The sequence below is a fragment of the Coptis chinensis genome, unplaced genomic scaffold (assembly GCF_015680905.1).
Source record: "Coptis chinensis isolate HL-2020 unplaced genomic scaffold, ASM1568090v1 utg4262_pilon_pilon, whole genome shotgun sequence".
Taxonomy (NCBI): domain Eukaryota; kingdom Viridiplantae; phylum Streptophyta; class Magnoliopsida; order Ranunculales; family Ranunculaceae; genus Coptis; species Coptis chinensis.
In genome coordinates, this window is record NW_028238152.1 from 1 (window position 1) to 53,534 (window position 53,534).

Below are 53,534 nucleotides of genomic sequence, written 5' to 3' on the forward strand. Positions count from 1 at the left end.
TTGCAATATCAAGCCTTAACTTACTTATTTAATCCATAATACTTGAGAATCAAGTCTGGACCTAAGTTACATTGACACGGATCTGAAGTGTCTGACACGACAAAGTATTCAAAACTGAGTTATATCACATACAATGTGTCTGACTTCTGCAGACGGACATGTGGACACATTTCCGACACTGATTATTCCTAAAATATGGTGTGTCCATGTAACATAGATCATAGATCTGGACTAGTAAAAACGGAAAGAAGTTAAGTGATGTCAAGGTGGATAGGGAAAATTGGTTAGTGACTTAGGGTGTGTTTGATTTGTGGAAGGTAATTTTTTTTTTTTATCAAACTCCTGATTTTGTGGGAACTTGAATCTTTTCACAAGTCAATATTTGTAGTAAAGTGGGAAACTCTTTATAAGTTGGGGAGTGGAAGAGTTAGGGTGAAAATAGAGTTCTTGAATGGGAAAAGTTCCACGATGAAAGGTGTGGGAATGTTTCCCACAAATCAAATACACATGTCACCTACAAATCAAATACACCCTTAGTGCAGGAATAGGTACTGAAAAGTGTATATTTGGAACTTTGGATAGAAGAATCTTGTTACTAAGAGAATAAGATTAGGGAGACAGGTATCCTGTCAGATTTAGTGTTATGGACCTTAAATGGTTTTGGCGATGGGTATAGCGTTAATTGCCAAAACAGAAAAACAAATTTTTTAGGAAATATAATGGTAAAACTTGAGGCGTTAAATAATTCTCAGGAAAATGGAACTCCTTTTTTCCAGGAACAAAAATGACTCAAGTGTGACTCTATATTTTTGCTGGGGGTGGGGGTGGGGGTGGTACTGCCATAATGAAGAAACAAAGATTGAATTTTACTAGGATTGGGAACTTGAGAAGAGTAGATTAAAAATATGGAATCTGATAGACTGATAGAAGAATCTTGTTGCCAATATTTACTGTTTTTCCCTTCAGTTGTTGGTCTGCTTTAGAAAGAGTGTAAGCCTATCCTTCTGCACTCCCCTCCCTGCCGATTGACAAGCGTGCTGACTGCATGGAAATAGCTGAAGTTGAAGTTCTTCCGAGTAGTTTTGAGACAACCTACTTTAAAGAGTATAAGACAGCGGTGCCTATGCCATAAAAGAAGAAAATAAAGATTGGATTTTACTAGAATTGAGAGCTTGAGAAGGGCGTAAATTTAAAATTAGAATTGGAATCTGTTAGACTGATAGAAGAATCTTGTTGCCAAGATTTATTGTGGTTTCCCCTCATTGGTTAAGTGTACTGACTGCATGCAAAGAGCTAAAGTTGAAGTGTGTCTTCCCTAGTAGTTTGTAACAACCTACTTTAAAGAGTATAGGATAAGGAAATAAAAAGTGAAGATGATTAGAAGAAAATATGTTTATCCATCAAAAGACATTTTTGGCCCATTCAAAATATAATCTCTATACTAAATACAAAATTTACCATAGCTAACAAGCTGAGCGATCAATGCTATATAGTATGTTATATTAGCCAAACAGGAAATGTTATCGACACAGACTGGAATCCTCCTAAGCAATCTACTTGGTTCAAATGTCATAGCTATTACAGCTTATTCTCAGATTCATATGTACAAATACATTTCTAGATCTGACTGTTACTACACTAATACTGACTCCACTTAATTCGGGAAGTGCTCTTCCAGAAGATGAAATATCTTCCAATGTATTAGGTAAATTGAAGTTAGAGTGCGCTAAGAGTGGGTACAGGTTCTTACGAAACAGGGCTTTATTGCCATCCCTGCTTACATGGGAAGGTTTGAACCGGGAAGAAAGTAAGAACTGACCTTGGAGACAGGGAGTGGGCTTTAACGATCAAGGTCTTCGACTCAGCTTGGACTTGCAGTGCCTCAATGGCTTCTCCGTCCCAAGCAGAAAAGAGAACCAATCTATCGTCAGAGTCCTCAAACTACAGAAAAGTCTAGGGATAAAAAAAGAAGAAACTCTCAATTCTACGAGTCCGGGCAGCATCTTCTCTCTTTTCCTCCTTTCCGGTGGCTGAAATGCTCATGTTTAAGCACGGCTTCCGCGAAAACAGAGAATGAACCTCTACTGTTTTCAAACAGTGTTTTTTCTAATAAAATGCCCTTATAGGATCTAACCCGTTTAGACTCACTATGATTTAAGCGAGCAATCACCTTATATCCCATTCCACCTATTCTCAAAAGAGTTGATAACCGACGGGTAGGATACTAGGCCTCTATCCCCATTAATCCAAATGGAGACATAAACGACATCAAAGTCCGAATAGAAATAGGACTCAAGTCCACACTCCCATTCTTAACAAAGAAGTTCCATGGGATTTGATTGGTGTCCCCTGTCTGATTAAGACAGTTGGTTTTGAGTCAAGTGAGGATATCCTCTGGGGGTTGTTGGGTGAAAGTGAAATGGAGTTGACTCCCTCCATATAGTTTTAGCTTTTGTGCAGTCTCGAAGCACATGGAGACCAGTTTCCATGGGCCATAGAGATAGACCAGCTAAGGGTGTAGTTACATAGGATCCCGCCCTCAGAGGAGAACTTCGGGTTGATAGCTATATAAGATGTAACTTGACTCAAATAGGAATGGTGCTACCCATTTTCCTTTATTTACGCTGGTGGGCGTGGATGAAGTGGATGAAACTCCTTCACCATAGAAAGGGGAAAATCCTAAGCTGTTTTGCTAGTTTCAGACCTGCGTGTAGGGAGACTCCTGAAGGTAGGTCCAGCGTGCTATTCATCTATTAAAGAGGCTGCTCGAGAAGTCTTCTGTTGGCCTAGTATCTCAATCTCGAATTGGATGTGTTAAGCATAACATTGGGTTCACTTGGAAATCTTCCAATCGTGCTTAAAAGACGGCTTTTGACATGCTTTTATCCTCGATTGACAAAAGATGTTTACTTAAGGAATTACTTTTCAAGCAGGTCTTGAAATGACCTCTTCGAATGAGTGATCCAAAATTCTGGAGTTTAGCAACTCCGATAGTGCGTCCGAATTTTTTGATTACACGAGATATTTAAATAGGACCCAAGGACGGGTCCGATCTTTGGTGCGTATGGGAGTGAACCCCTATGAAATGAAGGAATAGTTAAGGAATGCCTGGACCCACGGGATCTAATGCTGGACCAAGGGTCTGAAAGAGAAGCTTAATGAAACGAACAAGGAGAAGTCGGGACCGGATGGAGGCGAATAAGAATCCAATTCCTTCTCCTCGAGTTCTTTCTCTAGTAGGAGAGGCTGCATATGCTAGTTCTTGAGCTTGCCTGGTCTGCTAAGGTAGCTCTTCCAGTTGCTAGTAGTCCTCGTTGGCGCCCTTGGTTCGTACTCTAATTTTTTTTACTTTGGACTACTCACTTGGTAACTTCTACCCACCGACCTACCTATATATTCTATTATCATATGCTGCTCCTTCGCCCTCTCTTCTCTGCCTATTGGTCTAGCATAACGGCTTCCTTCGTTGGCAGAACCCAATTGTATGTCTGCTTATGAACGGAACCTAACGGAATGCGGATGGGCCGAAAAAGAACTAGTGGGCGAGAAGGAACGGAAGTAGGTCGACTGCTAAGGAGAGAACGCGGAGTAGCTTGACCATAAGGGAAAGAGTTATTGCTACCAGAAAGCCAGAAAGAACAAATTATGAGATCACTAAGGACTGTGTTACCCTCTATTCCTTCTATTAGTTAACAGCTCTCTCTTTCAGATAACGGCATTTTTTACTTTTCTCTTTGGCCTGGCATAAATCTATAAACCCTGGCAACCTCCAGGGAACAGCTACGCTCCATCTTAAGAAAGCTAAAGAGGGTAGCGTCTCACTCCGATATCGTTCTATTTTTACCCAGAAGCAAAGAAAGAGTATGCCAGTTTCAAATGGACACGAGCCTGGTGAGATTCAACATACTATTGTAAGTGTAAGCTCCAGCTTGATCCTCCTATCCCTTTCTTTTTGAAAACCATTTAGTGTAGCAACGATGGGACCTGACCGCCCACCTCTCTAAACTACGGTATCGGGTTGACAATCCACTGTGTGACCCCGCTTACTAGGAGCATTGGGACTTTCCTGGGATCAGCCTGACATAGGGTACATCCACACTAGCAAAAGGGATTGAATATGGGCTGGATTGAATCTTTCTTTTGGAGAGCTAATACTTGAAAGGAGAGTTCATTCTATCACTCAAAAGTGAAAGACTGCTTTGAATTCATGCCAGTGGAATTTGAGAAAGGAAGGAAACTTCGTACTTGTGGAGAGAAGGTGGTGGGCATGGCTGCCCTCGTAGTCACACGCAGGTGATTCCGTTTACACACTATATATGATGAGGGGAGTTCAGAAAGGGCTAGAAGGAATCAATCATTACAGGAAGAGGAGGGAGGACTTTTTACTTCTACGTGAGAGCGGGAAAGACAAGCAAATAGATGACTTCCTTCTATAAGGTCACACTGGACTTGCAAATCTCCTAGTATTTAGGCATTGACTCAAATAAAAAAAAATCTTTGCCTGCTCAGCCGCCAACTCCTTCCAGGGTTCCAAACCTTGGTCTATCTTACTGTCTGGCCTGTTAGGCTTTTTCCGTATTTTCATGTCTTGTGATGTTTGTGAGGATATGAAAAGAGAGCTCAGTGGCAGAAAACCAATACTGTTTGGAACTTCTAGAGCTCCATCTCTCCAAAAGCTGGAATAAAAGATTTCGTGAGAGATGATCCTACGCTTTCTTTCTCTGTCTTACAAAGAGTGAGTGAAGGTAGGGAACACGGGAGTGAGTTTGTTCCATTCAATAAGAGGTAACAAGTGTGCTGTGGTATCCCCCGACTGATAGTCGAAGTGGTCTCTCTCCGGGGTCACTCAATATATAAGTAGGAGCATCTTAGTGCACAACTGATAGGAGAGTAGGTTCTTTTCCAGCTAGGTTCAATTAAATCTTTCCGGTTTTATTCTTCTCTTTCGGGCAAGTTGCTTTAAGTTAGACATCCACTTTCCATTACGGGAAGCGGAGATCAATTCCTGTTTTGGTTAGCGGTTAAGGTGCAGTTGACTTCTAGCAGCAGGTGCTGTGTCTTGTGTCTTAGCTCACCGCGAGGTGCTGCAAATAAACTGAGACAGCCACTTTCGTTAGTTCCGTTTACGGTAAGCTAGGCTTAAGGTTTAGTTAGGCGGTTTAGGGATAACCTCTGTCCGTTCTGTCCTTTCGAATAGCTGGCTAAAAGAAAATCTGTCCGTTACAGTCGATGGCACTCTGACTTCTAGTTCAGTTCTGTTCTAGTTCTTGGGCAGTCCAGCTGTAAGTTCATGGAAAGGAACCCAGAGAAAGACAGAGCGGCGTTTCAAGCTTAGAGCGGCTTTGGTAAAATTCCACCAGCTCTCCTATGTCAATCAGTGAAGGAACTTGCCCTTCTTATACAATAACAATTCTCAGTGTCATCCCGAGAAGCGAAAGTGCAAACTCTGAATTAAGGGGCAAAGCCCAGCTTTCTATGACAGATCCTGAAGTTTCCGTCGATACCCCCAAGTTTCAGTTCGTTCCTATGGCCAGATCCTTTATTACTTGGTCTAAAGCCCTTACGCGTGGTCGGAACTTACCCGACAAGGAATTTTCGCTACCTGAGCGAACTTTCATGATTGTCAAATTACCAAACTTAGCTCTGGACTCGGTCAATCTCCCTTGGGAAGGTTGGTCGTAGATCAAGCAAGATTAGAAGGAAAGACAGGAGTAGACTTCGCTAGGCTTGATTTCATCCTTTTCTGCCTTTTAAGCCTTTGAAGGGAGAAACGCGCCAGCTTCCACATCAGCTTCTACTAGTGGAGCTGCATAAGATCTATATGAGAACGATGTTTTAGAATCTGATGTTTTAATCTTTTTTATTGTCTGATTGTCTGCTAATTATCGTCTTGTATTGCTATTCCCTTCCACAATGAATTACCTGATCTTCTTCCAGATTCGCCTTTCTAGCCTCTTTTTCTCTACAGGTTCAGGCAAATCTCTTGGTGAATGCAATCGATTGCACTGGCAAAGAAGAAAAAAAAAAGAAGACAATAAAATCGGCTTACCCAAGCTGTTCGACCATTAATTTCTTGAGAAAAGGGAAGGAAGTCAAGCTCTCTAGAATGTTATATCCCATGATTTTGGCCTGATGCCTTAATTTAGGCTGCTTATCTGAATAGGAAGCATTGATCGCAAACCCGGTTAGAATAAGCCTGTGATATGTTTATATGGCAGATGCGAATAGATGGAGATCGGCAATCCATAATGAGTTAGGCGAGCAGGAAAGGAATAGGAGATGCGACCACCATCTGGTTTAGATCCAACATCTATGCTCTATAAGACACAAAAATAAGGAAAAATCAAAGAAAGGATGAGGCAACGTAGGCAGTTCCATCCACATCTATTCAATTCGTTATTCCATTCTGGCTGCTTTCAGTCTTGGAGAGGAGATATAGAACTATTCGCATGCGCACGGAATGAACCTGTAAGGGTAAGGTTTCTTGGCAGGGAGGGTCCCAAGCCAGTGAACAGTGGAAGCGGATTCGTTTGCGTAGTGAACTACAAGAAGCTATATTCATCTAAGGCCGTAGTTAGCTTGGCTTGTTCCTCCGTTTGATCTGTTGTATAAGATCAAGGAATGTGGTCCGGGAATTGGAAGTGTGTTGGGCCTAGGTTTGCTCATTCCGTTCCGTCTGCTGCCCCTGCCATTGCTTCTCCAAGTCCAGGCTAGGGAGGCCTTCCTTTCTCCAGTTTGCAATTGAATTATCCACTATAAAAATATAAGAGAAAACATAGTAGGGAGGACCGGCGTTAGCTTCTGCTCTCTCTTCGGTAAGGACCCTTATTCCTTTGTTCTGGATTGGTCCGTAGTTGTAAATAAGGGCTGCTTGCTAAAGGGGCGCCCTAAGTCTTTTCTTGTCTTAAGGGAGCGGATAGGCCAATTGGACTTAGACGGCATCTCTTCATGTGGATTCAGGGCAAATCGTAGGGAACCAGATGCTTAAACTGTACCGAATTTACTTATCTTAGCTCAATCTGTCTTTTCGGAAAAGGACAGCGCTGCCACTCCGAGACCTGGACTCGAGGAGGGGTGATCCCAGCTTTGTTGGTATGTTGGTTACCTGCCTATCTTAGTAAAAAACAACATCATTCCCTTGCTTCTTTGGTGAACCAATCCTTCCCTTTATAAGGAATATCCTTATGCTGGTTCTCATCTAAAGAAAAAACGCACTTGATTACTATAAATAGCATTTGAAACTACTATTATAAGTACACTTTCAACAAAGTAGTACTTGAAGCTTTCATTACTGCTAGTCGTTACTATCCTTCGGACCCTTGCCTTTGCCCTTGCTTCTGCTTGTGCTGTTGGCTGCTTCTAAAACCAACCGGCTAACAGAAAGCTGTTAGTAGAAGGAAGACTATAAGTTCAGGAAAGTATAAGCTGGTACCTCAATCCGAATCGGCCACTCGCCTTTGCTAGTATGATTTCGCACTCCCCTTCTTGTTTTGAGATTGAGAAGTCATCGGACACTGAAGCATGAGACGAATGGCCCAGCTTACGATATCCAACTTCCTCCCACAGCTGATAGAGGTCTCCTGTTTTCAAGTAGCCCTCCGTCTTGTCTTAAAAGCGAGCTTCCAGGCCTTATCCTTATACCGATCGCATCTCAAAAAGTGGAATGAATGTTTCACCCATAGGTAGTTCCCTTGATGCTCAAAATGCCCCTTTTTTCGCGAGATAAGAATATGGCTCGAAGTGAGTTCCCTTCCTGCTATTCCTTCCTTTTACCAGTATTATCATATTGTAGTGCAGACTATAATCCGATAAGACAGCGGCTGCAGCTACTAATCCTTGAGTTGAGGTGAAAGGACGAGTTGAGCGAGGTAGTGCCCTATCAAGGAAGATAATCCGATAAGACCATTGCTAGAAAGCTGATGTCTCAGGCGACTTCTCAATAGTTTACTAAGTAAGGTGGTAAGGTCAGCTCCATTACTTCATCATTCATACAGTTGGACAACTTCCTTCTGTAGCAAATGTGACTTGAAGTTCCCACTCACTTTGAGTTCACCTTTCAGTCTCGCCACGGTTAGTTAACCCTTCCCTTTACGGTAGTTGAGTAAGGACTCATTCTAGTTTGTGATAGTTAGTATCACGAATATTTCTTTCCAAGAAAAGAAGGAATCAGGATATTCTGAAACCGAATCAACAAATCCTGTCTCTGATGAGTAAATTGGGCTAGATCAGGTCTCGTTAAGAGCCATTTAGAAGATCAGATCGAAAATGAGCAGGAATTACTGGATCGAGCTCGGCTAAAAGAAAGTATGTCTGTCTCCAGCTCTCAAGGAAAAGGTAAGCTAACCGCCAGCTTATTCTCTTATTAACTAGCTCTGAAGTGGAAGCAAGCAAAGCAATGCCGGCTGCGATCAAAGAGGTGCTTTTTCTCTATCTTATCTCTTGTTTTTTCACTTAATCTTTTCAAATTATGTAAAATAGAAGCATTAAACATAATACCAATGAGGCAAGCAACAAGAGCTAGTGCAATAGCTTTCTTTATTGCCTTATCTCTATCTTGATCAGTGATCTCCAAGTTATGTTACCTCTGATGTGATGACATGACTTGCACCACTTACTTAACACTATTATGCCAGTGAACCCGGGAAACGCAAAGTGATTGTGTCCGCTTGGGAGATCCCCATTAGTGCAGTTACTGGGAGAGCAGTGGTCTTCTGGTGTGTTATGGCCGTCGAGAACTCGATATGCGTTTGACCAGTTCAATAAGTTTTTCATTGGAGTTGATTTAGACTACTTTGAACGCTTTATTGGTCCTCAGTCGTTCTTCATTTTGATCTGATTCGTTTTTTTAGCTTCTGAGAAAAGATGAAGATAGAATGACCCTGTACTGGCACAGACCTACTCTTCTCCACAAGCTCGAGGGAAATTAGGGTGTAGAGTCCACATCTTAAAGAATTTAAAAGGTGAGTTCTTAGGTTTGGAGCAGTCAAATTGTCTTCCTACTAGAGGAGAATGATCTGAGCAAAGCCTACCAAGAACTTTATATGACCAACCTGGAAATTTTCCATGCTATATTCATGAATGCTCTGTCTAGCTTACCCCAAGTTCTGCTGCTTCCCAGTTGCCTATTGCACCATGTGAAATGATACCCTTTGCTGGGGCCTCAAGCATCATATTGTGATTTATAACTTCTCTGAATTCAGTCATTGCTCTGTTAGAGGGGCAGAGGCCACCCTCTTTTCAGTAGGGCTTAAGTAAGTATTGAAATCACCAATCAATAGCCATGGCAAGTTAGACTGATTAATGAGAGTGAGTTCTCTCCATAATTGTCTTCTACCAGTATACAAAGAATAAGCATGAACAATTGTAATCAAACAACCATTGACTTCCACTGTAATTTGCTGAGGAGATTGGACAATGAGGTTAGGTGCAGGTATTTTGCTCTTCCACAAAAACAAAATATTTTGGCAGTGAGATGGATGCTGATTGACATGAAGGCTAGCACTGTATCCCAGATTTGTAAAGAAATGCAAGTGAAACTGATTAGGGTCTACTAAAGGCTCAGCAATCCCTATGAAGTCGGGATCATGATCTTTTATTTGCTTAGACAGCCTATTTATGGTTTTCTCATTTGAAATACCTCTAAGATTCCAATAAAAGCACTTCATTAGAAACTAGAGAGTTTATTGGGTAAATTGAGCAGAGCTCAGTGAGAGATATTTTCCCCACCAGCCTTGGACCTCAAGGGGGGAAAGGTAATTGCTGCTGCCTTGTGAGAAGGTGTTTGTTACCTGTGCTTGCTTCTTGCTGATCACTATCAATCATGTCTGCCCAGCTCAATGCAAAGAATTCACTGACTTTATGAGGATCAGGTGGCTCTGCATCTTGATTTGGCATCCCAGCTTGTAAGCCCATAAAGGTGGAGAATGTGATCTGCTTCTTCATTCACTTTTGCTCTCCGAGCTAGTGCCAGCTCATCAGATTCTGCAGGACCAACTTCTTCTATAACAATCTAGCTGAAATATTTGTTTCAGTGACTCTAGAAAGACAACAATCTGTTCCCTCTCTATCCATTTCACTAGCAACTTGTGGTGTTTCTGTCACACTAGGATCATTATGGTGCAAAGCCACTGAACTGAGATCATCAACCACAGGTCTAGGTGCATCAACAACCCCAAGGTGAACCATCAGAGCAAGTTCACTAGCATTACTGCATTCAGCAACTTGTGAGCTCCTTTGATTTTCTGTTTGTCCTTCAGGAGTGTTAGCATTATCATGTTCCACTTCTACTGCTAGAGCTTGAAATCTATTCACTGCTGTGATGTTTTCAGACACTGTCACAGTAGGCTTACGAATCCAAGAGACCTTTGGATCAACATGAGGCGCTTTCTTCTTGTGTCTTCTCTTCCCTTTCTTCTCTTCTACAACCTTTAGCCCGTTCGGTCCCCTTACCTAAGCTCACTTCTTCAGCTACACACATTGTTTCACTCAATAACTGTTTTCTTTAGACAAGAGCACGTTTTTTTACCTGAAATGACCAATCTATCATCAGAGTTCTCAAACATAAGATTTATCTAAGTATAAATGGGCTTCTAGCTTGTTTCATGGGCTGCCTTGAGTTGACTATCGTCAGAGTCCTCAAATGAGAGATTAGTCTAGCTCGTAAAGTGCTTTTCTAATAACCTCCTGTCGTCGGTCTCCGGCGTTGAGTGACTTGAGTCTATCCGAAAGCTGACATTGAACTCAGAAAGTTAGGTTCTATAATTCAATATGCATTTGCTTAACACACCTATATTGACTATCAGAGCTGCTTCTTATGCCTAAGTCAAGTACAACAGAATTAGGAAAGCCGAAGGAGAAGCTTTACGAGTTAATGCATAGTTCCGGAATAGGAAAACGAATGTCAGTGCATACTATCTATGAAGATAGGAAAAGGCATTAGGAAACTTAAAACAGACTGGTAAGCTCATCTTAAACCCCAGAATACTTCAGGAAGGAAACACAAATTCTTATTGGGTAGAGTGATCAATGAAACCGAGTGTTCATTTCAGGCTAAGCAATGTATTCGCTGAGACAAGCATGTCTGTCTCAAAGATAGCTGCATGATGAGCTCCTGACCTAAAACAGTAGCTTGCCTAGGAGGACTGGTATTCCCAAGCATAGTACAAAATATCCTGATATATCGCGATATTTGGAGATATCTATCCAGATTTAAGAGAAAGACATAAATATCCGCGATATGTTCAGAAATATATCTGACCGCAAATATCGGGTGATATTTCAACGATATTACGATATTTTGTGATATTTGGAGATATTTAGCGATATTTTTGTGTATATAACAATTTTATTTAATATTTACTATTATATTTCAAATAAATATAAATAATATATCATGATATATCAAAAATATCCATAATATCCACAATATTTGTCGATATTTTAGATATATCCACGATATTTGCATGTGAAACAATGTCAAATATCCCCAAAGAGGGGGATATATCCACGATACATATCTAGAAATTGAATATCGATAAATACCCATATCCTGATATTTTGTACTATGTTCCCAAGAGCATGAATCGAACTACTGAACTCAAGGACAAGAAGGCATTGATTGGAGTGTGGCCCGTAGACATGCGGTAACCTGGCTCCGTGAACTCTTGGCTATAGCCTGCGGAAATGGTGGCACTCCTTGACGAGCATCGAAGCCAAGATATCACTGCTGTGTACTGTGACGTTAAACCAATACCCCTAGACTGGCAAGTTAAGATAGAATTTCCCTTAGGGGTTGACTTATCCTTTTCTTGCCCTAACCTAGGCTTGTGTGGAACTCTTACTCAAAACATATGCCTATTTGTCCGACAGGACAGACAGTCCGGAGAGAACAAGAACAATCCGGAGCTACATACATTCTTTTACTCGCTCACTGACTCTCAATGGATTACTCCCTTCGCCTTTTTGGGGCTATGGGAGTAATCCTTGGAGTCCGTTCACTCATTAGCGAGAATCAATGTGTCAATACTCCCGGTTCGGTACCCTTTTTGAAGGGCACCTCTCTACTGATCAGTCATTCTGATCGTTTCCCCAGACAAAGCTTGGCCTCAATCAGTAATAAAGCTAAATAAAAACGTCCGTTTCGAGACCCTTGTGAATCAGTCATGAGGCAGTCAAAACAGGCGTGAAATCGCGTTCTTTCCTTGCTTCACAACAGATCACGAAGAGAGGACTCTTGGTATTATTATTTTTGAAATCATGTATTTAGAAAATTAGAATGTTGCCTGTTCGAGTTATGCCGCACATGGCGAGGAATCTCAAAGGTAACTAAAGTCCACACAGGATCTTTTTTAAGAGAAACTCCTTTGTTTTAGTGGGTTCTTAACCAATTAAGATAACTCACTACATGTATAAGTCAAATTAGAAATAACAACAAATACATGAATAAAAGAGGACCCATATTAAAATCGCACAAAGCTGTTATTTTTTTCACTGCGTGCCTTTACATTTCAAAGTTGTAGCAATGATGAAGATCTTGATTAATGCAAAAATTTTGTTCAGCTTACTCAATAATTCTGTATCTGAAAATGGATTAGGATGGGTATCTATAACTGGCTTCAATAGGAGATCAAGCACAAAAATAGTTACGTACTTGGCTATTGGCCTATTGCTTTCTCAGCATTTTACTTTTTAGATTTTTTATAACTTTGGGGACCACATTTAGGTTGGTTTATCAGTCAGTACATTCCTATGTTATTATTACTATTATTATTTTTCAGATTGATGTTTATCTATTTAATCTAACTTGTTTGTCTTTTCTCAGGAGATGTCCTATAATAACTACTTAGATGCTGATGCAGCATGGAACTGTGTATCGGAATTCGAAAAACCTACCTGTGTGATAGTCAAGCACACAAATCCTTGTGGCGTTGCATCACGAGAGAATATCCTCGAAGCTTACAGGCTAGCCGTGAAAGCAGATCCAGTGAGTGCATTTGGTGGGATAGTAGCTTTTAATGTAGAAGTTGACGAGGTAAGTTTGAATTGAAAGATATTATGTGCATTTTGGCTGTGTTTGGTGTGAAGCAAAAGATTGCAAGAGTATATGGACTGCAACTCAGATCAAATTTTTGTAGTTTGACAACAAATTTGATTCAGTTTGCATCATCTATAACCTTAAAATGCAGTGTGGATGTGGGACCATTGACGGTAACACAACCAAAGCTCCCCAACAAACTTTGGATACCTTTTCTTTTCTACCAAGGGTAGCCTTGTCTGTTGTTGATATTAATGTTACTGTTAATGAGTGTTCTTAATTCAAATGGTATGCATTTTAAGGCTCTCGCCAAGGATATTCGTGAGTTCAGAAGTCCTGCTGATGGTGAAACACGGATGTTTTATGAGATAGTGGTTGCACCTAAGTACTCTGAAAAGGGTCTTGAGATACTTCGTGGGAAATCAAAGACTTTGAGGATCCTTGAAGCTAACAAGAATAAGCAGGGAAAACTCTCGCTCAGACAAGTTGGTGGGGGATGGTTGGTTCAGGATTCTGACGACTTGACCCCTCAAGATATCCAATTTAAAGTGGTTTCTGAAAGGACTCCACTAGAAAACGAGCTTCATGATGCAGAGTTTGCCTGGCTCTGTGTGAAGCATGTCAAGAGCAATGCCATTGTAATAGCAAAGGTTAGTTCTATCCATGTCGATAGTACAAGCTGTTAGTGCTCTTCCAAATTGAAGCATGAATGTTGCTCTTGTTGATTTGAAGTCATATTTATAAAAAGCAAATGTTAAGATTTACTTTAAAGATTCATGATTCAAGTCATCTCTTATGTTTGTTTAGGATGACTGCATGTTAGGGATGGGAAGTGGGCAACCTAACCGTGTAGAGAGTCTAAGAATTGCTCTGAGGAAAGCAGGAGATGAAGTTAAAGGAGCAGCGTTGGCGAGTGATGCCTTCTTTCCATTTGGTAAGTATTATGTTCTCATTGAGTCCAACTGTCCAAATGTCAAACTTTCAGTGTTTTATGCATCTACATCAACAATGATTTAGATGGTGTGTCAGTTGGGTTATGCTTGGTCCATCACTTTTTTTGACGTGCCGAAATTGCAGCCTAAACCCTAAACAATCGAAAGCATCCACTTTATTAGTTTTCTCAACACATGAATATGGTTGTACTGCCTAAGTCGGACCTAGTTTAAATCTATTTGCCATCTGAAGGAAATTAGAGTCCTTATTTACTGGAATGCACACGATGACAAACATTCTTTTTGCATTCCAGTTCCTATATTTACAAACCCTAGATCATGCATACATGCAGAGTTAAGAAGAAAAGAAAGAAGCCTGATATATGCCTTATCTTCTGATTTTGACTCATTGGGCACTCTTCTGTTGGCAGCTTGGAATGACGCTGTAGAAGAAGCATGTAAGAGTGGGATTGGGGCCATTGCTGAACCTGGTGGAAGCATTAGAGACAATGATGCCATAGACTGTTGTAATAAGTATGGAGTCTCTCTTCTCTTCACCAACGTGAGGCACTTCAGGCACTAATCATGTGGCACTTTGGCACAAAAAGACTAGATACCCTTGGCATTTTGGGTTCTCCGGCCACATTGACCGAATTTTTTTAAAGGTGCTCTTGCTGGTGGCAGAGAGTTTTGAGGTTATTTAGGGTTTGATTTAAGTTGTTGCGGATGAGTTTTCTTCCTTTAAGCTTTTGAGGATCTTATGTGTTGTAACTTTTATAGTCTATTAATATTCAATCTATCTTCAGATTCACAGAACCTTCAGCCTTTTTTTTTACTGTACAAATCTTGTATAAAAGTCTTCTGACACAATCAATTTAATCGAATTACAAACATGCACCTTAGAGATTGACATAATGTAAATACAAACAGAGCAACTTGGCAGACTTGAACACCGAATTCAGTTTTAGCATTTGTGAGTCTCGTCTCGTATGGTCGTATGTTTACTAAGGAAAAAGTTTTAATACCCAAAAAAGAAAGATTAGTTGTTCTCTTCATCTCTTGTCCCATATCTACAACTCACTCAGAGAATCAAAACTCGTTTATGGAAAGGGAGTTTGATTGAACACCCAAATGTAATAACGGCATATTGTTAATTTGTCGTTGAAACATGTCTCTGGGTGGTAATGCCGTTCATGGCAGAGGGTTCTAACTCTTAAAGCTCTCGGGTACCTCCATAGACACGGCCACATCCATCGTGATGTCAAGGTTAGTATGGATGTTCAACATATCTCTGCTAGTTAGACCAAGTCGAATCTGTTCACGTCTTCTCTAATTTGAAATCGATTTCAGGCTGGAAATATTCTTCTCGATAGCAATGGGATAGTAAAGCTTGGTGGTTTTGGTGTTTCAGCTTGCATGTTTGACAGGGGTGATAGCAAGCGTACCAGGAATACGTTTGTGGGAAGTCCATGTTGGTAAGTTGTTGCTATAAGTCATAACCAACGAGGATATGAGTGTCAAAAACTTATATACAACAGCTTCACATTCCGATTTATGATTTTAACACAAGGAGCTATATAGAAAACCGAATTCCTTTACTTAATGGATAATTTACTGTTCTGATAAAATTATTTTTCTTTAAAGGTTTTTTTTTTGTCATCTCTGTGAAATCTCTTTTACTTCATTTGATGCAGATAACTAGATACCATGATGTTCAATTTTTTCTTCTATTTTACAGGATGGCTCCGGAGGTTTTGCAACCTGGAAGTGGTTATGACTACAAGTGAGTATTGAGTAGAACATGCTAAATTTGTATTTACCATAGATATTACTCATGCAAAACTGATTTCTGCACTCGAAAGTCTCTATTCCCAAGGATTACTATCATTGTAAAGTGTGCTTTTAATATATTTGACGTGCTCAGACAGTTTTCAGATAGGCAGCTATAAGCTTTTGAAATATGTATAGTAAACGTAGTTTCTTAGTAACTGCTGTAAGATGATGCAACTGTAAACATACAGAGCTGATATCTGGTCGTTTGGAATAACTGCACTGGAGTTGGCTCATGGTCATGCTCCCTATTCAGAGTACCCTCCAATGAAGGTGTATACACTGTCACTCGTGAGGGCCAGATGCACAAAATACTTGATTCATAGTTTTGGATTTTTTTTTGTTTTTTGTGCAAGTACCAGCTATTAATATCTCCTAGTTGGTAGGTTGTTGTGATGACTATTCAGAATGCTCCTCCTGGACTGGATTATGATCGAGATAAATGGTTTTCAAAGGTATAACTTATCATTTTTACTAGTGAGTTGTTGATAGCATCAATCAGTTATGCTTTTGTTGGGTTTATTCGTCATATTTTCTTGATTGCACCAAATAACGTATGATTTCATTGCATACATTTATGAGGTGGTTATGCCGCAACTCACAAGTTCTGTTAAAAGATATTCTAATTAGAGGATTTCCAGTTGTAATCAGTCTTTTAAAGAAATGGTTGCGATGTGCTTGGTGAAAGATCAGACTAAGGGGCCAACAGCCGAGAAGTTACTAAAACACCCATTTTTTAAGCACGCTAAGCCTCCGGGTCTATCTGTGAAGAACCTTTTGACTGATCTTCCACCGCTTTGGGATCGTGTAAAAGCTCTCTAGGTTCCCTTTCCTTCCCCTCTCACTCTCTGGCTTGTTTGATCCATAATTTATTGCCCATCTCTTACTTGACTTTCATAGAAAATTATAAATTGATTTGATGTAACTTGTTGGGGGAAGCATGGTTAAATATCAATTATGATTAATAAAACAAACACCTAAAACTAGGGTTTAAACCTTCAAACATGAAGAACTATTGTCTTAGAATAATATTCAATAATAACCATCCAACAATGAATGCCTAGAAGCCTTTATATAAACATTGTTCCGAATTCTAGTTGGAATCCAAAAATGGAAACCTTGCTAATGAACCTAGATCTAACCAAAGAGGAAACTAATAATAATAACCTAATACTAATTAATAATAATAAGAAACATGCTAATTCCATATATGTGCTCCTGCATCAGGTTTCTATCTTACAACATGTGGATGCGGCCAGTGGTGGAGCCATGTATAGGCCAGGTAGGGCATACCCCCCCCTCAACTTGTGCTAAAAAAAAATAGTAGTAGTGTATATGTTATTTTCTTTGTGAGGTAAAACAAATAGTAGTTAAAAATGAGGCCCACCTAGGTAGATTATTTTACACACAATCTATACTTATTTTTGGTAATTGGGCAATCTTTTATTATTAATGTGTTATTTTCTAATATGTTTCTTATTTATTTTTTCGATAAATTACATCTTTTACTTACATTGAAATAGACACTAGGCTAGAATCTCCAGGGGACTATCCACATCTAACTCTTTGAACTCCCTGTGAGCAAGATCAGGAGAATCTTCATTGACCATTCTACTTATCTACTCAAAATTACATTATTTAAAACTAGAAGAAATCCTACTAATGTAAACAACAACATATACTAATATGTGGATTATGTATTTTGTAATGGTTGTTTTTCTATACCCCCCTGGAGGAATTCCTGGCTCTGGTGAACAAGAAGCACTATCACATGTTAAATAATTGAAGTCTTGGTTTTGAATTTGAATTTAAACTTTTGTCTAAATTAGATGATTAAGGCAAAGAGGTATCTAAGGATCTGTTTTTTTTGTATATATCCAATATTGATAGAAGCCAATAAAGGTCAAACTCTTATAAAACTTCTGATGTGGTTGAGAATGCAAGAAGCCACAATTTTGATAGAAGAGCTACCTATTTCTTAACTATCATCCTTAGTAGTTTACCTTAAAAAATCGAGTAGTGTGCACCAAGATGCATCATAAACACCAACTTCAGCAAATGTCTAGTGGTAGATTGGTGATGCATCTTAGAGCATTCTCAATGCAAGGTAGCTATAGTCACCTTCACAAACTCACCTGATATGCCTAGTTTAGTAGAGTCGCATGGTGGTGGCTGGTGAACTATTTAGATCCTGTCCCACCAATTATATAAACATTTGAAAAGAGGAAAATAAAATAGCGAGACAGTATGAGAGATTCCTTCCGTGATTCCCAACTAGGTGAATTCGTATACCTACCCAAGAAGTTTATCTTGTTGGAAGTTACTTTTCATCAGGAAGTCTTTTTTTGGTTTTTGTGTTTTTAGCAACTAGAGGACTTCGTTCACTCACCTGGCAAAGTCACTTGCATTGGGAAGCTCTATTAATCAACATGTTCTCTCACCTAAAATTTTCTGTTAGTGTGCCTAGAATTTCTTTGGAAAATGGTGGCTTCCTTGAAACGAGCTTTTGTTGTCCTATCAGCTTTAAGTACCTTCACAAACCCAACTGTAAGGGTCCTTGTTTATAATGCTCAAAGTTTAGCATTAGCCTTGACATTAAAGTAAAATCATTTTTTTATGTGTATGATATACCAGATTTAGCTTGTACTTCCAAACTACTTTTTCAGGTCTATGATGCAACTCCATTCATGGACGACCATCCTGGAGGTGATGAGGTCTTGCTTTCTGCTACAGGTAAGTATCATCCTTTCACCCATGTATTCTGCTAATGAGTGGGTGATAAGTGCTGGCGGGTTATAAACCAGGGCTTGTGGTGACAACTCTTACCCGTTTTCCAACTTAACTTGCATGCACCTTTCATAGGATATGGATTCATGATACGTATTTGAACGTATGCAGGAAAAGATGCGACGAATGATTTTGAAGATGTTGGTCATTCTGATGTTGCAAGAGAGATGATGGATAAATACTACATTGGTGAAATTGATCCTTCAACTGTTCCTCTGAGACCAACCAATGTCCCACTTCTGCAGCCTCATGAAGAGGTGCCTGTAGCAGTTGAGAGGCAGTCAAAATTTAAGAACGTAGAAACTGTAAGTGCTCTTCGGGAAGTGCTTTCTGCGGCAGTTGAGACGCAGGCAAAATTGAGGATGTTTTGGAAGAAGGGGCCAATGGCAGCTCAAACCCTATTGAATTGTTATTAGATGAGCTGGGAAGAAAGAAGATAAAACAATATTCGCATAAGGATCTTACGAGCATTACTGAAAATTTCAGTAATCAAATAGGTTATGGTGCGTATGGAGATGTCTTTAAAGGTAAATTACCTATTGGTGTGCAAATAGCCGTTAAAAACTCAAAAGACATCGCAATGAATGTCATAGAATTCACATTCATGGCTGAAGTGAGAACAATGAGTAGTACTTTGCATCGACATTTGGTTATACTTTATGGGTACTGCTTTGAGGTCAATATGAAAGCACTTGTCTATGAATACTTGGAGAATGGATCTTTCGACAAGGTTTTATATGAGAACCGCCTTAATTTACAATGGGAGAAATTGTATGATATTGCAATTGGGACAACAAAAGGGCTTTCTTATTTGCATGAAGGTTGCGTTCATGAAATAGTTCACTGTGATGTAAAACCTGGTAATGTGCTCCTTGACTCAAAATTTTGCCCTAAAGTTGCAGATTTTGGAATGGCAGGTTTCTCAAAGAGATTTAAATCAAATATCTCTGATTGAGTTTAGAGGGACTCGCAACTATGCTGCCCCAGAAATGTGGATACAAATGCCAGTAACTTCCAAAAGTGATATTTATAGCTTTGGAATGTTGTTTGAAGTTTTGGAGAGGAAGATGAATCTTGATGGCGAAAAATTGGTTATCTGGAGAAGTTTTGGGAAAAGTTCAAGAAAGGGCAACTAGATGAAATTATGGATTACTGTGGCATCAATGACAAGGATAAATCGAAGGCAAAAACATTAGCTACAGTTGCATTATGGTGTACTCAATACCGGCCTAATGACTGACCAATGATGAGTGTTGTGGTGCAGGTACTTATGACATACAACTTCCGTCACCTTCTGATTTGTTTTATCCGTATTATGGCTCTTCAAGCGCCAACACTTGGAGAGGTGATTCCACCAAAATTAGTGGATCTCCCGCATTACCGATTTCGACCACATCAATTTAAATGTAAGCTATGGAGAGTACAGGTGTAAATTGAAGGTTGCCAGAAACTGTAGGATTTGAGGAGAAAGGTTATCCTGGGTTGCATTATCCCACAACTCTTTCATTGTACATAGAACTTGTTGTTGATTGGACATGATGTCTTTTTCAGTCTTTTAATGTAAATGGTGTAAATTCATAAAATTTTGTAATGGCAAAAAGTAAGAGCAACAAACAAGGAGCTGCACAGAAGAAATGTTATCACTGCATCTTTGTTGTTATTTCTGATTATGTATTAATCTTATGGGATATAGCAAAGAGAAGAGACAATAACTCGATTTTCATATTTCACCTTTCAAGTGAATTGAAGCTTTCATTTCCTCTTTCTATGCATGTTTCATTGTTCTTTTCTAGGATAAAATAGAAGATCGTAAGGAAACCAACATTAATATTTTGTGCCATGACACTTACCTTATCACCATGCCGAAATCACCGGCCTCACCGTGTTGATGAACTTGGCTTGAGGTTTTATAAGGAATGGTGAATTTATAAGGGAAGAGCGGGGAATAACGATGCATTCTAGGCAAGGGTTACCTCCTTGTGCATTCTAAACATAATTTTTGGTAGTTCGATATACTTTACGCCTATCTCTCGCTTTGCTTATGTTTGCCTATGGAGCAAAGAATTACGATTACTCGTTGTCATTTGCCAACAGGGCATAATTTTGCACTTGGGAGCAAAACATTAATATTTTCCTTTCTATATTGGTAATTCGAAAGTATAATCTTGCAAGCATTGGGCCTAAGCAGATATAGTCGATCAAACCCATATGTTTGCGTGACATGCTCCCTCAACTCTATGCTTCGCCCGAATTTGGCAATGCAGAGGTTTCTTCAAGCTAATGTAACATTGTGAACCCCTTAGGTTACATAGCTACTGGGATTTTTTTCTTGCATTTGCTTCTCACTTGTCTATGAGCTTTGAAATGGGCTTTGAAATGGGTTATGATATATTGATTTGGTATCCGCTTGCTTTTTAATTTTGTTATGTTATACGAAACAGAAAAATGAGTTGTAACAATGCACAAAGAAATCATATAGAAAATTGCTTGATTTAAAAATTACTAAAGATATGATTCCATATATGTAAAAATGTCTGATAAGTCATCTCATCTCCAAGATTGAACAGATAGTTACGTAGAGAGAATCATAATTCTACCATTCCCTCTTTATAATTGCCTTTAGATAATTAATATATTCTTTCGGACTGAATTTCTTCTTCCTGAATTTGTATGCACTGATTTCTAAGCATGTCGTTCTTTTCTACAATCTCAAGTTTGTTGCAAATTTCTTCTATTTCTTCGTAGTTATAGTCTACTACTTCAAAGCCTATCTCACCGTCGCGAGAAAATCAATTGCTTTCTTTGATCTTTGAATTTTCTGAATCTTCTTGAGTTGTTGAGTTTCCTTGAATTGGTGATTGTCTTTGATGTTAAAGATTGGAACGCCAATTGATATTTGACATCTGTATTGATTTTCTCCCAATATTTCGTTGCAAAATTCTGGGTCGTCTATCTTTAATATTTTGGTGCAGTGCATTAACATATCTTTGAATTTTAGAGGGATAAGTTTTCAAAATTGGATTCGCTGCATCAATTTATAGATCAATTTATTGTTAGTAAAACACTTGAAAATTACAATTAACCAAAAAAAATATGAATTATTTTGTAAACATGATTGGCTTTGCTCAAATTTTTGGAGCCAGTTTTTACTGAGGAACCATGTAGGTTTTCTAGATTAAGGTTGATACTACCAACTGTATGAGTACGTGTTGTATCCTTAGAGATATTTCTGGAGTGTGAATTGGGTCATATGGAGTCTTTGAAATTCTATTGCAACAGGTACTACTTGTAGTTGTGATTGCTACACTATTACTCTGTTACATTCTCCCTGTTTATACTTATTTATATGATTCATTGTCATGCAGCTAGATGTGGGCTGAATTTTTGCTATGTTGTTAACTCTAGAGACTTGATTTTCAAGACATGGTGCTTTCATTACACTTTTTAGTAGTCAGAGCTCGAGATGCTGCTTTCAAGGTGTGGTAGTAATTCTAAGTGTTCAACACAAACCACAGTAATCAACACAGACCACAGGAGTATATATCAACATAGAGCATTCAGAGCTCGAGATGCTGCTTTCAAGGTGGGGTAGTCCGAGAGAGAAATCAATAATACCAACACTAATACTAATGGTTCAGACTACAAATAGTTGAGCGTTTGAATATTGAAGCATTAGAAAATACCTTATAGAGTTACGTAAAAGCTTGATGGTATGATCTCTTTGTAAGCATATAAGTGTCCGATTCTTTGTCGGTTGTTGTTATTCATGTGGGTTTTTCCGTTTCCAAAAAGAGTTTATTTCCTAAAAGATACGTATAGATTTCTCCGTTTCCGAAAAGAGTTTAATTCCTAAAAGATAGATAAGTACTAAGATGTACAAAAACTTCTTATTTAGTTATCCCGATTTTTCAAACTTCTTATTTAACCACAAAATGGTGACATTACGCGGAAAACCAATTGTGTATCCTCGAGCACCACTGAATGTTGAAATACCACCATCAAAAAAGTTGAAATACTATTTGTGCAAATCTGCAATAGCTGTAATAGTATTAACCTGTCATATGAAGTGGTGAACTGCAAATGCTCAGATTTAATTTGGATACAAATCTAATGGTTATAGTACAACCTCATCCTCCAGTGCATCTCAGCCAAATTTTTGTTACGTTTCACATCTTGCGAGTCCTGTGGTTTAATGAGTGGAAGGCATGCAAGTAAGAACTATCAAATTCAGAACTAATTAGATATTAAAGCTGGTGTCGGCATGATCAGACACTCATCAGCAGAAGCAAAAGGGTTTGGACAGCTTGAGTTATTTGGATTAATTATGACATAAGAACAATTGTCTTTAAAGATAAATTGAAACTTTTAGAGTTTACTTGTAAAAGCTCAATGGAACTTTCAAACATATAAAAGAAAGCACCTCAATCCATTGATGGGATTCTGGACATTGTAAATTATGTAGCACGGATACTATTACAACCTCCACCTACACAAAAGTTCTAATGGTGAACAGAAAACAAAGCATGCTAAATAGTGATCCTGCTCATAAGGGAAAGCATCTGTATACATGCACCAAAACCCAAGATACTCAAGGGAACACCTGGTCATAATAAAAAACAAAGCCAACCATCAAACTGAGGGATATGCAATGAAACTCATAACAAATAAGAAAACAAAAGTTACCAAGTAGGTAAAAACTCAAAATATATATATTGCTTTGAAGACAATCCTCAAGGAGATAACTAACATGCTTCATAAAGTGGGCGGTTCACATGCATATCAATAAGGATTGTAATCTAGAATGGGAATAGGAGAAACGTTTGCGACCTATTCAGAGATTAACATAGGTTGGAGACAAATCGTCCCACAAATATTTTAAAAAATTCATAGCTTCTCGAATCTGCAACATTTTAGGCTTAAACTAAGTTAAATAAGGATTAGTATAGTACTGAATCAATGCTGACACATATATGATAAAGTTTGGTTATCAAAATGGATATCTAATCAGAACTTCAATATAAGTATAATAATATTTTCCTAATCCAATTAAGTTCATGTCTATGTTTTTTATTGTCATTATCTTTGAAATACTCAAAGACAAATACATATATGGGTTTCAAAAAAACCATACCTAATTTATTGTAAACAGAGCAGCAAAACTGGTGTGTAGAGAGACCGAAAGGTAAAAGAGAAAACTGCGAAAAGTGTAGAAAGCATAGTTTGATATGGTTTAATAAATATTCCAAACTTTCTAGTCAAAACATCTTAGACCTTGTAAGCAAATGTAAATGAACCCTTAGCTTTTCAATAGATTACCTGATAAATTGATTATCGGAGAGTGAGAGCGATTAAGGTTTTAATGGAGATAACATAGGGCTTACTCTTCAATCTTCTGCGAACAATTGAAAGAAAAGTTTTAGATTAAGATAGTTGTCTTCAAGCAAGAGGCTAAAACATAGCTAACACAATTTGTTGCTGGCTTAAAGACTATCAAAGCTTATCTCTAATTTTCCAAGCCCGTATGTTGAGTGGAACCTAAACTTTGATAGAGAACCATATCTATTAGAGAAGTATATAGCACAAAGGTAAGAACCTAGTATTAGCCTATATATCAGCCTATCAGTGTATACTTATCCAATTACGCTCTAAAGAAAAAAAAAATTGAACAGCTCAAACTATTAGGGTGTGAGGCAACCTTGCCTAGTCTAAAGTGACTTGAATAACAACACATACGTCTAGATGAGATAAGATGAGATAAGATGAGATAAGACATGCAGTGTATTAAAGAGTTATTATTAAAAGAGACGAATTGAAAATACTTCCATTTATGTTGGAGATACGTCAAACATATCTATATTGGTCAGAAATTCAGCTCTTAGTCCCTCACCATCAAGTTTGCTTAGTAAGGGAAAACACATTGTGTTACACAGACTCTAACACAGACCAATGAGAAGCAACCCAGAGGCATTGTGTAATCTACACTTAGTGAGTGAAACCAAAGATAATTTATTGTGTATATACCTTTTACATTTTGTGCTTTTCATGCATCATGGGTTCACCGTTCACGAATAAAAAAACATCGTACATTCCACTTCATTATGTTCAAGCTATACCTTGTGCTAATGGTTAATTTTCTACACGTCCCAGTTTTTTTGTAGTTGATACTATTTTTGACTATGACATAAAAACATATCAAGAAGTAAAAGATGTTGACCTTCGAAGAAGAAGAACCCGATTAGTTAGCCTTTGCCGAAAGAAACCTGAATCTAAGAACCGACGGTGAGTTGCTCAAGAAATTGCTTCATTCTTCTTGTACGTACTTGAACAGCTTGACTTGTACTTGAAGTGGACAGAGCAAGCAACCTGAAACCAACGCCAAAATAAGTTATCATCTTCTTCCAAAACTATTTGTAAAAGAGAATATAAATAAGACATTCCACTCGTTAAGCAAAACTAAAAGAGATGCAAAAAAAATTGTATTATAAGGCAAACCCATAGTTTATTCAAAACATCTTAATCCAGTATCCCATTCTTAAAAGAAAAAGAGTGAGATGGTAACTCACATAAAAAAATAGAGGTTTCCCTGTGTTAGCAGTAATTAATCATATACCAAAAAGCTTTATAGATAAAAGATGAGAGTACCTCTCCCCAAATATGTTGTCAAAGGCGTTATCAAGGTGAGTGATTGGATCTGTCCACAAACACCTAGGCTTTGCCTAAGTGGAGATTCTTATCGATTTTTTTAATTATTACTATCATTTCTATTGAATATAATAAGTTTTAGCAAGTCTCACTTCTCATTGTTTCAGGTTTAAACAAAACCTTAGAAATAATAATGTATAAGCCTATGAAAGAATCCGAAAAAGTAAACTCTCATTATCAGATTTTTCAAGAATACCATAAGTTTAAACTCTAGTTATGGGGACGATCGATTCTGAGAGACATTAGAGTAAGATGGAATGACATTGGAGATTATATATAACTAAATGAAAATCGGGTATTTCAAATAACTGAAACTACATTAATTAAAATATTTGAAAAATGGGCATTGAAGATTACCTTTAATTGAGAAATGGGTTTGGTAGTTGTTGTTCAACATAAGATGGTGATTATGATGGCGGTTGAAGAGATGGAGCCATGGAGGAGTGCTACCTTCATTTGAAACACCATCAATTCAAAACATCAAATTCAATTCAAAAGTCAAGCAAGGAGACATAAAGATATAGAGAAGGGAGATTCGATGCCTTTCAACGGAGTAACATAAGAAACAAAGAACTAACATATAATTTTTGACTTCATTTACCGTAGGAGAATATGGGACAATAGAAGCTTATCAAAGGTGATAGACATAATAGCATACCTTTTTCAAGAATGTTTGACTTCAGATAACTCATGCATTTACAGGGTTTAATATACTGTACTCTTTGAATGAGATGGAAAGGATTTAATTTAATTAAATTATAAGTGAAGTGATTACCATTCAACCACATCCTAAAAATCAGTTTTCCTAAATTGTCATGTAAGATAAAGAATGTTATCAACTCTTCTAGAAATTTGACCCTTAGATTGATAGACGCACTTGTGATTGCATACCTGGACGGTGACAACCAAATTAAAGAAAGCAAATTCATAATTCACACGAATGTCTCAAGTTGTCCTTAGCTAACATTACAGAACTTGTCCTTACCATAAGTTGCACTCTGCACCTCAGCACCCTAATAATTAACTAAAAGTAAACTTATTGAGAGTAAACTAACGTGACTTCCTACTATTACAGAATAAGCTCCTCTACATGAATCACAAAATAAAAAGTTTTTAAAGAACAAACAATGTCACCAAATTACAATATTATACAAAACAAATACCTAATGGTCGTTGCTCTATGGTTGCTGAATCCATTTCTCTCAGATTTGGTCCTTGCAACTCTTAGATATTTGTACAAAGCAAGCATACTGCATACATACTTAAATCTGAACAACATACCTTGATAACTACGTTGTCAGTAACTACAAAAGGAAACTGAACACCTTTACCTCTTGAGAAATACATTGAGAGATCACCACAACTTAACTTGTCCTGCACAAAAGAGAATGAAACTGAGCATCTAGTGTTTTGTTAGGAGTTCATTTCAATTGACTGTTATTCTTCTTCTTTTTAGGCGAGGGGGTTCCCGTTTGCTTAGTTGGGGGCACTTATCTGCTGTATATGTTTTCGGTGTATTTGCAATTGCACACTTGGCCCATCCCATCCCACTATATTATATTGTCCAATATATAATCTACATTACCAACCAAACTACCAAATAGACAAAAAAAAAGAGAGGACAAACCTGTTCAAACCTTTCTCTTCTTCTCTTTGATTCTCGGCAAGAACTTAACTCTTTTTCCCGACGAAATTCCAGAATTGCAGAACGGACAGCTGTTCAAGTTTATGAAGACTGTTACATTTAGAATTAGTAAAAGAGAAAATAATTAAAATGTCTATGGCATAAAGTGATCAAATAGCCTTGTCATCTGAAGAATCAAACCAGGTAAACACCAAAAAAGATAGGAAAATTTAATACATGATAATTAAGTTTATTGTACTTTCGTAGCACAGTGAGACGAAACAACAGATGGCCCCAGTAGGATTTGAGGTGGGGAATCAATTAGCGTAGGGTTTGGATTTGAGATAACAAAGTTTTTCATTATGATGCTGCAGTCAAATCCTATTTAACCCAAATGAAAAACACTGTTTTCTATAATCATTATCAAGTGTACCAATCCAATCGAGTTATAAGTGTGTGTGCTCAATAACTGTTTAAAACAGATGGATGAAGCAAAAGTAAAGAAGACCAATAGAAGTAAAACTAACAAAGAAACTTCATTAGAACAAAACCTTAAAACAAAATTCTACTTATCGTAAGGATTTTTTGAGCCTGAAAGATATCAAAGAAAACTCAAATTATAGGCTACCTAAAATAAATGGCAGGACAAACATGAAACCACCTTGAGAAATCAGCACAGTATCATGTTCATAACTTCCCAGGTAATAATCCCTTCATCGACTTGAGCTGCAACAACATTGACTATTAAAATCTGATGCAATAAGTCTTAAAACTATGCAAATGATTCGCAACACATTAGTCACTCAGTAGCCACCGTTTTCATACAATCATGAATCACATACATACTTCCTAAAAGTCATTCGCCGAACAGATAAATAATATTTATATTAAGCCCTGGGATACAGATAAATAATTCGATGGAGCTTATGATGCCAAATTGACAGTTTAATATAGCACGTAAAGCTCAATGCAAAACGGTATATAAAGCATATCGATCATCAAAGTACAATGGTGCAGAGAGCAACAAATAATTAAATCCTTAGCAAGGTTCAAATTAATTGTCCCAAACAGGAGAGGTTCTCCTATACTTTATTAGGTTCTTAAACTAACCAATTCCAAGTCCACGCAGAAGAACCAAATCTTAGTTTATAAGAAACGACTAACTTTTATGTAGTAAACAAAAAGGTCTGCACTGATCAAATGATTAAGTCGTAAAAGGAAGCTTACTATTATTCATGGAATAGAAACACGGTAACCTCATTATCTAAAAAACTCGGTCGGGGTATTAATTTGGCCTGAACTAAGGAAACCTGTATAATAGCACCTCCTAAAGGAACCAGTTCTAAATCATTTAAGCTCCTCTTGAAATCAACATTTGAAATTGTTGCCCCATATCTCATTGACACCACCCTATGTAAATTTAATGAAGGTCCACTATCATTAAATAACCTATAGAGAAAATTAATTTCTAATGCAAACAAACTTGTATAAAGGCAGGGTATGATGCAAGTCCTATTGTCCTAAACATTCAACTTTGTAAATCAGATTTCAGACCAACAATTCAACGTAGTAAAACTTCAAGGTTATAAGTCTGTTTTATTTTGGCAACGATCATAAATTAGACACCACAATGTCAAAGAAGTGTTTTTACAGCTTCAACATTATTATTGTATTGGTTATGTGCTGGTCCTGAGTTTTTGGAGGAAGAGATTTTCCTATAACTTATTGCTTATCTCTGTATATCTTCTTTCCCACCCTTTTTTAACCTTTCCCATTATTGTTTTGACCTTTCTTACCATACAATATAATGTAATACGTTCATATAGATGTTATTGATAACAATATAGTGTAATGCATTTATATATGTACAATATAGACATTCTTTGTTTATTCAAGGTTTGACATCAAAGTGAATCGTGAATAGTGTGAGATCCCGAGAAGACTACTCACCCATATTGAGGGTATGCAAACCCTTGTTGATAGTTGTAAGTGGTGGGCTGGTGGTAACTGGGGCTTCTAATGTAAGGCCTCGAGCTTTGCTCACTTGCAAAGTAAGGGGTCATTGCCCTCAAATGCCCTAGGGGAAATAGCATAAACATAAAATTATATGTGCCACACGAATGCAAAAAGCTATTGTACCTATACATTTTACACATACTTGTAAGGGTAGCAATTAAATGATAGAAAAGAGAATTAGTTCCGAGATGACTCTCAAACACCTATCGTTATACATTTTACACATAAATGACATTTTTGAGCCTTCCATTTAGTAATCATGAAATAATGAGGAAATAATATTACCATAAGGCGATGGAGGGCAAGGTCGCCCAAGTGAAGCCAAATTGCAATTAAATTTCGTCTCCGTCAATAATGGGACTTGGGTCAAGACAGGGCTCTCTTGGCAGCTTCGGGATCACGAAAGAGTCACCTAAATAAATAATTTTTTTTAGCAAAATGAAGAATAATAAGTCAATCAATTGTTTAAAATAAAAACAAAGGAATACTGACAAAACCATAGCCTTTGGATCTTCTAGTTATCCTATCGGTAATGACAACAGCCTCGAGGATGTCTTCGAACTGGTCAAAATAACAACACATGGTCTCGCTCTGGGTCTCCCAAGCCAATCCCCCAACAAAGACCTTGGTATAGGTTGTATCTCCAAAAGGGGAATTGAAGAGATGAAAGCCATAACTGGAGTTCGATGGATTTGGAATCGATTGATAAGCCATGAAACGAAAACAAAAACAAAAGCAATAGCAAAAACTTACCATATTAATAACAGGAAGAGACTGATTTTTCTTCTTCAGAGAGTTTTTTTTGTGAGAGACTTTGGAGTGTTTGATGAAGGTTGGGTTTTGTTTTATTGTTGATTGCTATTCTTCTGTGAGATCGATTAAAACAAAAGTGAAAGCTAAGATACATACCTGAGATATTTGGGTTTTGGTATTGGAAGAGATACAATCTAATCTAATTGAGAAGGGAGACGGAGTGTTTTAAAATGAAAATGAAACGAAGGTTTAGTGGGTTTTGCTAATACACTTTCTTACTTAGTTGTCTAGATTTTTCGTAACAACCCTGGGTACTTAATCCCCCTGGCTACTTAAGATTTGCTGACGTGGACAGCCTCAGAGAGCTTGAAAAGGGACTGCTATTATATAATGTAGACTGAATGTGAGAGAAACTCAAGGTGGTGAGCAAGCAACCACTAAAAAACTCAACTCAGGGGGGGGAAAAAAATGAAATTTCAGTTTTTTCTTTTTTATATTATGAAGAACTCAAAAACTTGTAGCAAGATTTTGTACCTTTCTCAAAAATTGGTAGGCTTGGGCCATTGATTCTATATCACCTCTCTTTGAACCTTCTATGCTTAGGAGAGTCTATGAAGATTATGTTGGCTGCGTGAAAAAAAATATTCATCATTGTCATCGAATGGGGAGAGAATCTAAAATGCCAAACCCTTCATTTTTTTTCCTTTGAATAAATAGGGGTGGGTAATTGGAGTTAAACATAGGGGTTCAAAGAAGACGAAAGGGAAGAGATGAAGTAAACCCAAAAGATAGTTTCGGTGGGGTTTACTGTTTTGTTCGCCCTGTGAAACTATGAAAGTTTTATTTCCGCTTTAGTCATATAAAGAAGGGTCTTGTACCCGTTCTTTCTCTTTTCAAGTATTAAATGCTTATCCTTTCAATTATAAGAAAATGTAATAGGCTCAATTATAAGAAAATGTAATAGGCTACGTTTTTCATTTCCAACTTCAAAAGCTGACTTACATAAAAAAAAAAAAAGTCTTTCTCTATATTGGATGTTAATAAGCACAGGAAAAAGTCAGGTGCTAAGTCTATGATCAATTTCCTTTGAGGCATTGATATATATATATTAATAAAACAGGGAATATAGAGGATGAGATCATATACCTGTTTGTGATCATTGGAGATAAAAGCAACAAAGAGGTCAAACCCATCATTTTTTGACACACCAATTTTACTTAGCTTCTTGCAAAGCATGTATACATTCTCCTCACTGTATAACAAACCAAACCCAGCATTCAAAAATACAACAACAACAACGACAACAAACGCACATGCAAAAAGAAAGAAGGCTTACCAGTAAGAAGGGGTGCGATCGAAGTCTGAGATGTTCAAAGGAGACGAAGTGGTGACTGGTGGAAACTCAAGCTTTGAAGTAGCCATGTTTACTTCTTGGCATTATGGAGTTATAAATTGTGCTTCTTGTTATATTGGAAGAAAATGGTCAAGGAGTTAAGGTGAAAAATAGTGTATTACAGGACTGAAAACTTTGATGGATTCGTACCTAATGGAGCTCATTCTCGACCTTTTCAGAACCAATCTTCGGCAAGGTAGATTAAGAATTTAGAGAAGGTCTCTGAAAATAATGATAGTCATTGATTAGATGATTAGATGGGAGACTTGAAAAATGGAGTGATCGCTGCAGAGGGAGGGAGAATAACGTTTTTAGGGTTCTAAAAATCCTTCGTGGCTCGAGACGTTTATAGCACTACAACAAAAGGGGTCTGTTGCAACGCACTCTTTCGCCACGCCTAAAATTTGTTGCAACAAGTCATCTTTTACAACACCGTGTGGCGTTGCTAAAGGTCATCCGTCTTAATAGAATTTTGATTTTGGGAAATACCTAGAGCGACGCCTTGAGCGTTGCAAAACTGTTCGCTTAAATTTACGAAAAATAAGAAAAATAATTAAATTGAAAATGTTTATTGTTGGCAACGAGTGTGGTGCTGCTATAGATTAAATATCTATTGCAACCCCCTTGCCGTCACTGGTAATTCTGGGATAGACTGTGTATGCCCTTGTTGCGACGTTTTCGGTGTTGCAAATGGGCTTTGGTTTGGGCGAAAATAATCCTTTTTGCTGCAAATTTTTTTCGCGCTCCAGTTTTCGTGTTCCCGCTGGAAGTCATAACAAAATTAGGAATACTAAAAAAAAAAAAAAACATGTTAAAACCCTAGATTGCCGTCTCTCTCCAACTAAATCTAAACTTCTTTCCTCTATCGATCTCTAAAACTCATCCTCTCCACATCTTCAAAGCTTATCTCTCCTCCACCCTCAACCTCAAGGTGAGAAGAATTGAAAAGTCATTGAAACTACAACAAAATCAAAAGATTTGTTTTTTTTGTTCCCTGCCCTAGTTGAAATCGTTTTTTCTTGTCTTGATTGATTGTTTTAACTTTAAAAAGTGGGGTTTTGGTGTTCTTTGCAGATTGATTTGTGGAGCCGTGTAGAACCTTTCGAATTGGGGTTTTCTACGAGTCGGTAAGATATATTGCTTTGCTTTTGATTTTGGGTATTTTGTTTTGTTTTGATTTGTGATATAAAGAACAAATCTTTATATTTCAATTTGAAGGAATTTTGGCGTGTATTCTATTTCAATATCAATCTTTCAATAGTTTGGCGTGTATTAATCTTTGCGGGGGTAGTTTTCGTTGGTTTTTTGTTGTTTCTCGGTCAGATTTTTGGCAAGCATCTTGTGTTTGATTTGCATGTTGCGTCTAGGTGTAATGTGTTATGGGTGTTAGTATAGTTAGATCATATTGGATTTATTGTATATTCATTTGGGATGTAAGTGTTGGGTTTGATAGCTACTATAATATTGTTTTGGGGTTGAGAACTTTTTGTGGCGGGTTACAACCCAAATTAATGCTAAATAGGATGATTTTAAACATCTTTGGATTGCAAGTTCTACCCTTGTTGCATATTTCTATTAGGATAACCTCTTTTGGGAAAACCTTCTACTTTTTCTGTTTTGAGAGTCGGTTTAGTCTGGTGGGATAATCTCATGCTAGTGTCGGAATAATGGATTAGCCTCTTATGCTATCGGAAGGGGCGTAACGCTTGCTTTCCGATCCCTTTTAGTCGACTTTGGCTTCCCGTTCAAGTTCAACAGCCTTATAGAAGTCAGGGGCCCATGCTACCATATGAAAGAATTGACTACTCTATGAGGGGATAGACTAGAGTTGTCCAATACGATAGGCTACTCCCATTGAAAGAAGCCTGCCAAAGAAGCAAGGGCTGAGCTGCTTTTGACTTGAGTTCTTTTTGCTCGGACTCGATTCAAGATGTAATAATGAATGGCGATCAAAGCTGTCCTTGTCCTGTCTAAGACCTTCTTTTATAGGCAGTTTCCGTGGATCAAGAAAGAACCGGAATCGATTCGTCTTTCTATTGTCCCAAAGGCAAGCGGATCAACCCTTCCTTCATTCCCGTTGTAGAGATTGATTATCTGAGAGAGGCGCTACTGGCTTCTATTCAGGGCGGAGGAAATGGGAAAAGGGATCGCAAAGATCAATTACCAAGCAAGGGAAAGCAAACGCTACCAGTGTTGCGAGGAAAGATATAGCTATCAAGCTGAAACTGGAACTCGAGTCTAAAATAGTTGGAAAGGTCCCGGCTGCCAACCACGCTTCACAGCTTCTCTTTCCTTCTTAGCACTACGTTAACAATAGCAAAACTAGCTTCGACTCTTCCTATTGAATTGAGTTTGAGTCGGGTGATTGAACTCCGAAATGATTTAATCAGTAAGTTCCTTTCTCTTCTCTTAAGGCATATTCTCTATTGTGATTTATCGTATATATGCAAATATCAATCTGGTTATGGATGATCTTTAAAGCCTCACTAGCCAACGCTCGTTCGGCTAGTGAGGCTTTCAGGTCAACGGAGGTGGGCGGGAGGTAACTCAATTGGATATATAGTTCGAAAAAAGAATTAGCTGAGCTTTCCAAAAGTGATGTTGTTTGCCAGCTGTTGTTCAAAGGGCTTGCCCCTAAGGGCACGGAATAGAGAAGGTACAAAAAGTGGCGATCGTGGCCCGGCTTGTCGACCGGGCCAAAAGTCGGTGCATCACTAAATATTAATGAATTCGTTCGTGTTAGCTATCACGATAGTTCTTTTTTTTACCTTACCGGTGGCTAGCTCCCTTCGCCTAGCATTCCTATCGGGTTAGCTTCTATCGTCTTTGTGCTCTGCCGGTGTTTTACCCTGCATCCGATGGAAGTGGAGTGAAGGAGCTCTCGGTCGGGTGAGAGGGCCGGCGTAACGACTTTAGTACAAGCGCTTATGCATGGGGCTGCTTCGCTTTGCTAGTTAGTGGTTGAGTTCCCGTCGGGTTAGCTCCGCCCTCGCCTATTGGGTATTCGATCGGGCTGTGGTGAGTTAGCTTCTATGTGCCTTTGAGTGTTCAGCCCTGTCTTCAAGCCTTGAATCAGATGAGTGAAAGTCGTTTCCCCGCTTGCTTTCGGGTCAAGTTCCTCTCGGCGTTGCTTTCGGGTGTTAGTCTCGGAGTAAACTCCTCTTGAGCGAAGTTACATTTGTGTTAGTAGCAGCTGTTACCCGGTGTTGTAAGTAGCTCCGCGTAGCTGTTCTTAGTGGGGACGCACTAATGGATGATTGTCGACCCTCGAGTTAGAGCTGTAGCTTAGTGTGTTCGAGTTTTCGCCAAGCCGCTTATCCGGCCCCGAAAACAAAAAAGGTCTCATCCCTATAAGTAGTGTGGTAAAACCTAAAAAGAAAAAGACCGACTCACAATGCCAAAACAAATCCTCTTGGCCCTGTTACTTAGATTTCAAGCCGCTGGTCAAGATCCTTTTTCTCGATAAGTTAAAGCATGATGACCGATCAAAACAAAAGTATGAAGCCTCGCAAAATCCCCACCCGGGAATGGCCCTATAATCCCGAACCCTTAAGTATAGTATCCAATTTTCCTCCTAGGACTAAAAACCCATTTTCTTAAACTGGAGATAGAATCTATTATTTATTTAACTAAGAGTCCGAGTTCTTAGTTGAAATCTTTGACTCAAAGTTCTTATGCGATGTTCCAGTTTCTTTGCGGCTTAAGGATCCAGTCCCCTTTCTTTCGTTATGGAATAAGGATTCATACGCTGTGTCAAGTCTCAGATAGAAATCCCAACTTATTCTGGTCCTGTCCTATGGTCTTCTCCTCTATACCATCTATACCCCTCTGGCTCGTCCTGTACCAAACCTACTGTCTTTCGAAAGCCAAGATCGGAAAGCCGAATTTTCTATCGCCACCAAACGCATAGTATAGGGGAGGGGAGATTTCGATTGGGTTGGTGTTTAGTGTCAGTGAGATTTGAACATCGATCCGTCCAACTCAAAACCCCGTTGGGTAATTCTTCCCCAGCCCTTTCCGACTCAGCCCTCCAGGTTCACCTAGATCCATAGACCGGCTTGCTATTAAGGTAAAGCTATTCAGTCAAGCGCTTAACATAAGTGAAATATATGCATAACTTCAAAGAGATAGACTAACACTTGTCAAGAGCGACTTGGTCGGCTATAACATCTGGGATTACCAATTAGTCAATCAAGAGGACTTGTCGATGAAACATCTTGTGGTATCCCTTTCAAGACATCCATAAGACAATCATGGGCCGGACCTTAGCGTGGGCCTTGATTCACAAAATTTTCTATTCCACCTCCCTCAATACTACAACCCAGATGGCGCCTTAACCTGTTTAGAATCAGGCAGCCTAGCCCCTATCTCTCCTCCTTAAGAGCCCTTAACGCATTCCATAACTGAATGAGCTTCCCCGGAGTCAAAGTTCGTGGACTACAATGCTCAGTTTTGAGCCTTGACCGACACAGCAGGTCGATCAAGACCTGCATAGCTTCAAAGAGATAGACACCTATCGGTAGCCGACTTCAGGTCGAAGCTATAACATACAAGATTACCAATTAGTCAATCAAGAGGACTTGTCTGATGAAACATCTTGTGGTATATTTTTCAAGACATCCATAAGACAATCATCGACGGGACGCAGCAGGCCTTGATTCACAGAATTTTCTATTCCACCTCCCTCAATACTATAACCCAGATGGCGTCTTAACCTGTTTAGAATCAGGCAGCCTTGCCCCTCTCTCTCCTTAAGAGCCCTTAACGCATTCTATAACTGAATGAGCTTCCTCGGAGTCAAAGTTCGTGGACTACAACACTCAGTTTTGAGCCTTGAACGGCACAACAGGTCACGTTTCAAACAGTCCTGGTGAAAATTAATGTTGGTGCCATTGAAGAGTTGTTGTTAGTAGTTTGAGTTTCCCTGTGAGTCTGAATAACGTGAATAGCCATTCCACCAACGCTTAAAAACTGCTCATAACAGTGCTGGCATTTGAAATGGGTTGATTTCTGATGCCTATCAAGTACATCCTCATTTTCAAACTCTTGATCCGCGATAGTAACAATAAGCATTCTCTTCTTCCATTGTTACTTTTCCCTACTTCCCACAACAGATATTTCTCACACCCTTTCTCCTCTTCCAATAATATCAATCTTTCTATTGGAATAGCGTTGCCTTTTAATATTCTTGTTATGCAATATATGAACCATGCCATACTATTGTAAAAATATTGGTATTATCAGTTAAAGAACAAATTGCATGACTATACATGTAAAGTTATGATATCAAGAAAGAAGAGTGGTGGCTCATTCCATACTTGAGTCAGCTTTTATATATGGTTCTCTTTTGCTAGAGCATATTGAAATAGAAGGGAGACCTTAGTTTCCCAACCATGACCCTATTGCTAAGAAGATATTAAAAAAAATGACCGACTTTTAAAATATTGAGTCAATTTTTGGATATGGATATTAGCCTTGAATAGAAAAGTCTTTGCTGAAAGTAGAAAAGTATGGTATGAATCTTTCCTTCACTTTTCTTTTAGGTCAATTAAGGTTTGTACGATTTCAGCGATTGTAAGTGGTGCCTTGTTTATGACGTGTGCGTGTGAATTTGGGTTTTGAGTTTACAAGTGAGAACCTTATATGTCTTATTTTATTTTGGCTAATTTTGTTGATTCCTCGATCTTTGCAACTTAATGTAATAGAGTGTGTTTGAAAACTTGGTTCAGGTCCTCAACTTAAACACTTGCAACAAGGAAAATAGGTTGAAGCTGTAAACTTATTTCAGGTAGCCTTTTCATGTTTTCTAGCTTGTATATTTTTAGATTAAAATTGAACTTTTGTTTGTTGTAATGCAATTTTAGTAGTTATGAACAATTGGTAGCTATATTTTAGAATTGAACTTTTGAACAATTGATAGCTATATTTAAGAAAGGTCTCGAAAGTGTTTTTAGTTGTTGTAGATTATCTAGAGGCAAGGTCGATATATTTCATTAGTTGTTTCTCTACGGAGATCTTAAGCTGAACAAGACCCAATCTAGGCATTCCCTCGTCTTTGGAATAACTCACCGGATAAGTTCTAGTAAAGCTTTTCGAACATTCGAGGTGGTGGAGGCTTGTGGTAGCCTTTCTTTAGTGATATTACAATACTAACACAATGTCAGAATTCTCAATTTGCCTTGACCACTAACCGTCCTAAATGGTTTAAAATGATGGCTATCGACCATCGCAATAGCCCTCCTTAAATTCGCTATCGTTTTCATTAATGACGGCTACTAACCGTTGCTTTATTTAAATAAATCGACAGTTTACGGCTGTAGTTAATTTCAAATAATAGCTTGAAGCCATGGTTAATTGAAAATATTCAACGGTTTTTGGCGGTTGCTTAGTTTATTTTGTTGTCTTCAAAAATTATGAAATTACATCCCGCCCATGGCCGTCCTTTTGGAATTTGTTTTTTGTTCTTTTTCCCACCTGCAAGAATTTCCATTAAAACCTGTTGTAACAAGCACACAAATCACACTTTCACAACTTCATTTTCATTTTGCACCAAATTTCCATTAAAATACCAAAATATCAAGATAACTTGACGTTTACAAAAGCTTGACATCCAAAAGTAGAGATAAATGCAACTTTAACTGTTTACTCTCTAAACACTTAAACAAAATACTACATATGTACTTGCTTACATATAAGACTAAATTTGATGTCTCAAAACTCATAAGAAAAGAAATGTACAATCTTTAATTTTAAAGGTAGGAGAGTCGAGGAGCTTCATCAAGTAAAAAATACACATCTACTTGACCAGGGGATGACTTTACCAAATTCAGCATCTCCAACATTCCATCTCCATCCTAAAGTGGTTTATCGCAATTAAGTATCTCATCAATGCGTCTACATAGATGGTGCCATACCAAACCACCCTTTTTTGTTCTGAACTTTTCACTTGAAAACTTGCATATGGAAGAAGGCCCATGTTTGATTGAAGCTGGTGAATAAAGAATAAGAGATACTAATCTTAGGAACAAATAACCATCGAGAATAGTATATACGAGAAGAAAAAGTAAGTATAAAACAAATTGTAGACCATAAAATAAAGACAAGAATAACCATCAAGTATATATATATAAAGCGCATTGAGAAATAAAGTGTAATGGCAAGATGATCGATATCAACACATGGTACACTAGTTGGAAAAAAAAATTAAGCAAGTCTAAGATAATTATGGTATTATGCAAAATCAGATTATATGAAAATTTGACTAAAGAAAACAAAATACAAATGCATCTGCAGAGTTGTGGCTATTAGTTAGAAATGATGAAAGAGTTCATCCGTGTATAAGAGTAGAAGTCACTTCAATTACCAACTCATAATATAAGAGTTTGAGTTCGGGGGAACCATTCCAATATATGGGAACTATTTACCAAGTAACATATATAAAGCAGGAAGCGTAAACCTCGAGCCCAAGGCGGCTTTATAGCGAGAGGTCTAAGATAAAGTCCATCAACTATCTAAGCTAAAAGATCAACTCCCATTTTACCCCCACCTTCCCGAGAAATTAATAAATGCACATATAAGGACTCATATGCTAAAGGAATTTAATCTTGATACTATTGATCTAAGGTGAGCAGTATTAATGTCATACAGATAAGTTATGCAACTACACAGGGGTGATGACAACTTCTCGTGTTCATTCACTAGTTGAAGTTCTTGTGCCACTTTCTATTTTGAAGTGATTATCTTTGGTAAACAAGTGGAATAGACAAGGTAATTACCTCGGACCTATGGATTACTTGGGGATCGATTATCACTACTCTATGAACCCTGATATGAGCGATTGCCGACATATCATGCCCTTTGAACTGAGATATATATTTCATATATTCAATATCGAGGGCGTGTCAAATATCTGAGTAAAAGCCTTCAGAGATTAAATTGCCTGTAGAACCAATAAAGAAAGCGACAAAAATCCAATACATGCACACAACACGAAACACATGTTAGATACAAAAAGATGGAAAGTATATTGAACACTAGTGAATTAGAGCATACCTTTACACATCTTTAGATTCAGCTAAAGGTATATCCTCGTCACCTCGGTTGCCGATCTATCTTTGTTATTCTAAATCATCTTGCTAGCATTTTTTAGTATTTGTAATTACGTTATTATGTATCATATTAACTTGATGGATTTTTTTTTTTTTTTGAGCTGATGGGAACATCAGCTACAAGCATTCTTTGCTTGTAGGATCATCTGTCCTCTCGGTTTTGTTCTTATAAGAACTTAAGGAGTGAAATTTGAACATAACGCCACTAAATCCCCATTTGCACTTGCACTTGCATCTCCACCATAATGAGCTCTTATTAGGCACTTGGTTTAGTTATATACAATGAGATTTCCTCTCTCTATAGTGTATTTAATTTAACTATTTCTATTTTGATTGTTAATGGACTGTCCTTGGTTAGTTTAAATGTTTGGGTTTTCTTATTTTGTGATGTACAATTATTATCTATCTCGTAGTAGGGAACACGGAAATGGATAAGAGTTGGATGCAATTGCCAAATAGGTTTTGCCAGTGTATCAAAAAAGGAATTAGGGATTAGCTTGAGAAGTAGTCATGAAGAGCTACTATATAAATAAGATATATACATTTCTTATCTTTTATGATTAAATTTGGATGCGACAAGTCAAATATAAGTTATATTGTGGATCTGACAAGTCAAATTGTCCTTATCTGATAGTTTCAATTATTCATATCAGCTTAAGTATGATAATAGATCGAAAGTGACTGCGATATTTTTTCCTCATTTTAATCTAGTAGTGTTGTTTTGTTCTACCATGTGGCGTGTACAAGTATTTTTTTTCCTTTGGTAAGATATGTTTCCTTTGCCATATTTATTAAAGGTGCAACATACTTGATTCATGTTTCTTCTTTGATTACTAGAAATGGATAAGAGTTGGATGCAATCGCCCGAATAGGTTTATGGCGACTATAAAAAGGAATTATAGATTTTGTTGAGATTGCTTTCGTGGTCATCTGCATGAGAATGGGAAGGACTAGATGTCCATGCAAACAATGCAAAAATAGGAATTACAAGCACATCGACGAGGTAAAAAGGCGATCTAGACCTTTACGGCATGGACAAGAATTACACCCGTTGGGTTTTCATGGAGAAGACTATGAGGAACAAAGTGGCGATGATGGCGATGATGTTGGTGAAGGGTACAGTTTGATGGACTGGATGACATGTTTGAAGATTTGCAGGCTCAATACACATTGATAATCGGTGCCTAATGTGGAACATAGGGAATCAGGAGGTAATATAGATCCATTTGATGAACTTTTGAGTGAAGCACGTCAACCTTTGTATCCAGGCTGTAAATCTTCAAAGTTAGATTGTGTCGTGAAGTTGCTTCATTTGAAGATAATTAATCGCTGGAGTAACAAATCATTCACTATGATTCTCCAGTTGATTAAAGCAATATTGCCTGAAGGTGAGACACTCCCAAAGTCCCATTACGAGGCGAAGGCATTAATGCGTAACTTGGGACTTGGTTATATCTCAATCCATGCATGCAAGTATGATTGTGTGTTGTTTTGGAAAGAAAATGAAAATCTTCAAAATTGTCGAATGTAATGATGAGAGGTATCAAGTCTTCGAATGCAAGACTAAAAAAATACCACAGAAGGTGTTGCGTTACTTTCCACTTAAACCAAGGCTCAAGAGGCTATTCATGTCGAGGGTTAATGCTGCAGATATGAGATGGCATAAAGAAAAACTTGAGCATGAGGAGAACGTACTTAGACACCCAGCAGATTCTAAAGCTTGGGGTGATTTTGACAAGGAACATGAGTGGTTTGCCAATGATCCTCGCAATGTTAAGCCTTTGGTCTCATGGCGATGGATTTAACCCGTTTGGTAATATGAGCGACCAATATAGTATGTGGCGGTCTGGTTATGCCATATAATTTACCACCGTGGAAGTGTATGAAAAGAACCATTCACCTTCATGTGCCCTCTTGATCCCGGGGCCTACATCGCTGGGAATGATATCGATGTCTATTATTCGACCTTTGATTGATGAACTAAAAAGAGTTATGGAATGATGGGGTGGAGGCGTATGATGCAGTAGCAAAGGAAACATTTGGTTGCATCTTGCGGTGTTATGGACTATAAATGATTTTCCGGCACTAGGTAATTTATCCGGTTGGAGACGCGAAGGGGGAAGCTGGCTTGCCCTAATTGTAACAAGGATACGGTTTCCATGTATTTAAAGAATGGCGAAAGTTGTGTTATATGGCCAATCGTCGTTTTTCTGCAACCAAGGCATCCTTGGAGAACTTCGTGGCAAACACTTATTTGATGGAAATAGGGAGAGCAGGTTGCCACCTACTGAGAGTTGTCTAGGGATGAATTGTTATCACAGGTGAACTATGTAGAACCTCTTCAGAAATTTGGAAAGCCGCCGCCTAACAAGAAGAGAAAGCGTACTGAGATGGAGTTGAATTGGACAAAGAAAAGCATATTTTTTGAGTTACCGTATTGGGACACTCTTAAGCTACGACACAACTTGGATGTTATGCATGTTGAGAAGAACATCTGTGACAATGTAGTGGGGACATTGTTAGATATAGATAGCAAAACAAAAGATTCAGTAAAAGCTCGATTAGATTTGGCAGCATTGGGTATAAGAAAAGAGTTGCATCTAATCCCAAGAGGTGATAAGTTTGTAATGCTGCCAGCATGCTACACATTGTCATCTTCAGAGAAAAAATCTTTTTGCGAGTGGTTGAAGTCGGTGAAGTTTCCCGATGGCTATGCATCTAACATTTCTAGATGTGCAAATGCTAAAGATGGTAAGATAACAGGAATGAAAAGTCATGACTGTCATGTGCTCTTGCAACAACTTCTCCCAATTGCAATACGTGGTTTTGTGCCCAATGATGTAGCCATTGCATTGGTTGAGTTGGGAATGTTCTTTAAAGAGTTATGTTGCAAGACTTTAAAATTGGAAGTATTAGAGAAAATGGAAAAGGACATTGCGGTGATACTTTGTAAGCTCGAACAAATATTTCCTCCGAATTCTTTGATGTAATGGTCCATTTGGCTATCCCACTTGCCACGTGAGGCGATACTTGGAGGACGGTCACGATTATAGGTGGATGTATCCTATTGAAAGGTGAGGTTTCTTGTTAGTAATTTATTTAATTTGAAATTAGCATGTTCAAGTTTTTATTTACTATATATATATTACATGTGTGTGTTATATGCAAGCAGTATCTACACACGCTAAAACAATATGTTCGAAATAAAAGCTTGAAGGTTCAATTCTTTGGCGTATGTAGACACCCGAATGTCTCACGTTTTGCTCCATGTATCTTCAAGGAGTTGAAACTTCGGTTCAATCGTGAAGAACGAAACTATGATGGTGGTAATGAGAATCAACAGGTTGGATTTCGTGTTTTAAGCACAAAATGTTCGGCCTTTAGGAGCCTATACAAGTTCCATTCTTGATCCAAAAGACTATGCCAAGGCTCATTACTATGTGTTGAATAATTCTGAAGAAATTTCAACATATTTAGAGTAAGTTTTATTGCATTTAGCTTACCGAGTCTTTTTTTATCATCATCAACTACTCTGAGTTATTAAGTTTATATATATTTGATATGCATCTGATCAACACATGACAGAGCTTGAAATGCAAAGCTCACACAACTTACATGAGAAACAAGAAATGTTGTTTCCTAGTTGGTTTCAAAAACGTGTAAGAGCTCGTATTGCTACTTTTTTATACAATGGTTATGAACTTGGATAATATGCTAATTATGTTTTCCTAACTTGGTGCACTAATTTTATGAATAGATGCAAGTATTGCGCAGTGAGAACTCCTCTGAAGCGACAGATGAATTATATTCATTGGCATGTGGGCCTGATAAACGTGTGAAACGGTATAGCGGATGCATTGTTAATGGGATTAGGTTTCACACCAAGGATCGAGAAAAAATCTCGAACCCAAAATAGTGGTGTTGAAGTAAAGGGAACACCAAGGAGAAGAGATTGACTTTTATGGTGTGTTAACTGCGATGTTTTGAGGTTAGTTATCTATTTGGGAATCGAAGTTTATCTTTTCAAATGTGATTGGTATGATGTTGGTAATAGAAGGGACGGGGATTCAAAGCGGATGGTCACTTTACTAGTATTAATGGCTCCAAGATGTGGTATAAAGAAGACCGGTTTGTCTTAGCCGCAAGCATGTCAAGTCTTTTACGTCGATGATACCAAATTAGGTGTCGGTTGGAAAGTTGTGCAAAAGACAAAGCCTCAAAAGCGTGTTTGATGTTCCGAAAGAAAGAAGAAGGTAGTGATGTAGCATATCAACAGGAAGAGCAAGTTGGGGTGAATATCGACAATGTCCAACTTGATCAAACTCATGAAGCAAGCGCGCGGGGTTCAAATGCACCATTCACACCCATATCGCCTAGATAGGGAGGATTTGGACCCAAAGCGAAGTTGATGCTAATGTGGTCGTGGCTGCTATGGAAAGTCATCAAACCGATAACAATTTCATTATTGACGAGGAAGATGATGAAATAGATGACACATTAATAGAGTATTGTTCGAAGAGGGCATGTGTAAGTATCCGATTGATGATGATCTGAGACATTGACTAAATGTTAATGAAAAACTTCATTATCCATTTTGTATGTTGGTAATCTATATCTATATATATATATATATATATATATATATATATATATATATATATATATATATATGTCATGCATTCACATTAAGTGTTAAAGCATATTCTAGCTAGGACGGGGTTGTTTGGATTGCATTACATTAAGTGATAGTTTTGTTGTTGGATCTATTTCGTGCTAAAGTCGGTACATGCTTATATATTAAGAATTGAAACTCTCCATTTTAATGCTATATTAATTTTTTATATATGACTTTTAATGTGCTTTATTATTGTATTTAGATTATGTGCCATTTGATATCAATTGTTTTTTTTTATCAAATTTAAGTTTTATGCGTGTATAGCTATGACGCTTGGTGTAACTTCGACGAGTGAGAGCACAACCAATGTCATTGGTTAGCGAAGTGAACACATCAAGTATTGGTAATAAGATTATATTTTGGTTTGTTTAATGCATTGGATAGTTCAATAATAATAAAAGACTAGGCATCTTTTTTTCTTTTTATGAATGTTTTTGTTAACAGCTCCAACTAAGAAAAAAGAGGCAAGGCTATGAATAAGAAACTCATTGATTACAAAGCTGCTACTGGTCAAAACCTAGGATAGAGATCCACAAAGATCATGCAAGACACTGTGGGAAGGTGGAGTACTCAATTAAGTGAGGGAGATTGGAGTAGTAAGCGACAACATGGACCTCTTACAGGGTGATTGATTGGGATAAAGTGGAAGAGGATGTGAGAGGACCATTGCATTGATCGCATTAAGGTAATAAAGTTTTTATTCTAGTTGCATGGCATATCAGAATGATTCCTTGTAACTTTGTAATGCATTTCTTGTAGGACAAGTTTGATGTGGATATGCAACTTCCACATGTGAAAATGCACGTCGTGGACAAGATAGGGGGGGCTTAAGAGGATATAGGTGTCTTCTTCACTTGCACTATAAGCGTTTTGGAAATGATGCGATGGCACGGCACGAAATCCTTATAGTGGCGTGCAAGCAAGATAAATGGGATGCTTGCTGTGATTGGTTTCGAAGGGAAGATTTCAAGGTATGATAGTTTACTTATTAGTCTCCTTTAAATGGTTATTGTTGGCTGGTTATTGTTGTGATTGGTTTCATGTGTTTTGAGGAAATTAAGGAAATCTAGAAGAGGATATAATTATATTTTTGAGGTTGAAGTGGTAGCGGCTATGTTCCAAGGAAAGGATTGTTCTTTTTTTTTTTTTTTTAAATTTTGAGACCCTTTGTTTTCCTCTTGACTTGAGATTAAGGCAATAATGTAGCTCTTTACATTTATCCCATCTTAGTTCAAAGTTGAGTCCAATGAGCCACTGATTATATGATTATATTATTCAAATACAACTTGTAATACAATATTCATTTTACTTCAGAAAATTAGCGAGCAGAATTCAAGTAATCGGCAAAAGCTCTCAACAAACCATTGTCTTTGGTTCAAAGTCATTTCTACATTTCTTGAGGAATCGGTATATTTTTATTTACATAATTTATGTTGCTTTGGAGTTGTGTACTATTATTTAAAATAAATTATCGTTTTCAAATATTTTTCAGTAGCGACTGAAACCCAACAAAGCTGTGGGAAAGATTGAATTCTACCGTCCGAACCCACTTTAGTAGTAAGGGATGGACTAGTCTGTGGCTAGCGGGAAAATTATGTAAGTTAAATGACTCTTACTTGCTTTTACCATTGCACTTTAATTTCATATATTTATCCCTAGTTTAAACTTCTGAGAACCCGGATCGACAACTTAAAGTTGAGTCAAGGCGGGGTGGTGGTGAGCCAAAGACCGAGGATGAAATTTTTAGTAAAGATATTGGGTGTAAGATCTGGATATTGTAAAGGCCTTGGGCATGGTGTCATGCCACCATCGCCTAGAAGGATGAGATCCATTCACTTAGAGGAGGAAGTGCAAAGGAGCAGTGCTGAAGAGGAAGTACAAAGGACGAGGGGCTGAGGAAGCTGAAAAACGTAATGACGAGCTCACTGCTGAAATGGTATCCCAAAGAACTAAATTGGAAGAGGTTTTGGCCGTTCAAGCTAGGATGGAGGCTTGGATGCTGATTCAGTGGAGGTTCTCAATGGTGCGTGGTTTGAAAACTTTAAGCAAGTAAGAAATATTGGTATCTTATCTTACATTAATGATGTTGGGTTTTTTTTTTTTTTTTTTTTTCACACAATTAGGGATATATGATTGACAATTAGGTGTACACATCGAGGCATTGATAATTCCTTGAAAGCTTGGTTTGTCTCAACCTTTAAGGCGTCGGATAACCAAACACTAATTCCTACACTTGATGGGTCTCATATATTTACCTTAAAAAGAGCTGGTTCAACATGCATGGCTTAAACGCTATTCTAGAGCCCAACCCTTCCCTCGAGCATTTTTGTTGATGGTTGAGCTTCAACCTTCCCGATCCTAGCCTATCCATCTCGCCCTTGTTCCTTTCGCGGTAGTGCTTTGCTTTTTTGAGCTTAGGTTCTTTCCCCGAGCCCCTATTAAAAGCAGTAGCAAAGGATAGATGGAATAGTAGAAGGATAAAAGGTTAGGACAAAGGATAAAGGTTAGGCGTATTTCTGTTTTTTAGTGTCATCATTCTTTGCTTGAAAAAAAGCTTGTCTTTGCCTCTGCATAAATACGCCCCTGCTTCCTTTGCAGCCTCTTTGACTTCAGCCATAATCCCACTCTCCACCGACCACAGCAGTAATAATTTACTTAGAATAAGGATAAAACATTACAAGTTCAAGGGGATAAGAGCAGAATCTATGACCCATACATTTATTGGCCTAAACCATACTAGAAAAAAGAAAAAGCAATCTTGTTATAAGTCCTAAAACTTCTCTTTCACAGTCTATAGTAATTATTACTGCATGACCGAACATAGATTTGATCTGAGAGATTGTTTTCTTGGGTTTGAGTTGCTAAAGAAAAAAAAAATGTCAAAGTGGACTTGTTAGGTGGTGGTGGTGGTAATAGCGGTTGTAGTAGTATAGTATGGTTTAGAAGAGATCTTAGAGTTGAAGATAACCCCGCTTGAGTGCATGTGGCGGTCGATCTATCTTGTTCGGGGGTTGCTGCTTTTTATTTGGGCATAACTTGTCTCGAAGAGGAAGGTTATTATTATAAGGAGAGTTTCTAGGTGGTGGTTGGTGATAATCATCCAATTAGGTAACTAGTGTTGTGGACTTCAACTCCAGATTTTTCTAATTTTAAAAGCACCCATAGTGCCATTTTATGATCTTTAAGCCAACTTAGGGGGGCGGTTTCCGCATCGAAGCTGCGTGGCAGCGGCCAGCAAGCCGTTCCTCAATCGAAAAGTCAAATCACCAAGCGAAAAGGTAGGAATTGGGCGCAGGAGAATGAAATTTACAATTGGATGTACTTCAAAATGAGAGTTTCGGGCACCTTGTGGGGAATCATTCGATGTCCGGAACCATGTTATCCACGGCAGAAGCGGGTCCTTTTCCTCTGCTTTTTGTCGAATGAAGCCTTTTTCTCTGTTTTCCTTTTATTAATATTTGAATTCTTCATAGTAAAATGGCCCGATGAGGTGTACACGGGCGGGGAAGGCACCTACTACAACTCAGCCCGGAACCTAATCTATTATCTCCGATTGACTTTATTCCGTCTAATCCCTTGGCAGGCGGCTTTGCTCGAGGAACCCGACCTCTCGTGGCATCGGCTTTTCTTCGCCTCTTACGCCGGACATAGCGGTTTCTACATCTGGAAGCTCGCGGCGAAGCAGCAGCGACCTCTGATCTAGTTCTCATTGGAAAGGAATGCTGAATATTCCTTCGTCTCCCTCGCGACACGGTTTGACACACGGTCATACTTGATTGGCTCCAAATCTATAGTTGCTAGGTCGAGTCATCGGCATGGAAAGCGATGGCATCGAACCCTTGACACGCCCGCCGGATATCAAAGTTCTAAGAGAAACCATTACGGTGTTCCATCAATCTGATTACCGATCTCCATTACTATGGTAGTTGAAGCTAATCAACATTTAGCAAATGAGGATTACAAGGCGCGCATCTTCCAACCCGAAGTATTAGAGTTTAGAGCTCAAAGTTGGTGATATGAAGATGTTGTCATGGATGAGTTGGTAACACTTGGGAGATCGCCAAGCCTTCTCTTTGCAACTTTAGACCTATAACACCACACCTCAAATGCCTCAGTCAAAGTCGGGATACCTAATGTCGATTCCTCGACCAATCGGTCAAGATCTTCGCTTGATCTCGATGAGTACTTATAGCGACATTGAGACAAATGCTGATTCAAACTTTGCCATAGCTCTCCATCCATCTTGAATGGCGGAGAATCGTCATCATTGATTGTAGTAGAATCAACTAAAGGTTTCATCATTCTTACAAATGGAAGCCAAACCTTTACCATGTGAAGCCTTTTAACGGTTGGGAGTATCGCGGTACCATATGCAATTGCCTCCAAAACCTTAGCTGCAACTTCAATGACCTTCACCATCGTCTCAAGCATGTCGACATCACGGAGTTTGAACCTCAACGGCCTTCACAATGTTTTTCGATGCTTCCACCCACTTATTACAAATTCTCTCAATGTTTCCAATTTAGTTAAAATTTGGCATGCCCAAGCTAAATCAAGAAGAAGGGACTGCAGTTCGGTAACTTATCGTGTCCCAAAACTAGGCCACGAGACTCAGATTTAAAAGCGACTCGATGAGGCCATAGAATCTGTTTAGTAAACTTCTCGAGCATTCCCTCATTTCACTTTTTATCTCTTGAAATGGTTGGCTGCAACAAGTGGGGCATCATCATCTTACGTAAGCATATACTCAAGTTGCTCTTGGCGGAGGATTCGGATCATTCATGGAAGGAGAAGAAGATGTGGCAAAGCGGATAGGCGACATAAAATTCTGTGATGGCTGTAGGATTAAGTTTGGTTGGAGGCGGGCAAGGATTGGTTCAGCTTGAGCTCCTAGGCGGGTGTAATTTTAAGAATCTCCTCCTCCTCGGCCTCCTCCCAAGGGGTGCCTCTAAGTACTCAACACACTTACCAATAATGTCCTCACAACCAAGTTCGACAGCCACTTGAAGGGTACCAATGGCATTTCTAACACCATGGCATGTGTTGGGCGAGCCATCAGAAACAACATAGAGGAGGCGTAGCAATGAAACATGGTGGTCAACCGAGATTCTTGGCAGTACACTTGACCTTGATCTTGCCGGAGTCAAGATCTTGCACGTGGGCGATTCTCGGTGCCGTCGATCGGCCAAAGTACTTGGTCTTTTTCACGAGAACATGGGAGTGACAATACAACCATTCATCCCTGCCCTCTTGTGTTCATATCCTAACAACAACATCACTAGTGGACTTATTCGATGTTGCATTGAGCCCTTGCTAATACGTAGTATTGATCTCCATTCAAGCTCACGAAAACTAATGACAAGGCCCTTTACACATCTTGGCACCTTGTTCTCTTTCTTGGTAGCTCTACTCTGGTTTTGATATTTTCGTAGTCTCTAGCTCTTCATTCCTTTTGCGACACCGGCAACGCTGCTTGATTTACTTGATGTTTAGCCTTATTTTATTGTTTCATTGGTGATAACTTTATGACACGAGGTTTTTTAATGGTTTGGCATTTACATGTACAATTTAGTTCAAAATCTATTAGTTTTTTGCTATTTTTGTCTTCTTATTTGATCTGTACCTTCATGAATGTGATCAAGTTATAACTTTGATAAGTTCTTTCTAAGCTTTTGGCTATGGGCACCAATTTACGCATATAGGAGGTGCATAGTTTCATATGCATTGTCAACTTGAGTGTGTATTAGGTTTATTAATGTTTCTAATAAATTTACTTACGTGATTTTTTTTTTAATTTGTTATGCAGATTAATTGATTGGGTCACGTAAGTAGTAGAATTAAGAAGAAGCTCGAGTGGATCTTTGCTCAAATTAGCATGTTATAGACATTATTTGTGGAATTTTAGTTTTGAATAATTCGTTTAATTTAGTTGAACGTTGTTAAGATTATGTGAGGCGATGTTTTTCGCAAAAAATAGTTATGTGAATTCTTTAAGATCTTTTGTATTGATCGAATGGTTTAGTAATGAAATTCATTTTGTTATGATTTGTGGTGAATTGTTATAGGGTTCTGTGTTCTATAAAAATTGTTTTGGGCGGGATTATGTAAATGAAAATGTACAGTATATATATGAATTGCACCATTTGTAATGCTAAATCGTCCCAAATAAAGTGTGCTTTTGGAATTTATATCATTAGCAACAATTTTGGTGTAGCTAAAAGATTTGATTCTACCGTGCGTGGAGACATTTTTGCCACACTTGGTGTGTCGCTAAATTTATGGACGTCTGTTGCCTTGCGCCAAATGTATAGCTAAAAATTCAAACTTTCATAGCGGAATAGTGTAGCAAAAGGTTGCCTTTTGCGATGCCTAGTTGTGCGACTAAAGGTATCACTTTTGCAACGCCATCCTAGTTGTTACAAGCTCTCTTTTGCGGCGCCAAAAGCCGCAAATAGTTTGAAATAAATTTGCAATTAATTTAATTTTCATACATGAAGTAGCAATGGAATTAGTGTGATAACAGCCCATAAGCGTCGCAACAAACTAGGAACATTTGCCCGCCACTTTTGGCGTTGCATTTGAGTATTTGAGCGCGCACTTTTTATGCGCCTTTGCAGCGCCATCACGGTGCGTTCGCGACAGATCTTTGCTCAAAGGCACCTTTAGCGATGGGGTATGGCCCATTTGCTAAAACCATGCTCTGTTGTAGTGTAATATAATTATAGCTAAACTTTTCTCACTAGTTCCTAAAAAAGTAAAAAAAACCAAGTTGTAAATTGGTGGTTAGAAATTTAGGTTGGTTGAATCCCTACTCGATTTTATATGAACCACGAAGATCATTGAAGTAAAGAAAAATATCTTTGGTCGCGCTTTTCATGCCAAAGAAGAGATTCAAATCTCTAGCGTAACAAAGGGCTTATCTCGATTACCACTAGCATTCATTCTCAATTGTTGATCATAATAACTTTGAAATAAACTTACATGTTGAATGATGTGGAAAGCGGCAGGCCCGATCCACGGTTCATGGTTGCCCTGCATGACCAAGTTGGCTCATCGCGGCTTTTTATTTCATCAACAATTTCTCGAAAAAAACATGCCTATTTTGGCCCATTCAGTAAGCGCATTTTAAATAAAAATCCAACTATGACATAAAATTTCATCTTCAGCGATTTGTGAATTTTTTTTGAACATGGGTATGTTAGCTATTTTTTCTTCAGGTTTTTGGTTTCACTATTTCTACACCTATATTTCCTCTACCTCTAGACCTTTGTGAAGACATTTTTGTGATTTTGGTGAAGAATAAAAGAAGAAAGAAGAAGATGAAGTGAATTGGTGAAAATGGAGTTAAGCATATATGCAATATATATATAGGCCCGATCAATGAACTAAATATAGCCGTTAATTTTCAGCGGTACAAAATCCCGAACGTTTTTCATTTTTTATTGAAAAAAACAAAAAAAATGTTGGGCGATAAAGTAGGCCCGATCCACTCTTAAGGCCAGATCCAAGTTGTCCGTGCACACAATTTCTACTCTTGGGCCGGGTTAAGTTTTTCCCATTGTGCCATTTCTATATTCTTCAGCGATTTGGCTCCAATTTTGACAGTGCTTAAAAATCAAAGCGGTGGAACTGGCCAATGGCGTTGATGACGAAAATTGCTATAAAAATTGTCAAGTATCACATTGAAAATGAAAATGACAACATGTTGATGATGAAGTATAACCTGCCTTCTTTATATTTGAAGAAAAAGTTTGGAATATCTCGAATTCCATCTCTCTCTAGGTGAATTGCATTCTTGCTCATGACACTACTTGTTAAATTCTTGTTAAGCAAATTTGGCAATTTTGGATCTGTGAGGATCTGATGTGACATTGTAAATGTAGCCCAACTTTTGACTTTGACCCGGCACCATGTGAGGCGGTGTAAGTACGTAGCGCCCTCTAATCTGGCGCCAAATGCCAATGTAGCATGCTTCAATGGGCAAAAAAGCGAGCGGAGTCACATCTATCTCTAAGCTCGTCTCTTCTTCATTTTACATACACTTAGCTCAAACATTTTTATCAAAACAACTTAACCATTTCACATCAATCCTTAACAAACAACACACATTGCCAAAAATGGATCATGAAGTGTATGAGATGTTTCCCCTTCAATCTTCAATCTTCATCTTCATCTTCATCTTCATCGTCGTCTTCTTCTTCATCTTCTCGGTGGAGACTCATTAGATAGTCTTGATGAAGAATTTGTTAATGACATTCCTTATGAAGCACCATTTGGCTGTACTTGCACAAACACAAGTATATGCTCGAAGGCACCACATGTGGTTCAAGAGAATCGAAAAGTGAAACATAGAAACTATGCTTTGACTTTGGAACTCTTGAAGGCCAACTATTTAAATCGATCGTCTGTCTTTCAGAAGAGGATTTCAAACAAGCGCTTCATTATGAAAAATCTTTATTTCTTCACATCTTCAGCGATATTGGACTCATTTTAAGTACTTTTAACCTAAATTTAACAATCTTTGGTAAACTGGGTATAGATCCTCGATCAAGGTAAAATTTTACTTTCAAATGATCTTGGTTATGAATGCGATGGTTGATCAACTTGGCGATCAATTATATATTCACGAGCAAAGCTGGAAACTAGGTGTTGAGGCATTTCGTGATGCAATTATCAAATTATGCGGTTCGATCTACTTGCGAAGGCCAAATATTGCGGATACATATCGACTTGCTTGCACGATACGCCATCGTGGATGGCGGGTATGTTGAAAGCATTGATTGTATGTATTAGGAATGACATAATTGTCTAGCGGATGGCAAGGTGCTTACGGTGGTGGATTACGAAAAACCATCATTATTCTCGGAAGCGGTTTGCAACGAAGACCTATGGATATGACATTCTTTCTTTGGGATGCCAGGTCACACAATGACATCAGCGTGTTGGACAACTTCGCCGGTATTTGAGCACATGATCAATGATATTTCTCTACATTTATTTTTTGATGTAAATCGGCATAGCTATAATATGGGTTATTAGTTGATGGTATCCGACTATGCGGCATTTATACAAATAATTTCAAACCCTAATGCTCTAAAGGCGAAGTGGTTCCAAATTATGCAGAAACTGCAAGAAAATATATTGAAATAGTTTTGGGGTTTTGCAAAACTAAATTTGGGATTTTGGCAAAACCTTGCAAATTATGGCATGTGGAGACAATGAATCTTGTTATAAGGCATGTATCATATTACACAATATGATAATCGAGACTCTGAATAAAAATTATGAAATGAGGAGGTACATTCTGATCTAGAAGGGCAACCATAGATCCTACCTACTAAAGAGACACTACATTGAGGGGACTCATGATTTCAATCAAAGACTATGCATAATTGACTTAAGACCTTGTCAAGTATCTATGGAGCATTAGGGGTGACCGACATTGTTTGTTGTAATTTAATTTATTAGATGCATATTTATTTTTAATATCAATAAACAATGTTAATCAATTTCTATTTTATTATATATATTTTTAATTTAAACTAATATATATTTATATAAAATTAAAGTTTATTCATATTAAAAAAGTTACATAGTCATAGAAAATAAAATGATTAACATTAACCACTCACATTACAACCTCTAACCAGCAACTTTTTCCATTACAGCACCTAACCACTT

At 38.1% G+C, this 53,534-nt stretch overlaps 2 protein-coding genes, 1 long non-coding RNA gene and 3 pseudogenes across 4 annotated transcripts; 3 read left to right on the top strand and 3 right to left on the bottom strand.

The window, feature by feature from the left end:
- Positions 1-8,137: 8,137 nt before the first annotated feature.
- Positions 8,138-14,781, top strand: LOC147473160 (uncharacterized). Its single transcript, XM_086587765.1, has 5 exons — positions 8,138-8,416; positions 12,821-13,030; positions 13,336-13,683; positions 13,841-13,967; positions 14,397-14,781. The coding sequence occupies exons 1-5, from the start codon at positions 8,396-8,398 to the stop codon at positions 14,546-14,548; spliced, it is 858 nt and encodes a 285-aa protein (XP_086443891.1). The 5' UTR covers positions 8,138-8,395; the 3' UTR covers positions 14,549-14,781.
- A 232-nt stretch (positions 14,782-15,013) lies between these two features.
- Positions 15,014-19,132, top strand: LOC147473161 (uncharacterized). Of its 2 annotated transcripts, XM_086587766.1 has the most exons (9): positions 15,014-15,231; positions 15,316-15,440; positions 15,704-15,748; positions 15,987-16,068; positions 16,182-16,250; positions 17,023-17,077; positions 18,254-18,342; positions 18,462-18,528; positions 18,694-19,132. In XM_086587766.1, exons 2-9 carry the CDS (start codon positions 15,382-15,384, stop codon positions 18,996-18,998), a joined length of 771 nt encoding a protein of 256 aa, XP_086443892.1. In that variant the 5' UTR covers positions 15,014-15,231; positions 15,316-15,381; the 3' UTR covers positions 18,999-19,132. The 2 variants fall into 2 exon arrangements, with proteins under 2 accessions (XP_086443892.1, XP_086443893.1); XM_086587767.1 differs by lacking the exons at positions 15,014-15,231; positions 15,316-15,440 and adding an exon at positions 15,452-15,609.
- A 30-nt stretch (positions 19,133-19,162) lies between these two features.
- Positions 19,163-19,537, top strand: LOC147473162 (PR5-like receptor kinase pseudogene; annotated as a pseudogene).
- A 4,185-nt stretch (positions 19,538-23,722) lies between these two features.
- LOC147473163 (uncharacterized) lies at positions 23,723-27,463 on the bottom strand. The gene is made up of 7 exons (XR_015210553.1): positions 26,912-27,463; positions 26,616-26,658; positions 26,448-26,534; positions 25,642-25,734; positions 24,797-24,945; positions 23,899-23,974; positions 23,723-23,777 (listed from the first exon to the last, which is right to left on the bottom strand). It is a non-coding gene; the product is annotated as an uncharacterized LOC147473163 (long non-coding RNA).
- A 1,391-nt stretch (positions 27,464-28,854) lies between these two features.
- On the bottom strand, positions 28,855-29,638 carry LOC147473164 (putative RNA-binding protein ARP1; annotated as a pseudogene).
- Positions 29,639-47,855: 18,217 nt separating this feature from the next.
- On the bottom strand, positions 47,856-48,272 carry LOC147473165 (BTB/POZ domain-containing protein At3g05675 pseudogene; annotated as a pseudogene).
- Between the last annotated feature and the right edge of the window lie 5,262 nt (positions 48,273-53,534).

Coding starts and splice junctions, on each gene's coding strand:
- LOC147473160 (XM_086587765.1), top strand. CDS start 8,396: ATGCCGGCTGCGATCAAAGAG. Junction 8,417..12,820: donor TGCCGGCTGCGATCAAAGAG/GTGCTTTTTCTC, acceptor GTCTTTTCTCAG/GAGATGTCCTATAATAACTA. Junction 13,968..14,396: donor TGATGCCTTCTTTCCATTTG/GTAAGTATTATG, acceptor TTCTGTTGGCAG/CTTGGAATGACGCTGTAGAA.
- LOC147473161 (XM_086587766.1), top strand. CDS start 15,382: ATGTTTGACAGGGGTGATAGCAAGCGTACCAGGAATACGTTTGTGGGA. Junction 16,069..16,181: donor CAGAGTACCCTCCAATGAAG/GTGTATACACTG, acceptor CCTAGTTGGTAG/GTTGTTGTGATGACTATTCA. Junction 18,529..18,693: donor GGTCTTGCTTTCTGCTACAG/GTAAGTATCATC, acceptor GAACGTATGCAG/GAAAAGATGCGACGAATGAT.